Below are 70,000 nucleotides of genomic sequence, written 5' to 3'. Positions count from 1 at the left end.
TTTATACATATGATTTGCTCTCACAGGCCATATAAAATGACACGGCAGGCCAGATCTGGGCCCTGGGTCTCATTGTGTGACACCTGCGGTTTAACCCGTTCTTCAGAGTCGCAAGTTTAATCAAACATACCATTACAAGCATGACCCCAATGGCCTGACCCCACCCCAATCTTCAGCAATTATTATTTTCATGTTTTGTTTTTTTCTGTTTCACCCCCCCCCCCCCCCCTCTCTCTCTCTCTCGCCCACCCCCCTGCCCCCTCTCATCACACACTTCTGGGCTCTCTCCAAGCAGGAGTGCATCACATCAAAGCTGGCTCGGTGAGGGCGCCCCGTGATGCATCCTGATCACGGGCCATTGTGCGTAATTATATTACACCATAACCATCGTGGCTCTCTCGCTTCTCTCGGGCCTTATTGAAGCAAAGTAGAGATGGCTGAAGCCCGCTGAATAAGGCTCATCCTGCTGTTAAGCAAATCTATTTTTTTGCCCTTGTTAAGAAGAAGACATGGAGTAATAATCACATTCTCCCCTCTTGTGATTGCAACAAGTCTTGGCAGAGGATAATAGACGTCATTTAGTTTGTAATCATATGGAAATTTGGAACCATATGTACGGTGAGAAGCAAATTTCGTTCACATACCCGTTCCAAATTGAGCCTTTTGCCCTTTTTTTGAAGTGGGTAGAGGGGGAGAGGAGTAACATAGCATGAACAAGGCGCGTTCCATGAATGGGACACGTGACTTCCACATGAACTCCTCTGTAGACGCAAAAGTCAGGATTTGGATTTCTTTTGAAGACGGGCATTGTGGTCCTTTTGAAGATTATCTGATTGAAAAGGGCTTTTACGGCGCATGTTATGCCGACTGCATGGCATCAAAGCTCGCTCACGTATGAAGATATTATAGGCGGACTGATAGGAAGCAGCTGGTAATCGGCTTGTCTGGTAATGTTGGGAGTCGACAGGAGAGTGTAAAGAGACTCGCGCGGAGGTTGTCATGGAAAGATATGGATCATGTTCAAGGTATTTTTATAATGAGTAGACAAGGTAGAAAATAGGCGGGGGTTATTTGAATAAATATGTTTACATTTTGCGAAGGGTTATTTCAAGGCAGTTCTTGGGAATCGCAGTAGCAAATCACCATTTAGCTACTCCTCATTGAAAAAGGTTAACCAAAAAAAACATTACATTATTAAATTATTACATTATTACATTATTGCATTATTGCATTATTAAATTATTACATTATTACATTATTACATTATTACATTATTACATTATTACATTGTTACATTGTTACATGGTTGCATTGTTAAATTAGCAAATTAGTAAATTATTCACTGCCAGAAGTTGAATATAAAATAACTGAAGAAGAAATTAGCTGTTCAGACAAAATAGAAAATGTGAATTTAAAATAATTAAGGTCTTGAGATTGCAACTTTCAGTAAGAAAAAATAAAATAACTAAAACAGAGGAATAAACTATGAATTAATGAACCCATTGACTGCCAGACGTCCTAAAATGTGTCCTGTCTAGTGCCAGGGTTTTTGTCATTTTCAGTCAAATTTTAGGCAAATCAGACCCACAGAATATTGAGATTTAGGACTACATAAACCTTCAATGCAGCGTAAGAAACCTTAAAATCTCTTCTTTCATCAGAAAAAAAAGAATAATTCCTAAATTATATAGGTCTGGAGTAATATGAAGTGCAAGTGGGGGCGGCTGTATAATAGGCAAATGCTGCCCCCTCGTGGAAGGTACAAAATTTTGCCAGAGGTCTGACCAGCGCTTTATCATCACCCCCCGCAAGAAAAACCAAAACCCAACCAAATCTGGGAGTGGCGCTATGAGTTAAATTATTACATTATTAAATTAGTAGATTTATCCATCCATCTATTATCCGTACCGCTTTATCCTCATGAGGGTCTCTGGGGTGCTGGAGCCTCTCCCAGCCGTCTTTGGGCACTAGGCAGGGGACACCCTGAATTGGTTGCCAGCCAATTGCAAGGAACACAGATACAAACAACCATCTGCACTCACACTCTCACACCTCAGGACAATTTGGAGTGGTCAATCTGCCTGCCATGCATGTTTTTGGAATGTGGGAGGAAAACAGAGGATCCGGAGAAAACCCACACGGGCCAAGGGAGAATATGCAAACTCCACACAGGCAGGCCGGACTGGGTCTTGAACTCACGACCTCTGCACTGTGAAGTTGCCCCGTGCAAACCACTCCACTACCGCGCCGCCCTAGTACATTTATAAATTAATGAATTCAGAAATTAACAAATAAAACCAAAAATTAAGCTGCAAAAAAGTAAAAAACAATTACCAACCACCCTCCAAAAAATGCCAATGATACCAATCGTGAAGATGACAAAAACATATCATTTGTTGTTTATTATTGGATTTTTACAAATGCTCATGAGAGTAGCTGCCTTTACACCAGCTCGTATCATTTTTGTTCTTCTACTTTCTTCCATTCACAACTTGTTGATTTAAATAGTGAATTTCTCCATTGTGAGTCGAATAAAAGTTTTTGTATTGTTATTATTAATGTTATGCTGCAAAAACTCTCCCACAACGACCCAGGCCAACTAAACTAAATGTGTCTCTCAATCAATTAATCAATCAATATGACTTCCACATACTTTCTTGGACCACTTACTGCACTACTTTCCTGTTTAGAAAGTACTTTGATGTTGCATGTTAGGGTGACTTATAAAACCACACCCTCATCCATCCATTGTCTGAATTGCTTACAATACTGCCAATTGTTTTATTTTTTTTATGTGGGGGAAAAAGTACATTGACATAGCTCACTGTATTCAATAAATACTATGCAGATTTTTGTGGTTGAAGTTTGTAGGAGACACACACACACACACAAACACTCAGAGACGTCCAGACACACGAGCATCCCTCATATCTGCTCTTCACCATCACATAAAGCTGTTCTAATGCTTGACAGGAAGCAGAAGGGGCTGTCAACAGGCCTTCAGCCTGTTAGGAAACAGTCTCTCTCTATCATGCTTTACGCACGCGCACGCAGTGACATGAACACAGATCCACAGATGAAACACGTCAACAGTCAGCAGCGTGGCTTCTATGGTACCGTAAAAACAAAGGCACAGAGAGGTCCGGAGATGAAAATAAATAAATAAATAATATGAAACAGCACGCCTTCTATGACTAGAAGGCTTTCCAATAGAGAGCACACACGCACACGCACACGCACACACACACACACACACACACACACACACACGCACTCACACACACAAAGAGTTCATATGAAAGATTAAGTGAGGTCATTTTCTGCTCCTTTAGCTGATCCGTAACACGTGTTTGATCTGCGATTTATATATTCAGACACTGACAAAAGAAAACAGATCAACTTTTTGTACATTTATTTAGGTTTGAGCCTCAAGCTCTGTTTCGGCCTTGTGTGTGGTTCCACCTTTTGACGTCAATACCTACTTGGCTTCATTTAAACTCTGTGAAATTTCCTAACATGTCCGGACTTATTTGATAACCGCCATCTCCCCCGGTGGAAATAAATAGGACTCGAAAAAGTCGATCGAAGAACAGGTTACGATCGTGGACATGAGCACATTTCTATTAAAATTGTGGTTTATATCTTCCGATAACCACTTTACACAATATAAATCACCTGGGCTGGAGAATGTATTTCTTTTTAACAACGCAAGTAAATCCTGTGTACCTATTTTCTTTTTCCCCCAAGTGCCAAAAAAAGAGCCTGGATCTGTCCCATCACTAACAAGAATGCCGCAGACATTTTCCAGGCACCACGAAGACTTCGTCCAAGCAATGAATTATGAAGTTGTTCGGTTGGGGGGCCGGCGCTCGGGCCCAGGTGGAGAACCGTCAGGCCGCTTTTATTTGCCGCTGAGGATGTCGTGAATGCACTGAAAGCCGCACACATATGTACGCAAATTTCATTGAAGTGACTGCCGGATGCATGTGTTGGGCTACTGAGCATTGGCGGAGATTTATATGCGCAGGTCCTGTGTTTGCCTTCGATTCGAGGACATGCTTTGAAACTGTGAATGTCCATCCATCCATCCATCCATCTTCTGCCGCTTATCCGGGGTCGGGTCGCGGGGGCAGCAGCTTCAGTAGGGAAGCCCAGACTTCCCTCTCCCCAGCCACTTCTTCCAGCTCATCCTGGCGGATCCCGAGGCGTTCCCATGCCAGCTGGGAGACATAGTCTCTCCAGCGTGTTCTGGATCGTCCCCGGGGTCTCCTGCCAGTGGGGCATGTCCGGAACACCTCACGAGGGAGACGTCCCGGGGGCATCCTAATCAGATGCCCGAGCCACCTCATCTGGCTCCTCTCGATGTGGAGGAGAAGCGGCTCGACTTTGAGCCCCTCCCGGATGACCGAGCTTCTCACCTTATCTCTAAGGGAGAGCCCGGACACCCGACGGAGAAAGCTCATTTCGGCCGCTTGCATCCGGGATCTCGTTCTTTCGGACACAACCCATAGCTCGTGACCATAGATGAGGGTTGGGACGTAGATCGACCGGTAGATTGAGAGCTTTGCTTTTTGGCTCAGCTCCTTCTTCACCACGACAAATCGGTACAAAGTCCGCATCACGGCAGACGCCGCACCGATCCGCCTGTCGACCTCTCGATCCCTTTCACCCTCACTCGTGAACAAGACACCCAGATACTTAAACTCCTCCACTTGAGGCAAAATCTCCTCCCCGACCCGGAGAGGGCACTCCACCCTTTTCCGACTGAGAACCATTGTCTTAGATTTGGAGGTGCTGATTCTCATCCCAGCCGCTTCACATTCGGCTGCGAAACGCTCCAGCGAGAGTTGGAGAGCTCCACTTGAAGGCCCCAACAGTACAACATCATCTGCAAAAAGCAGAGATGCTATACTGAGGCTACCAAAACGGAAACCTTCAACGCTTCGGCTGCGCCTAGAAATTCTGTCCATAAAGGTTATGAACAGAATCGGTGACAAAGGGCAGCCATGGCGGAGCCCAACCCTCACTGGAAACGATTCCGACTTACTGCCGGCAATGCGAACCAGACTCTGACATCGGTCATATAGGGACCGAACGGCCCGTATCAGCCGCTCCTGTACCCCATACTCCCGAAGTACCCTCCACAGAACTCCACGAGGGACACGGTCAAACGCTTTCTCCAAGTCCACAAAACACATGTAGAGTGGTTGGGCGAATTCCCTTGCGCCCTCGAGGACCCAGCTAAGGGTGTAGAGCTGGTCCACTGTTCCGCGGCTGGGACGAAAACCACACTGTTCCTCCTCAATCTGAGGCTCGACTTTCCGACGGACCCGCCCCTCTAGGACCCCTGAATAGACCTTTCCAGGGAGGCTGAGGAGTGTGATCCCTCTGTAGTTGGAACACACCCTCCAGTCCCCCTTTTTAAAAAGGGGGACCACCACCCCGGTCTGCCAATCCAGAGGCACTCTCCCCGATGACCACGCAATGTTGCAGAGGCGTGTCAGCCAGGACAGCCCCACAACATCCAGAGCCTTTAGGAACTCCGGTCGGATCTCATCCACCCCCGGGGCCTTGCCACCGAGGAGCTTTTTAACCACCTCGGTGACTTCAGTCACAAGGATCGGAGGGCCCACCTCGGAGTCCCCAGACACTGCTTCCTCCAAGGAAGGCGTGTTGGTGGAGTTGAGGAGGTCTTCGAAGTACTCTGCCCACCGGTTCATGACGTCTCGAGTCGAAGTCAGCAGCGCCCCACCCTCACTGTACACAGTGTTAGTGGTGCACTGCTTTCCCCTCCCGAGACGCCGGATGGTGGACCAGAATTTCCTCGAAGCGGTCCGGAAGTCGGCTTCCATGGCCTCACCGAACTCTTCCCATGCCCGTGTTTTTGCCTCGGCGACCACAGAGGCTGCATTCCGCTTGGCTAGTCGATACGTGTCAGCTGTCTCAGGAGTCCCACAGGCTATATAAGCCCGGTAGGACTCCTTCTTCAGCTTTACGGCATCCCTTACTACTGGTGTCCACCAGCGAGTACGGGGATTGCCTCCACGACAGGCACCAACCACCTTACGGCCGCAACTCTGATTTGCCGCCTCAGCAAGGGAGGTACGGAACATGGTCCATTCGGACTCAATGTCCCCCACCTCCCCCGGGACATGTGTCTAGTTCTGCCGGAGGTGGGAGTTGAAACTCCTTCTGACAGGGGATTCTGCCAGACGTTCCCAACAAACCCTCACAACACGTTTGGGTCTTCCAGGTCGGACTGGCATCTTCCCCCACCACCCCGCCTACTCACCACCAGGTGGTGATCAGTTGACAGCTCCGCCCCTCTCTTCACTCGAGTGTCCAAAACATGAGGCCGCAAATCCGATGATACAACTATAAAGTCAATCATCGAACTGCGACCAAGGGTGTCCTGGTGCCACGTGCATATACGGATACCCTTATGTTTGAATAAAGTGTTTGTTATAGACAATCCGTGTTGAGCACAGAAGTCTAATAACAAGACACCACTCCTGTTCTGATCGGGGGGGCCATTCCTCCCAATCACGCCCTTCCAGGTCCCACTGTCATTGCCCACATGAGCATTGAAATCGCCCAGCAGAACAAGGGAGTCCCCAGGGGGAGCGCTCTCCAGCACACCCCCTAAGGTCTCCAAAAAGGATGGGTACACTGAACTGCTGTTTGGTGCATATGCACAGACAACAGTCAGAACCCGTCCCCCCACCTGAAGGCGGAGGGAAGCAACCTGGGGTGAATCCCAATGTACAGGCGGCGAGTCGGGGGGCAATAAGTATGCCGACACCTGCTCTACGCCTCTCACCGTGGGCAACTCCAGAGTGGAAGAGAGTCCAACCCCTCTCGAGAGGGCTGGTACCGGAACCCAGGCTGTGTGTGGAGGCAAGCCCAACTATGTCTAGTCGGAACTTTTCAACCTCGTGCACCAGCTCAGGCTCCTTCCCTGTAAGAGAGGTGACATTCCACGTCCCCAGAGCTAGCTTCTGCAGTCGAGGGTCGGACCGCCAGGGTCCCCGCCTTTGGCTGCTGCCCAGCTCACATTGCACCCGACCCCTCTGGCCCCTCCCATGGGTGGTGAGCCCTTGAGAAGGGGGACCCACGTTTCCTCTTCGGGCTGAGCCCGACCGGGCCCCATGGGTGTAGGTCCGGCCACCAGGCGCTCGCCAACGAGCCCCATCTCCAGGCCTGGCTCCAGAGAGAGGCCCCGGTGACCCGCGTCCGGGCAAGGGAAAACTAGATCCATTTGTCTTTCTCATCATACGGGGTCTTCTGAGTCGTACTTTGTCTGGTCCCTCACCCAGGACCTGTTTGCCATGGGTGACCCTACCAGGGGCATGAAGCCCCAGACAACCTAGCTCCTAGGATCATTGGGAAACACAAACCCCTCCACCACGGTAAGGTGACGACTCATGGAGGAGAACTGTGAATGTGTCACACACAAATTACTTTTCAAGAGCATGAGAATCAGATGATCTTCATGAAAGTTTTAGAGACTGCAAATTTCAGCACCAGTCGTCTTACCTGCCCGTCACATCCTTTTATTGAGCCCGAGAGCAAATCTAGCATGTCAAGTGCCATGATGCTTACTAAAGTCCGAACCGAAATTTCAAATTGTCCGATGTAAACCTTCCTGTATATGATAGTTGTCCATGTTAAGCGCTTTGTTACAGTTTCAGCTGTTGTTAAAGCGTGAGATAAATCAATGTGTATTGTATTGTATGGTTTTATATATATATATATATATATATATATATATATATATATATATATATTATATATATATATATATATATATATACAGTAAAGTCTCGTTATATCGATATTCAAGGGAGTCCGAAAAAATATCGATATAACCGGGACTATCGATATATCCGACCCTGTTTGCATGTAATTTTGTCCGTGCGTGCAAATAAATAGTATCGATATAACCGGGACTATCGATATATCCGATATCGATATAACGAGACTTTACTGTATTTCGCTTTTTCCCCGTCATAAGCAACTTTTGAATGTGCATGACTGCCACCTACAGGACTGGAGTGGAACATACAGTGATACCTCAGTTTACAAACTTAATTGGTTCCCAGAAAGTGTGTGTAAGGCGAAAAGTTCGTTTGCCAAACATTTATTTCCCATAATAAACATTTACAAATGAGAATAATCCGTTCCCAGGTCCCCATAAAACATAATTTGCCACTAAATAAGCCTTAAAACTACACAAAATGTACCTTATTTTACATACAATAAATGTGCTATTGGATTTTAATTAAAGAAATAAACGGCACTGTATAATAAAGTCGTTTTATTTACATTTGTGATGGTCATGTATGTAGTTGCCTCTTGATGATATCCAAATGAAGTTGCCGTGCTTTCTCGGCGATAATACCCTCACTCACAATGTCCCCTACTAGCTGCTTTTCATTAATCCAAATCAAGCTCTTCTATTGCCTGAGACCGTTGCTCAGACAACACAGAAACACCCTTAGACACACGTAGCAATGGTCAATTTAGCGTACTAGTACTGGGACGCTAAGTCACACAAACGCACACCTCGTTCATGTATTTCGATGATCTCCTTCTTCTGCGCAACCTTAATTTTCTTTTGTGTCCTCTTCGGCTTAACACTCGCCTGTGGTGGGGTCTTTTTCGGTCCCATAATAGCAAAAGTACTCCACTCGATAACAAACCACATCTGCACTCAAAGAAAGTGGGTGTGGAAAACTAATCCGCCAGCACCACCACTGTGGCTCTGTGTGGTTTGGTTTGCCCGCCTAAAACTAGTTTGTTACTATATGCTTGCGAATATAATGTTTGTGAGGCGAAAAGTCCGTGAGCTAACGCGTTAGTAAGTCGAGGTATCACTGTACTTGGAAATCTCTGAAATATTTGTGTTTGAGTTACAGGCATCGTAGCGGAACAAATGAAAATTGTATCTCAAAGCACCCACTGCTATTCATGATTCTTTGGATTTTCCGATTTGAGCGCGTGATATATACCTGAGAGCTGCTTTAATTTGTATGGAAAAAAAGTTGAAATGAAATAAATGTGTGGGTTCAGTGGTGAAGGGGATCTGTGGTAATCCGAGGCTCAAGGGAGCCTTACGCGTGACAAAATCCAAACATTCGCCCTATCAGAACAGTCGGGTCTGTCTCCTGGATGCTCAGATTACTTGGTAAATGTTACCATGTCAACTTTGGAGGACAGCGTGCAATATCAAAACAGAATTCAGTCACCCGCAGGTGTGTGCAGCATGATGAGTGAGGCGGGTCTGGAGGACTCGTTCCGAAAGGGTGCGCTCTGTGCCCAAAATACCGGACCCAGCGCCGCGCTCGTAAATCGGTCGCCTGTCTTGCTGTGCCATTTGAAGAGTCTTTGGTTCCCTAGAGTGTAATATGAAGTATGAGTCTCTTAGCGGCGGGGACAAATACTTCCTGGCTACACTTAGGTACAATATTTTTTTTTTCCTTTCTTTACCCAACTGCCAAAAACCTATGAATTCTCACCTGTTTGTCACCAATTTAACAACTGACGACATTACGGTTAAGGTTACATTAAGGTATATCTTGTGTAGTTTTAAGGCTTATTTAATATAAAATTATGTTTTATGGGGACCTGGGAACGGATTATTCAAAATTTTAATGGTTTCTTATGGGAAATAAATGTTCGGCAGACAAACTTTTCGCCTTGCACACACTTTCTGGGAACCAATTAAGTTTGTAAGCTGAGGTATCACTGGATGTATTTGCTTTTGTTTCATTATGTGCCTCCTTGTGTTGCTATTCCAGTTGGGTTGAAATATCTCTTGCTGAAAGGCCGATAAAACAACAACGCTCGTCTCTGTTTGTTTGTCAGAATTTAAGATAACAAACCAGTGTCAGACAAAGTTAAGCCGTTTGGTTAAATACACATGTAATTCTCATTGTTTTGTGTTTTATTTGACAGTAAAACTCAACTTGGATTGAAGCCTCGCCTTTGAAAAACAAATTGCCCACCGTCCACCAAATTGCTGCTTGTTGTGATGTAGATTGGGTTAGCTAGCTGCTACCATCCATACTCGCATGCCAAATGTTTTCTTGTAAGGCAAAACACACTCTACTGTGTTGCTGTAATGATGGCTGACTGTGAATCTGTGAAAGTTAAGAATTTTATTTCAGTCGGACACTGTTGTTGAGCGTTGGCACAGATAGTTAATTTATGGCTATGGTAGCCACAGCTAGCATGTAGCAGTCTTCATGCTAATCTCTGCAATCCCAAATGTTGCAGCTCTAGTTATCTTTTGCCTTCTTTTTGAAAATGTTTTTTTTTTCATTTTTATTAATTCAGCTTCTCCATCAGATCAATTTTTATAGCAGTTTTCCACACGAGACTCAATCTTGACTTTGTGAGGCGCTAAAATATTATCTTTCCACCTTTTTTTGTAATACGGAAAACAACACAGTATCAGTGTTCGAAAATTCTCATGCTTAGTTTGGTCATTCAGGAACATCTCAGTTTTCTCTTCCTCTGCTGTCCTTCAGAACATGTTATAATATCAAACATCATCAAAATAAAAACCTCAAACCATCAGTGCTGGGAAAAATGTCCCATTTTGAAATGTGTTTCACATTTCATGTTATTCTTAAATCACTGAATGTGTCTACGCGTAGCTTGTATTGGAAGCACAAATGAGCCACAGAGTTAGTCATTGGAGCTGTAATCCTTGAGTACAGACTTGACTGTGCAATAGTTCCAGAGACGAACATGATGATGGAAAAGTGAAGGAGATAAAAAATAAAAATAATAAAGACATGAATAAATAAGAAGAATGTTTGCTTGGCATTATTGGCTAAGGAATAGATACCAAAACATACAATTAAGCTCAAAATGATTCATTTACTGAACTTGATTTTTTTATCTGTTGATTGCTTATTTTTGAATATGACACATTAATGTGGCTAAAGACTGGAAGAACTTGTGCTGAATAATTACAAGACACTTATTTTGAAAAGTTTTCCCAAAAGGCCACTAAAAATGTTGGTTTTGTGGACCGATTTCAGTTAGGACTTTTTTTTTTTTTGTTCTTTTTTTCTTTTGAATGGGCGGACAACTTGGCGGTATTTTATCTCACTAGTATTTTTCATTGTCCTTGACGTGTGATGTTGGAATAGCGATTCAAAATTTGAACCAGGCACCACTCGACTTTGATGACACTTGTGAGACGGTCAACAGACAACTTTGTACATTGACGTGGCTCTCAACTCGTTTGGCCTTTATCGTCCTGTGCCCCACTGTATCAGCCGAGTTCTCGGAAGGGAGCAATTCATGACAGAGCTGACCCTCTTTGGAACTCAAATAGGCTCAATAACTTTTTCTGACTTGTGCCTCCTCAGTTTTCTGATCCTCGTTTCTGACTCCCTCTGTAACCTCTTCAACCGTTTGCTGTGCCTTCTCCTTCCAGCCTTGAGCAAACCACAATACGGTTTAAGCCTCAAGAGGCACTTCTGTTGGGTTTTTTTTTTACAGGCAACTATTACTGCTTCGAGAAAAATCCTCAAAATGATCTGTCGACTGTTACTGTGTTTACTCCCACTTCCCAGCTGCGTCTAACCTCCTTATATTTGTTCGCACCGCTGCTGGAGGGCCCCTCCCGCTCCGAAGGCCCGACACCCTTGCATCGAATTTTGTGGTGCCTGTCAACATATAATAATGATATCAATCATTTTTAATTAAGTCTTGAAGAATTTAAATTAGAGACCACCGCCCCCAAAAAAAGAAAAGATAGTAAATGTCGCCCCTTGTCTCTCACATGGTGTATCACTTCATCATAATTTCTTGACACCGATGTACTACTTTCCTATTAGACTATGCACTATGGCGCCATATATGGCATCTTAGTGTGTTTCCAATACACCATATAGGTTTTTTTTTTCTCATGACCACCAATGCCACCCAGAATAGGCCTGCCCCTTCAAGACACAACGTGTTTCCACGGGCATGACAAAGTTTCCTCCTTTTTGTGTTTGAATCCATTTCCTCTCTGTTTGAGAAGCATGTTGTAAGAAGTTTCAAGAATGGGGGAGGCGTCGATAAATACAAATAAATACAAATGGCGCCCAAAAACTGCCTACCGTGACCTTTTTGTCATCTTTTTGTTGTCTTTTATTTTTGATTTGAAAGCAGCAAAAGCAGCTATCCCCGCGGAACGGAGAAGGCCTGAGGAAAAGCAATTGAATCTAACATAACGCCAATTCCTACCGCACCTCTGCCAGTGTCAGCTGAGGCAAACGCAGTCGAGGAGAGTTGCGAGGGTGCCACTTTTCATCACATAGAGGTGAGCATTGGACAGTAAAAGAAATGATTTATACTTTGCCTATTTAAAAAAAATCCTCACTGTCTTTTTTTAATACCTTGCTATTTGTTTTTAAAAAAAAGACGGGGGTAGGGGGATATGGATAATTTTTTCCCCCCTAAGTGGTTGATGTCTGACACAAAACCGCCACTGTGCGTTTTTAGCACGGAGGTCCAAAATTGGCAGAGGCTGTTGGCAGGATGAGATTGCCGTCTTTTTTTGTCTTTTTCCAAAGAACCTCCCATCATGTTGGCCTTTGGGTACCAACTCCATTCGACCTATATAAAAAATAAAAAAAAGGTTTTAGGGATCTGTGAGTGTACAGAGAAGGCGATAGGTGTGTGTGTGTGTGTGTGTGTGTGTGTGTGTGTGTGTGTGTGTGTGTGTGTGTGTGTGTGTGTGTGTGTGTGTGTGTGTGTGTGTGTGTGTGTGTGTGTGTGTGTGTGTGTGTGTGTGTGTGTGTACGTATAATGTTTAAGTTGCTTGAGCGGTAAAGCCAAGACCAGTGCGATGTTTCTTTTGGACAGAGGAAGCAGTCATGGTATCAGGTGTGATACCTGCAAGCGGCACCAGTGAAAACACAACTCAAGTGGGAGCAGCAGCTCACACTGGCTGGAAGTTATTACCGAGGTGTTGACGTCGGAGTTGTTTTTTTTTGGTTCTGTTTGTGGTTAAACACACACTCACTTGAAGTCACACAGAAAACACTTCTAGTCACCTCAAGGTTTTACCCAACGGTACCGGTGCCAAGAATTTGTCTACACTTTAATCGTGTCGCTGATTTTCTGATGTTGATGCTCTTATGGAAAAAAAGTATGTGAAAGTTACACTCCTGGGCTCCATTTTTTTCCAGATCTATCCAAATATTGTGGTTAGTGGGTCAACCTCACAGTGCAGAAGTAGCAGGTTCAATTCCAGCTCCGGCTTCCTGGTGTGGAATTTGGATTTTTTTTCCCCCGGGCCTGCATGGCTTTTCTCCGGGTAAACCGTCGACATTCCCAAAACTTGCGTAGCAGACTGATTGAATGCTCTAAAGCAGGGGGCTGGAACCTTTTTAACTATAAGAGCCATGAAAGTAAAATATTGAGAAATGTTTTTCAGTGCAGAGCCACACACACACACACACGTACAGTCGTACACATGCACGCACATGATTTCAACAAAATATCAGAATATATTATTTAAAATAATAATAATACTCACCATTAATATGAATAGTTTTCCATTCCTCATGATTGGTAAAAAAAATCCAACCCAAACGATCGGAATGATAGTCAACTTGCCGCGTCCATATGCAAAGCTATTGCTAGCTCATTAGCTTGCATGCATGCTTTCTGCTGTCTCTCACAGAAGGATATTGATGCTAACGTTAGCATGGGCCTTGTCAAAGTGCCACTGATATTCAACTGTTTCATTCATGGTATTGGTTCCTCGTAAATTAGAATCACGGCAGAACTCTTTCTCTCCACAAAGGCAAATTCTTCTGTCCATTCGACCTGAAGTGTACGATATTTGTCATTTTCTTTACTTGTCAGGCTTATTTCAAAGGGGGTGTTTACCTGTTTCGACATCAATGGCCATCGGTCAGTGTCATTCAATTTAAATTGCGTTTTCCGCCACCTGCCGCCCAAACAGGAAATGAACAGTGAAAAAGCGAGAATGTGTATTTAGTTTTATCGGCGAGCCAAATACAATCATCAAAAGAGCCATAGGTTCACAACATCTGCTCTAAAGACTGGTTGTTTGTCTTTGTGTGCTATGTGATTGGCTAGCAACCGGTTCAGGGTGTCCCCCACCGACTGTACGAAGACGGCTGGGAAATGCTCCATTACCCCTTGCGGACCCTTGTGGGGATAAAGCGCTTCCGAAAATTGATGGATGGGGGGTGTTTACATGGGCCTCTGTCGAAAAAAAAAAGATGTCAAACCGAAGGGCCGGGGGCGAAATCTAGCCCACTTGGTCATTTTATTGGAGTTGTCGTTTTCAGCTGGATGTCACCCTTCAAGGTTTTTTTTGTTGTTTATTGTGCCATGTCAGGTTTTCGTCGCCATCCTGGGTTGATGAGGGCGACATAAATTTGTCCAAGCGTTTGTCTAGGTAAGCGGATTGGATTTCAGTGGTTCAAGCAAAAATTGCGACTGCACCTTCTTTGCTCTCCGTGTCCCACAGTGTCCATTATACCCCTCACATAAAACCCATCTAAGTATCTCACGGTCCAATGCACTCCTACTACCCCCCCCCCCCGAATAAAAAAAAGAAATCAGTTCCTCCTCCGGTTCACCGTTGTAAATGTCACCTGAGTTCCATTCTCTCCTCTTTGCACACATGGCCCCTTTATTCAGCACCCTTTTAAAAAGGGCCCGTGCTCACATTTCACGTTTGCTCACTTTAACTACGTGTAAGCGAGTACACCGTAAAACAGCAGTCGTATGTTTGAATTTTTTGGAGTCTGCATTTTTTTTTTCACATGACGTTTAGTCCTGCATATCATATTTCAGTTGGATACTATATCATGGTGTTTTATACGATAACTCTTGTTTAATGTGGAGATGAAAAAAATATTCACGCCTCAAAGATTGTTTGTCCAGAAAAATCAATGTGGTCGTCATCGAACGAGGACAAAGATACTTCAAGACAATCACATTTAGTCATGACAAAATGTATTTGGTAAATGTAATGGTCAATATAGTCATGAAATTTAGAAATCACTGCTTAAATGATGAACTGGTACATTCAATTGAATAAATATCTCACAGTTTCATGAACTAATGGGCAATTCATAGATATTTTGTCACCTTTAACTCATTCACTGCCATTCCCGAATTTATTCAAAATATGACATCAAGTGCCATTCCTGAATTTGTTCAGGTTTTGGTTTTTCTTGCAAGGGGTGCCGATAAACTGCTGGCCAGACCTCTGGTAATAATTTTCCATTCCATTCCGGCAGCATTTCCCTTTTTTTCCATGTTAACGCTTTGTTACAGTTTTAGTTGTTGTTGAAGTGCTGTATGCAGTAAATTAATACGTATGTATTGGATTGGATTGGATTGGATATGCCTTTATTAGTCTCACAGTGGAGAAATTTACATTTCACAGCAGCAAAGTGATGAAAGGAATGAAAGTAGAAAAACGAAATACATGAGCTGCTGGAAAGGCAGCCACTCTCGCGGCGCCGTCTTGAAGTCAAAAGAACAAAAAAAAACTAAATAACAAATAATATGACAGCATAGAGACAATATGACAAAACAAAGACACAGAGAGACATTCATAGACACAGAGAGACATTCATTCTTCAGGACTTGCTGTACCCTCTTTGTGATGACACAGAATGATGAAACAGTACCAGTAGATTGTATTGTACCATCTACAGCCTGCCCCATTTCAAGCTCAGGTAACTCCAGACCAATATAAGTTAGGAATTAACTCTGTTTTGCTGATGAAAGAAGAGAGTTTAAGGTGTATATTTCTCTGCATTGAATGTTAAAGTAATCTTTAAACTCAATATTCGGTGGGTCCTGCAATTTGAGTGAAAATGACAAAAACCCTGGCACTGGAGTGGACAGTTTTGCACATAGTCTGGTAGTCAATTAGTTAACTCATTCGTAGTTTATTGCTCTGTTTTATTTATTTATTTATTTATTTATTTATTTATTTATTTATTTATTTAATTATTTATTTTTATTGAAAGTTGTAACATCAAGGAGCATCATTATTTTAAAATCACAATTTATATTTTGTCTAAACAGCTAATTTCTTCTTCGCCTATTTTATATTTAATTTATTTTTGTCCATCCTTTAAATACATTTTTCATTTACAAAAATGAATACATTTAAAAATGAAATAATTGTACTCATCACATCCCTAGGCTTATTATTTATGACTATCATTTTACTGTCCAAAATGTGCTCTTCACAGCATGCACACAAAATTTTAAAATCACGGGACTTCACTTAACGCCGCATTGACACTTCTTCCATGATGAAATGGCTCAAGTGGGACTCACAGACGACAAAAGAAGAGCGATGACAGCATGATTAATGCTCACCTCTGCAAGCGCTCACAAAACGAGTCTGAGCGAGCGGTCCGAAGTAAAACTGAGGGGAAAAAAAGCATCTCTTAGCCAACAAAAACGAAGTCCGAAAACAGCTAAAGATGCGACCCTGTGCTGGCTCCACTGCATTTGGGCGTGTCAACAAGGCGCAGTTCAATCACATTATAAGATTCATCTAGTGTGACGTTAGGCTAATAAAAGTGCAGTTGTCTAGTTTTAGGCGAGTGCCGTGGCTCCGTGTTACTGAGCACTTATGCAGTTAAACAGTCTCGTTTCACTCCCTTAATTTAACATCAACATTTTGGGCTCAGTGAGAAAAGGACTGGACATGTAATAAACTTGTTTGGACCATTTTTAATAAACCCATGCTGCTTTTGAGGACATTGGGGGAAAAAACAGGTTTCACACGTTTCATGTAGGCAAATATCACGAATATGAATGAACATGAATATGAATATTAATATGAATATTATCATGATCACGAATAATAATGTTATAAAGGTAATATAGACAATAAAAACACATGCATGTAAATATATGTGTATCTGTCGCGAGAAAGCAAAGCGTAGCGAGTCTGTCACCAAAATGAATTTGATGAATCGTGCAATTTGGTGAAACGCCGACAGCCTCTCAAATGTGCCTACTCTCTCCTTTATCATCACCTATTCCCTTTCTGTGCTGCCCTCCGCATCTTGCCTGACAATCGCACCATGTTTTGTGGTTCTCTAAAAATATATAACAATACAGTGTAATGCACCTTCAAAGAGGACATGAAGGGAGCTGGTGTGAGAGAAGAGGATGCACAAAACCGGGTTCGATGGAGGACACTGATTCGCTGCGGCGACCCCTGAAGGGAAAAGCCGAAAGGAAAAGCAGAACTGTAATGCACTCAAAGACTCAATACCTGATGCGAGGTTGTAATATTTCCGTTTTTCTTTAGAGGCCTGGCCACCGAATTGCCACAAACATATTTATTTATTTATTTATTTATTTATTTATTTATTCGGATTCATATATTTGTTTATTTGTTGTTTGATTGTGTATTTGTTTGTGTTTATTTATGTATTTATTTGCTTATTTAGTTATTTGTTTGGTTATTTATTATTAGTGTATTTATGTATCTGTTTATTTGATTGTTTATTTACTTATTCATTTATTTTTTATGTATGTATGTATGTATGTATGTATGTATGTATGTATGTATGTATGTATGTATGTATGTATGTATGTTTGTATGTATGTATGTGTGTGTGTGTGTGTGTGTGTGTGTGTGTGTGTGTGTGTGTGTGTGTGTGTGTGTGTGTGTGTGGGTGCGTGCGTGCGTGCGTGCGTGTGCGTGTGTGCGTGCTTGCTTGCTTGCAATAGTGTTGTCAATCAGTTTACAACTAATTTATATGAAACTGCATTTTAATTACTGAAAGACGGAACTGATGTAACTGAACCACGTATATCAAAAGGAACACTATATCTTAAGCAGCAATAATATATGGTAATGTATAAGGTCTATTCTGAATAGCTGAACTGCGACATTATGTCATTTTTCATTCGAACAAATGAATCATATCAATGTGCTACATACATTCGTGCAACAATTTGCCTCGACACACCCCTACCCCCCCAAAAAAAGAGAGCACTTAGTGGCTGATCCATCTCTCATCACCGGGAATGAGTTGTTTGAGCACCGCAGTGATGTTTGGACGCTCCATCCAACAGTAAAAACGAGTTTGTTGACTTGAGCCCCTTCATCAATCTTCCACACGCTGGCTACAAAAGGAGTCTGTGTGGAGAATGGAGAGGTTGTCTGCGGGGTGAGGTGGGTGCGTTGAGGCCCAATTGGTCAGTCAGTGTTGTAAAGGAAACTCTGGTTAGCGTCGTGGCAGCTCGCAAGGAATAAAATGCCTACCGCCCATTTAAAACATTGTTTGTGAATGTAGCTAGTGTGTAACCAAAAATGATGGCATGTACACAGTTATTTGTATTATAAACAACTATACAATACAATACAATACAATACAATACAATACAATACATATTGATTTATATAGCGTTTTAACAACAGCTGAAGCTGGAATAAAGTGCTTAACATGGACCACTATCACATACAGGAAATAAAGCATTCAACGACACAGTTTAGCCTTCAACTCCACTAGCTTAGTGCTAATGCTAACACAATGGGGAAACTGTTGCCGCTCTAGCCAGTATGTAGCATCTATGTGGCGGTGTTATAACACTTAAGTAACGGATATTTGCATGCATTCGATGAAGTAACAAATATTGACGAATGAATATGACAATGTTCACGTGCATATATTCTTTATTCTCTGCAAAGAATGAGGTAAAATTACATCTGAGCTGTGACATCTCCAATGTCACAGCTATATATGTATATATCTGTATTTCATTGGATGAAGGCGTATTTACCACAAGGAGTAGCACAATGTACATTGAATTGAAGCAAAAAAAAACAATATGTATCATTCTTTAAGGATAAGCAAATCGTATATTAAATGGATAGACAGAATTGATTGATTCATGCCATGACTGTTTTTCTTAAGTAATTGTTGAGAACGGCAGTTGTATCATTAAAAAGACTCATAATGGTTTGTTCGGGGTTAAATGAATTTCCCTTCTTTTCAATGGGGAAATATTGAAAATATTTTGAATGACAGTGTGGTCATGGAACATGTGAAACTTGAATCTCAGTGCGTCAGTTTTTCACAAATGTGCAAACATAAAATTTTGCACTAAATAGAACTCGTCCATCACACTGCCAGATATTTAGTCATTGCTTCATCGTTTCCCAAATGAAGTTTCTACTGTTGAACTCTCCACTGGAAGACATACAAGTAAACAGCCGAATTGGCAAAGGGAGACCACAGCCCAAAAATGAGTGACATTTTTACTTAGTGAGCAAAACTCCGCATTTGTCGTTTTGTTTGAGTGATTAACTGCACGTGTCAAATGTCAAGAAATTGTCATCTCGTCAAAATAAAATCCACGTTGTGATAAGACCATGGAGGGCGAGGAGTCAGTGTGGACGCATGTTTTGTTTTTCATGTATTCACTGCAGAATTAAAAAGGCAATGGCACCATCCTGTTGGAAGGATTTTTTAAAACCAGGGAGTCGTAGCGATACATATTTATCGGAAAGCAATTTGAAGGTGTGCTGCATGATTTGAATGTGGAAACCTGGTGTCAGACTATATTAAGAAAACAAAACAAAAACAACAAAATAAGCCAGAAGGAAGTGTAGAATATAATTTCAGTAGTCAGTCACTCTTGCAGAAAACATAAGAAGCCCTGCTGAAATCTGATTCCATGCTTTGTTTGTACATAGATAGATAGTTAGATGGAGATGGATTGCAAATTTCCCCATTGTGGGACGAATAAAGGTTTTCTGATTCTGATTCTGATAAATAAATCCAGTAGATGTGACAATTGCTTTCAGTTTCAAGGCAACCTTGCAGAAAACAGTTGCTTGTAAAATTTTGCATCTTGCTTCAGATGGGAAAAATGAACACAGTTTGTTGTCAAAATATACAATTTGAAATTGTACTGCATGCTCTGAATGGGGAAGCCTTCATGGGCACCATCTTGTGGCTGGACTGGCATTTCAAATTGGACTGTTAAAATCAAGAATCGAGAACTGCAGATTCTCAATCGTGAAGCCGTTATTCACGCAGCATAATAACATTGCACTTTTTAAAATCCCTTTCCACATCACACAAAGAGTTTGTTAAAGCACACGGAGCAATACGGTCTGCCTTTGTGCTCCTGAAAGATTCCCTGGGTGAGCTGCCGCAAACAGAAGGCGCACACAAAGTGCTCCGGGTGAAACTTGCTGTCCAAAGCTGAGATGCAGCGGCCCGCGATGGGTTGACGGCAACTACCGCACAAAGTGCCCTGTCGCGTGAAGAAGTGTGTCTGGCACAGCGGGCGACCGTCCAGCTCCATGAAGCGGCCGTCAGAGAAGGGCTTCAAACAGTCCTGAAAGGGCAAAGATGGCAACTTTGACAATGTGGAATTATAAATACGGTTGTAAAAAGACCCCTGAGGTTGAAAAATCGAATAAATGGTCGAAAGAAAATAATCTACATCAGTATGGTAACAAAATATTTGTCCATTCCCATCACCGTGGATGGAAAAATGTAGAGTGGATTTTAGAGATATGATGGCAAAGTAACTATGTATATGTGAGGATGAGGAGCTCACCGCACATACGAAGCATTCCGGATGCCACGTGTCGTTTGCTGCGGTCAGATATTTCTCCATCACTGACCCTCCGCAGCCTGCGCACTTGGGAGCAAAGAGGCGGTAGAAGTCATTGGAACAATAAGGCTTCCCATCCTTCTCCAGGAAACCTTTGAACACACGTTCCCCCCGGTGATGTCATTGACTCCTTTTTTTTTTTCAAAAGCCCCTTTGAGCAGATTTCATCATAGTACCATCATCTCCAAAGAAATTTCCACAGTGTGCACAGAAAAAGTGATCTGGATGCCAGGTCTGGTCCATAGCTGTCAGGATGTTCTGCAACAGCAAATATCAACACTTATAGTCCCATGACCAATTATACAGCTGAATGTAACATATACAAAGTTTGCTAAACTTTGTGTATGTATAAATTTTCTCAAACTATGTACAGTGATACCTTGGCTTACAAACTTAATTGATTCCCAGACAGAGTGTGTAAGGCGAGAAGTGTGTATAACAAAAATTAATTTCCCATAGGAAACCATTAAAATGAGAATAATCTGTTCCCAAGTGTCCATAAAACATTATTTTCAACTAAATAAGCCGTAAAACTACACAAAATATACCTTATTTTATGTATGTATAATAAATGTGCTATTATATTGTAATGAAAGAAATACACTGCACTGTGTAATAAAGTCGTTTTATTTACCTTGGTCATGGTCGTTGATGGCTTGATGGTATGGAGTGGCCGGTTTCATCAGCCTTAAACACTTGATGAGGAACGTAGCCTTCTTCTTTCACCATCTTGAGGAATGATCCCGTGTAGGTGCTTTCTCTGCGATAATTTTACCTAGTTCCTAATCAATTGGTTCTGTTTAGCTGGGTTGATAGCTTTTTGCATCAAGTGTACAGATAGCTTGTGCGGGTTATTTGTGGAACCTGATTGATGGGATATTTTAACCTTGCAGTCTCCACTCTGCCTTTGAACTATCAAAGTTGAAACGAGTCCAAATTTCACTGTTTTCTATCCATTTTCTCACTGTCTCTGTCGTTCGTCTGCCTGTCTATGTTTACCCCCCCCACCCCCTCACTGCTGCGTTCTTGACCAATCGCGTGGCTTTAAGCGAAGACTGGAGGCGGGTAATAGAGGACAAAAACAAATCCGCTGCCACTTTCTTATTTGGAGAATGGCCTCACTCTCTCTCTCTGTCTCTCTATTTAATGTTTGCAGCTCCGTATTTCTGTCAACCCCCCTCCCCTCTCACTGATGCATTCTTGACCAATCATGTGACTTTAACCGAAGACTGGGGGCGGGGAATAGAGGGCAAAAACAAGTCGGCTGCCATATTCTTGTTCGGAGAACGGGCTCGTTCGCGAACGACACCTCACTCATTGTGGCGCTCCGTGTGTATCCCGAAAAATAGTTCGTATGCCAAGGTTAAATTTTTATAAATTTAACGTTCGTAAAGCAAAAAGTTCGTAAGCCAAAGGGTTCGCAAACCGATGTATCACTGTACATATTACTTTTGGTTTGCGGTAGAAGTCAAATGAAGTAAAAGTATATCATGCAATTTAAAACTACACAAGACTCAAACATTGATTTTTCGTAGGTGTGAATGGGAGTGTGAATTGTTAGTTTTCTCTGTATGCCCTAAAAGTGTCCATTTCAGGGATCTTTGAAATACTTTCACACGTAATAAGAGAAGCTAAAGCACAATTTTCGGACTGAAAAAAACACCACGTTCTATACTAACACTACATCATAAGAATTTATCAACATCGCAGGGGTCATACTAGTGGGCCTCAATCTGCAGTACATATGCACCTAAAAGCTAGCAACCACTCATTGACGACAGCGAGGTCAAAATATTAGCGAAAGAAAATAGATGGTTTGAAAGGGGAGTAAAGGAAGCTATTTTTAAAAAACAGCAAAACCTTTCACTAAATCACTATTGTAGTGTGAGGTTTAATTTGGATCGTGCTTCCAACAGACTTCTTAGATCGTTAACACATAGGCGTAGTCATGCTGATGAGGCGATACCAGAGCAAATGGGGCAATCAGGCCAGTCGTAGACCATAATCAGTCAGGACAATAAAAGTAATCAGTGTAGCCTCAGGAAATAGGCCTCTGCTCCCCCTAACCTTAGAGCAGGGACCTATCATAGCAGAGGTGTGGCACCGCCACCTCTGGACAGTCGGTATATATATATATATATATATATATATATATATATATATATATATATATATATATATATATATATATATATATATTGTAAAGTCTCGTTATATCGATATCGGATATATCGATATTTTTTCGGACTCCCTTGAATATCGATATAACGAGACTTTACTGTATATATATATATATATATATATATATATATATATATATATATATATATATATATATATATATAGGGTGTATATATATATATATATATATATATATATATATATATATATATATATATATATAGTGTTTTATATATATATATATATATATATATATATATATATATATATATATATATATATATATATATATATATATATATAGGGCCAGAGCTACCAGCAAAATTAGTTAGTTCGCTGACAAAGCCTTTTGGATGAGAAGGGAAATGTCCGACACCTTCAAAGAAGTACAGATGACGGCTGAAGAAACCTTTTCATCTATGGACCACTCCTGTACGACTAAGAGTTTACACAGACGTACTACGTCATAAGCTATTATAGCGCATTCCGCTAGTTGGGACGAATTGTAATCCCTCCATGGGAGCCGCAGCTAGTCTACTAACCGCCATATTTCACCTATTATAGTGATAAAAGAAACAAAGATATTCATGTAGGACTTTCGGTTTTCCTAAATTGACGCCACACAGGCGCTTGACACGCACAAAGGCTAACGGTTAGCTTGCAAAAAGCACCACACTCTGATTTCCCGAGTCTCACATTACTCGACGGGCCTGGCTCAACCTTTGAAATTGACACGCGTTCAGTCATGGGTTAAATAGGCCTCACACATGCGCGTTGTCTTGAAGTCCACCGCACCCCAAAAAAAATCCCATTGGTGTGAGGGTTGTGTTTGCTAATAGCGACTAATGGATAAACAGCGGGAACTGAATTAAATGTCTATTTAGAGAACCAAAAGGGAAATTATACAGAACTGAATCATCTATTAGGATTAAATACAGTTTCGAATCACATGAAACACATATCTAGAAACTTAAATGCTATTGTTTCTGTCAGTTTAAATGCTAATGTTGCAGTAATATCTTCGGCTGTCACCGACTGAATAGCCTCTGACCTGCACAATGGGCCTTTTGCAGTAACCGCAGCATGGAGAGAAGAGTTGCTCGTAGTCTTCCTTGCAGTATGGGCGTCCGTCCCTCTCAAAGTAGCCCATGGTGCTCAATTCCGTCTTGCACGCAAAACACACAAAATGCTGCGGGTGCCACATTTCACCCAATGCTGCAACCAGCTATACAGAACAGCAAAGAAGCAGTAGGCTCAATGTAAGTAGGGTCCATTGGGTTTACGCGTCACACACACATGTATGTTTAAATATTCTCTCACACACACACTTCTGATACTTCTTGATGCAAACAACTGAAACACACTCACACACTTCTGAAACACTCTACAACCCACGACTGAAATGTTTTTAATACACACACACAACAGAACCTCTTACACTCCTCTTCATGTTTTACTCACACATACAGTAAAGTCTCGTTATATCGATATTCAAGGGAGTCCGAAAAAATATCGATATAACCGGGACTATCGATATATCCGACCCTGTTTGCATGTAATTTTCTCCGTGCGTGCATAGAAATAGTATCGATATAACCGGGACTATCGATATATCCGATATCGATATAACGAGACTTTACTGTACAAAAACGTTCACACATACAGTACTGGATTTTTTTTTCTGCTCACAAATGTTTCTCAAATGCTCTCCCGCACACTCGTCAGCAATATATTTTCAATCCTCCCCATACCTTCCCCACAATCGCTTTGTGACAGGCAGCACAGCGGCCCTTAGCTGCTGTAGGTACTCCAATTTTTTCCAAGTCAGCACTCAATCCTCCGAGAAGATCATCAATACTCTCTGTATCTTTCCTGCCGGCGTTTGCATCGAAATCTTGTTGATCATCTTTTGGTTTCTTCTCAACAGACTGCGCTGGTGAAAGCTGTGAAGATGCTGGTGCGTTCTAAATGGAGAGAGGAGGTCAGATTAGCGTTGCTTGCTCAAAGGTCAGCCGGGTGATGATGACATGGCGTCCATGTTGGAACAATGCTGCCCCCTCTTGGTGAGAGTGGTTGAGTCACCTATTCATTTTTTTTCCTTTCTTCTGCATTTTTATTTGCGTTTATTCGTGTTTATTTATTTATGTTTTTATTTATTTTTTGGTTATTCATGCATTTATTTATTTATTTATTTATTTATAAGTTTGTGTGTTTGTTTGTGTATTTATTTATTCATTTGTGTGTTTGTGTAGTTATTTATTTTTTTATTTATATGCAAACAGTTGACTTTCGGGATGTGACGTGGGGTACACCCCGGATTAGTTGCCAGTCAATCACATAGTGCACATGGACCAGACAAACAACCATTCATAATCACACCTTTGTGAGGGAAAGTCGGGAAAAACACAATATGCATTGGGAGAACTCCACATACACACAAAGGACAAATTAACGATTCAGGGTTTGGTTGTGTGAAAGATGCTAAGTAATAAACACTCACCTCAGAACCTAGGCTCATCAGCTCTTGCAAAATGGAGTCCAGTTCTAAGGTGGGTGAGTCCTGGGAAGCTTCCTCAGGAAGTGACGGCTCACTGAAACCCCACAAGAGACCGAGACATGAGATACTCGAGTATGTACTGCACACTGTACAAAATTTACATGGGATCATGTTGTTTTGATTAAATGATCAACTATAGTCTTCTTTGTTAAATGTCAGAGCTAAATTGTTTTTTTTTCTTTTTTCTACCCTTTTGCATCCATCTATCAATTTTATCAACTGCTTTATCCTACATGGCTTAAAAAATATTTGAAGGCAAATACATGTTTTATGCTGGCAGTAGTTGAACGTTCGAAGAAATAAAATTACCTCAATGGGCAAAAGAAACAAGAAATTCATTTGAACAAGTCAGCCACATCAACAAAAGGGGATTGTGTTTCATTTGTTCAATATTTTGATGCTATTCATAGAGTCAACACCTGTAAAGTCTTAGGTTAGGTCCCTTTTTAGGTCCAGTGTTTACCGGGGATGACACCTGCGAGAAAAGATAAGTAGAGCAACAAAATGTTCCATTTTTCTTCTAAATGACAATTTGTCATTATTCAAACCCGCAAATGTTTAAAGGACAACCGACACCATTTTTTTGTTTCCTAATTGAGATCAGAAAAACGTTTTATAGCATCTAATGTACCCAAGACACACAGGCTGATATTTTTAGTCAAATGCAAAACACCAATGAAAATGACTTAAAGTGTCCCAAAACTACTTCAAAATGACCTCAGAAAGTTTCAGTTTCAAAGGTCCCGCCCCCTTGTTTGTGACGTCACGCCGGATGTCTTGCCTTGCTCGAGAATCAAAACAATGGCTTCAGATTTGGAGAAGATGCTTTCTTGTTGAATATGATTCAAATAGTTCTGAAGAGGAAAGCATAAATGTTGCAATCGATTAAAGAAGTCCTTCCGTCTCATTTTGAGGCGTCTGGACTCCTATGTAGCGTCCCAGAAAATGCACAAGATGGCGCCCAAGCTTCGTTGGAAATGGGCTGATTTGTCTGCTGTCAACTAGTATCAAATAGTAATCTTGGTGCAACACACAATGATTTACCACTGCATTATTTATGTGTTTTCCTTCTAATTTCGCCATCAACACGGATCAACACGAAGTTTTCAGACCAAACAAAGTACCGCAAAATGCATTGTGTGTCGCTTTCTCAGTCAGGGGCGTTCCAGATGTGACGTCACATAAGGCATCGTCATCAACTCGAAAACAAGACTCCCTGAATATTCAGCGCGAGTCTTAAAACATAAAATATAGCTATATGCGTTGTAATCTTTGTAAAATACGCTCAGTAGAAGTCATTTGAAGTGATTTTACAAATAATGGACATAACTTGTCCGGAGGCGTCGGGTGTCCTTTAAGTAAGGTGATTCAGAGTGAATGTTTTTTCCGGGTAGTCTGTATCGCTAGCTAACAAGCTAACAACACATCACACTTGCGCTGGATAACAGCTGATGCCAACAAAATCTTTCCAACTGTCTACCGCTTTAAGAGTTTCATTGCTGCCTTCTGAAACAGTCGGAGTGAGGGTTGGTTCCTCCAAAAGCAGTTCTGGAACAACACAAAATGCACCTTCAAACACTTCACTGAGATTCAGGCACACACAATAAACCATTCAACAAATTATTTTCCACTTTTGGTATTGAAGGTTGGTGGGTATAATTATGTTTCCTGTATAAAGTTTGTGTCGGAGGAGAAAGATGTTTGTTTGCGTTGTCTGGTTGGATTTAATTTGTGCCAACAGGTTTCCTCCGGAAGATGACGTCATCACGTTTTACAGAAGTAAAACTTGCTGAAAATATCTCATGCAACCTACGCAACTTTGTCGAGCTCAAGCTTGGTGCATCTGCACTGATGTTAATGAGAGTAATGATTTTTTTTTATTCTGAAATAACTTTCAGTTTACATTTTGCCCTTCTCATGTAGCTAAATCATGTTAAACAACATCAACTTTATAATTAGATAACCGCAAGATATTATAATTGAGACAACAACATAGACATGAGTGAGAGGGGTAAATGACCGTAATGTACATTATGTCTGTCAATTCTATTTTAAATCCTGATCTCATCAGATCACTCTGCCTCAAAATCAAAGTCAGGTGATTGATTTGGAAATTACCGAAAACATGTTATATAAAAAGTTGCCTTACCAAGCTCGTCCATGTTTCTCTCAGAATGAATATGTGTGTTGTGTCCCCCACCCCCTCCTCCCTGCAGCTGCATTTACTGAAGTAACCAACCACAAGTCATTCTCCACTTCCTCTGATGATATTTCTGTTCTGTTGCTAAAAAAATAGCATCTCAATCACCCATGATGTTTTGGACATTTTGTGAAGACTGTCACAAAAAAAGGGGCATATGCAATGTTTTTGTAATTTTGGGGGGGAAATATGCTTTTGGTTCATGAATTTTGCATCATTTACATCCAAACATTTTTCCCAGTCTAACACTAAAACAGCTTGATGTTTTTTTTTCTGGTTTTAGTCACGTGATGTTCATAACACAGCCCAGAGGCATTTTGATGTTGTTAAAAGCCAACAGCAGGGAGCGGTGCCGCATAAGTCTCGTGACTCAAGACTTGGATAGCCAAATGGAGTGGGTTATTTGGTTTAAATCTGATTTCATCATCACAATCTGTGATTAGACTAGTAGGGACACCGAGAACACATTATTATAAATTATTGAGGCATATAATAACAAACAATTTGAAAAGCGTCTTCTTTACAACTGAACTGAAAATAATCTTTGTCACCATATGGCAGAAGTAACTTGTGTTGCGTCACGACCTCGCACCACTGGAGTCGATACCATTCACACTCAAAATAAGCGGAAGTTCAGATTTCGTTCCGATTGGTTTTGTCACCTAAAATTACTGAATAAATGGTTTTACGATAATTATTGTTATATGAATTGTTGTATTAACAAGTCCAAAACCATGTGTGGAAAAAAATATGATTTTCCAAACGTGCACGAATCGCGCCCCTGTGTGATGGTTTCATCGATACCGGAAATGTCCGTGTTTACAACGCGTTAGCAATGTCGCGTTAGCAATGTCGGAATGAACGCCATATGGGTTTCTGTAAACAACAACAACGAGTGAGTATTGATAACATTTTCGTGAATTAATCACACTCATAAAGCGCCGTATGGTGGTTTGGACGCGATCCGGGCTACGGCCAGTCGTAGCAATGACCAGCTGATAAGGCGACTAGCAAGACTAAGATCGTCCTCGCCGTCAGTGGAGTCAAAAAGGTAAATGATGGTTGCAAAGTGTTCCATCTGCTGCTCTGACCGCCGCAATGGTGGCTTTATCTCACACCTTGCCGAAATACGGCTTGCTCTTTTTTTGGGAGGGGGGGGGGTGCATTCTTTACGACGTGCCCAAATTAATCTGATTACTGCATGAATATGAAGTAACCTAATTCACTTGTAGGTTATAAATGTGAGAATCCCAGTTGTTCGTAGAATATGTGCGTAGCATTGCATGAATATTACTTTACTTTTTTTTGTAACAGAAAGTAGTACTGTATGTTGAGTGTGTATCGACATTTATTCGTGTTATTGTTATTATTAGTATACATTTGCGTCTTTTGCATTATTAGACTCAAATGTAAACGGAGAAAGGGAACGATTCAGACTTTCTTTAAGATTCATAAAACATCGTACGAAAAGGTCACATTATATATGGGAAACTGCTTTACATTATTGACATTTTTTCCCAATTTTCTCCATGCGGAAACAAATGTCATCAAATCAGTGAAACGTGCGAGTGAAATATCACTGGTAAATCAGTGGTTTCTTTCTGGTTTCTGAACGCATATGACGTCCTTCAGGTGTGGTGTGGTGGAAGGTGAGCGGCCATGGGCGCAGAGAGCAGCGCCGTGCGAAGCTGCACGCCTGAAGAGCCGCTCCTGAGCCTGCCCTTCGGTCTCACCATGTTCTCGGCAGTGCTGCAGGACGGAAAGGCCGCGTCTGTGTTTGTTCACAAGCGTGGCAATGAAGATAAGGTCAATAAAGCAGCACAGGTATGTTCATTTCGAAAAAGAAAAATGTTCACCAAACTGTAAAGTGTCCTAGAGATTTTATAACGACACTCATAAATAGAATTTCTTCTTTTTCTTCTTCTTCTTGTGTTCTCCCCGGACCCGCGTGGGTTTTCTCCGGGTCCTCCGGTTTCCTCCCACACTCCAAAACACATGCATGGCAGGCAGATTGACCACTCCAAATTGTCCCTAGGTGTGAGTGTGAGAGTGACTGTTGTATGTCTTTGTGTGCCCTGCGATTGGCTGGCAACCAATTCAGGGTGTCCCCCGCCTCGTGCCCGAAGACAGCTGAGATAGGCTCCAGCAACCCCCGCGACCCTAATGAGGAATAAGCGGTATGGAAAATGAGATGAGATTATTATTATTATTATTATTATTATTATTATTATTATTATATCTAAAAGTGAAATTATTATTATATTACAAGAGACAGAAAAAAACACTTTAAAAAGCTCTTAAAATGAAAGCTGTGTTGCTTTCTGTATTTTGAATGCAATGAAACTCACATCCTGCCGCAGCACCTGAAGACCCTGAGGCATCCGTGCCTGCTCCGCTTCCTGTCCTGCTCGGTTCAAGATGGAAGCATCCACCTGGTGACGGAGCGCGTCAAACCGTTGCAGCAGCTGCTGGACGGGCTCTCCCCTGAAGAGATCTGCGCCGGAATCTACGACCTCCTGCAGGCCATTGTCTTTCTGCACGAGAGGGTAAGCGAGCTACAAATTTTGAAATCTTATTATAAAAAGCAAAATGTTTGCTTACCTGTTGTCCTGAACCGTCAGGGAAAATCAAGCCACAACAACGTGTGCATCTCATGTGTATTTGTCAGTGAAGATGGACATTGGAAACTTGGAGGGATGGAGACAGTCTGCAAATTCTCGGAAGCGACTCCAGAGGTAGGATGACACTGATACCAATAAAATTGACTGTGGTATGCCTTGTCACACTCGTAATACATTTTTAACAAAAACATTTAAAAACATTTATTTTACACGGGGGGAGGGCACTTTTTAAAAACTCATCAACTGCCAGACGATGTGCAAAAATGTGTCCACTCCAGTGCCAGGGTTTTTGTCATTTTCACTTAAATTGCAGGACCCACAGAATATTGAGTTTTAGGACTACATAAACATTCCATTCAGCGTAAGAAACCTTACACTCTCTTCATTCATCACAAAAAAAGAGTTAATTCTTAAATTATATGGGTCTGGAGTTATCTGAGCTTGAAATCGTGGCGTCTGTACCAAGTACAAGACAATACATACATATTGATTTATGTAGCGCTTGAACAACAGCTGAAGCTATAACAAAGCACTAACATGGACAAAAGGCAAATCCTGCCCCTTGGTGCAGGGGAAAAACATTGCCAGAGGTCTCACCATTGCTTGATCGGCACCCCCCGCGATAAGAACCAAAACCCGAACAAAATGGGGAATGGCGCTCCGAGTCATGCTTTTCAATTCCCGAATAAATTCAGGAATGGCAGTGAATGAGTTAAATGGCCCAAAAAATGTACACCTTGCATAACATTTAACGTTCAACTTTTGTCAGTTTCTTGTTAGTATTCGAAGCGTGAGAGATGCCAGCTGTGTTCCACCAGAGGAGCAGGTCAGCATATCAAACATCCCCGCCCACTCCATCGCAATGACAAAGCAAATTTTAGGTCTTTCTAAAGAAAGTTGTTGTTTCTAGGCAGAGGGCTTTAAAATGCTTCCAGACAAACACGCCCACTCTCGGGACTGTTACGCTTTTGGTTCCGTGCTTGAGACCCTCTTGCCTCTCTTGAATGGTTACGGTGAGTAAAGTGATCCCCGGGTATTTTATTTCACCTTTTCGGGGACAGCGGTTACTACAGTGGGCAGTTTATCGTGTCTCGGGTTACAGGGTGCATGAAAGGGTTAATAAATGTGAAATATGTGTTTAATGTGAATATATTTGTTCATCCTTCCATCCAGTGTCGCAGGAGCTGTCCGAAAGTCTGCAAAAGACCCTCCAGGTGGGCCTGTTGAACTCAGACCCCTCCTGTCGCCCTGCTCTCAGCTCCCTGCTGACTCATGGTTTTTTCAGGTGCTCGCCTTGCGGTTGAGTGGCCGCCGCTCTCGCCCAGTTGGTTGAGAATTTGCTAAACACTTGTTCTGATGCGCAGGAACGACTTTCTGGAAGTGACCAACTTTCTGAGCAGCCTAACGCTCAAGACAGAGGAAGAAAAAAACGAGTTTTTCAAGTGAGGAATGAAATGGTTGCATTCAAATTGGGGGTGGCCCTCGAGAAGGTGGTACCCGGGGGAGAGGGGCTGTGGGGGTCTTGTGGTAAGCTTGACTGCCCGCGTACATATTGGGTTCATTGGAGACTAACTTGCTCACGGGCTTAAAGGACAACCGAGCCCTGCGGACAAGTTGTGTCCATAATTTGTAAAATCACTTCAAATGACTTCTACTGAGCATATTTTACAAAGATTCCACCGCTTATAGCTATATTTTACGTTTTAAGACTTGCGCTGAATATTCAGGAAGTCTTGTTTTTGAGTTGGTGATGATGCCCGAAGTGACGTCACGTCTGGAACGCCCCTGACCGAGAAAGCCACACACAATGCATTTTGGGTACTTTGTTTGGTCTGAAAATATCGTGTTGATCTGTGTTGATGGCGAAATTAGAAGGAAAACCTACATAACGCAATGGTGAATTGTTGTGTGTTGCACCACGATTACTATTTGATACTAGTTGACACAAATTCCCAGCAGAAAATTCAGCCCATTTCCAACGGAGCTTGGGCGCCATCCTGTGCATTTTCTGTGAGCTACATTGGAGTCTAGACACCTCAAAATGATACGGAAGGACTTCTTTACTCGATTGCAAACATTTATGGTTTCCTCTTCAGAACTATTTGAATCATATTCATAACTGGATGAGTAACAAAAAAGCATCTTCTCCGAATCTGAAGCCATTGTTTTGATTCTCGAGCAAGGCAAGACGTCTTGGCGTGACGTCATGAACTGGGGGCGGGACCTTCTGAAAATCCCCAATTTGCATTTCAATTTTTTTGCAGTTTTAGCACACTTTAAGTCATTTTTATTGGTGTTTTGCATTTGACTAAAAATATCGGCCTGTGTGTTTTGGGTATTTTAGATGCTATAAAACATTATTCTGATGTGAGTTAGGAAACCAAAAAATGGTGTCGGTCGTCCTTTAAAGGTGAGAGTAAAGGCTCATTTGTCAAAGTCTGGGGGTGGATTAAGTATGGACCCCTCCAACCAAAAGTGAATGTAAACGGGGGTAAAAAAAATGGATTGCAAAATGTGGCCGCAATTTATCACACATGACAATTTCCCATTTTTGGTCCAGATTTGAACAAAGGTCAAGGAAGTTGACACACACACACACACACACACACACACACACACACACACACACACACACACACACACACACACACACACAACCACAACCACATACAGACACACAGATACACACACACACACGATTTGCTTTCGCGGGCCACATAAATTGATGTGGAGGGCCGGATCTGGCCCCCGGACCTTGAGTTTGACACCCATGATTTAGGCACTTGTGGACCCTGTGGTCATTTCTTTCGGCATTCATTTACAGTGGCATGAAATGGTGTTTGATTTCATTTACACCTCTTGTGACAAAGCGATCGCTTGATTTAGGTTGACATGGATCATCTCTGCTCTTACGTTTGCGCAGGTTTCTTCTAGACAGAGTCCAGAGCCTCCCCGAGGAGCTGACGGCTACACGCCTCGTCCCCAGGCTCCTCAATTCCCTGGTTTTTGCTGAGCCAATGGCGGTCAAAAGCTTTCTGCCCTATCTCCTCAAGCCAAAGAAAGGTACAGTGATACCTCAGCTCACGAACTTAATTGGTTCCCAGAAAGTGTGTGTAAAGCGAACAGTTTGTCTTCCGAACATTTATTTTCCATAAGAAACCATTAAAATGAGAATAATCCATTCCCAGGTCCCCATAAAACATAATTTTCTACGAAATAAACCTTAAAACTACACAAAATATACATTATCTAAAATACCCGTATGTATAATAAATGTGCTATTGTATTTTAAATAAAGAAATAATAGTCATTTTATTTACCTTTGCGATGGTCGTTGATGTTGTTGCCTCTTGATAATATCCGAGTGAAGTTGCCGTGTTTTCTCGCCGATAATACCCTCACTCACACTGTCCCCTGCTTGCTGCTTTTCATTAATCCAAATCAACAGACGTTTTTCAACCTCTTCTATTGCCTGAGACCGTTGCTTCGACAACACAGAAACACCTTTAGCGACATACACACCATTAATAGCTCCCTTGCTCTTAAGGATGGTAGCAATGATCGACTTAGCGTACTGGTAGTGGAACGCTAAGTCACACAAATGCACACCTCGTTTTTTGATGATCTCCTTCTTCTGCTCGACCGTAATTTTCTTCTGTCTTCTTTGGCTTAACATTAACCTGTGGTGGGGTCTTTTTCGATCCCATAATAGCAAAAGTACTACACTCGATAACAAACCACATACGCACTCAAACAAAGGGGGTGACGAAAACTAGTCCGCCAGTCACCGCGGCGCCGTGTGGTTTGGCTCGTCCGCCGAAAACTAGTTTGTCAGCCGAGACTATATGCTTGCGCATTTAATGTTCGTGAGGCGAAAAGTTTGTGAGCTGAAGCCTTTGTAAGTGGAGGTATTATTGCAAAAAGGTTGTCATGATGTTCTGAGAAATTCGGGTTCTTACAAGCTTCACGTATCCCGGCACAGATTGCAGTAGCGGTGAGGAATGCCTGCTGTCTGCGGGACTTTACCGCAAACACGTCATCCCGCAGCTCCTCAAGCTCTTCAAAGTCAACGAGGAACACGTGCGGATGGTGTTGTTGGCAAACATCCACATCTATGCTCAGTTCTTCTCCCAAGACGAGCTGAAGATCAAGATCCTACCTCAGGTATGTCGTGACATTCCTTCAATTTGACTACACCCGCTCATTAATACGCACACAGTAAAAGTGATTTTTTTTTTCTTTATTGTAGATTTTGCTTGGGATGAGAGACACCAATGACGTTCTGGTCGCCATGACGCTACAGAGCCTGGCGGTGTTGGTGCCTTTGCTTGGGGCTCAGGTGGTGGTCGGTGGAGAGAGAACTAAAGTTTTTAAACGCTCGTCTCCCAAGTTCAGCAGGTCAGCCGAGGCTACGCCGGAAAGTAAGTCAAGACACGACAATCCAAAAAGTTGAAGACGGCCATTTGGGGGGCTGAATATTGATTTTTGCCATTGTAGCATCACCCATCCACATCATAGGAGGCTCCTTCCCTCAGATGGAGCAACCTTCCAAGGTTTTGAATTTATTCCCCCGACCGCTGAAAGAACTTGTGAAGGACAACGCGGGGCGATTTCCGGCGAGGAGGGAGATTTCGAGGAACTACACGATGGAACCGACATCAGGTATGACAATTTATGATGATGCAAATTCCTTTTCTCTTGCAAAGTCACAGATACCGATGCTCCCCTAATTACAAGTACAGCAATACCTCAGCTTACGAACACTTTAGCTCACGAACCTTTCGCTTCACGAACATTACATTCGCGAGCATATAGTCTTGGCTGACGAACTAGTTTTCGGCGGATGAACCAAACCACACGGAGCGCCACGGTGGCTGACGGACTAGTTTTCGGTGGAAGAACACCAAACTACACGGCCGAACAGCGCCACGGTGGCTGGCGGACTAGTTTTCCACACCCCCTTTGGGTGCAGACGTGGTTTGCTATCGAGTGGAGTACTTTTGCTATTATGGGACCGAAAAAGACCCCACCACAGGCTTAAGAGGACACAAGAAAATTATGGTTGAGCAGAAGGAGATCATCGAAAAACGGGGACGGGGTCTGCGTTTGTGGGCCTTCGCGTCCCAGTACCATTACGCTAAGTCGACCATTGCTACCATCCTTAAGAACAAGGAAGCTGTTAAGGGTGTTTCTGTGTTGTCTAAGCAATGGTCTCGGGCAATAGAAGAGGTTGAAAAACTTCTGTTGATTTAGATTAATGAAAAGCAGCTAGCAGTGGACAGTGTGAGTGAGGGTATTATCGCCAAGAAAGCACGGCAACTTCACTCGGTTATCATCAAGAGGCAACCTGGAAGTTCGTCATCCATTGACAACTTCCATCACAAAGGTAAATAAAATGACTTTATTATACTGTACAGATTATTTCCTCAATTACAATACAATAGCACATTTATTATACATAAAATAAGGTATATTTTGTGTAGTTTTAAGGCTTATTTCGTAGAAAATTATGTTTTATGGGGACCTGGGAACAGATTATTCTAATTTTAATGGTTACTTATGGGAAATAAATGTTTGGAAGACACACTTTCTGGGAAACAATTACATTCGTAAACTGAGGTGTCACTGTATTCATGTTACAGACAACAGTACATACAAACAAATTTGAGGGTATATCAAAAAATGTTCGAATTCCCGAGTGCAGTTTCTCTTTGATTGTGATGTGCCCAGGATTGCACCATTTGTCATTCACAAACACAGCAATTCCCCCTACTATCATACCGCTCCCTGCATTCCTGTCCGCATGTACAAGTTGTGTGTCTCCGGAGTGATCGCCGACAGCCATGTTTCTGTAAGGAGCAGCAAACTGGTTTCACTGTACTCCATCTGATGTTGCCTTAGTGTCGCTAGCTCGTCCATCTTGTTCGGCAGTGAAATCCCGCGGGGGTTCTTTCCAGCTGGACAGCCCAGTTTTCTCCTCTTCAGCTCATCGGAGATGTCTGGTTTGTCGGCCGCTAGCTCGCTATTAGCTTGCCATGCTAGCAGCTGGCCTTGACTGTAAACAATGGGATCGCATGAAAGGTGTTTCCCCGTTCACAGGAGTCACAAAAAAGTAAAAAAATAATGCGGCTGAGCAGAAATGAAAATGCCCATCTCCTGCCCGTAGGTTTCGGGAAGAAATACACAAAACACGATCAGACAAATACATAAACAAAATAATAGGACGGAAAGGGACTCAAACAGGGTTAGGAGCTGCTGTCGAGGCAACCGCACAGGGGGCGCCATGATATAATACGACACAGTGCTGCTTTTTTTATTTTGTATCGAGTTTTTTCGTACTGTATCTTGATAGGGCAATTATTTTCTTAAATGTTTATTTTTCAGTACAAACCAGGTTACTTATACAAGCCTTAAACATACTTATTTAAAACTTAGACATACTTATATCAGCCTTAAACGTGAATTCCAGACAAAATATAGCACTGAAGCAACTTATGTACAAATTCACCTTATGAACGACCGCTTGGAATGTATCTCGTATGTAAATTGGGGAGTGTCTGTCATACAAAAATACCTGATAAATCAAGAGGATCATTAGCAGAATAATTGAATAGGTACAACCAGATTGTTTTTAAATATAATGATCATGTGTAAAGATCCAGACTTGTTTGATAAAGTCTAACAGGTGTCTTTGCATTGCAGACGCTCATAAACCGACATTCCTCCCCATAAATGGCTTCAGTCAACACGGTGACACTGACTCGTCCAGCCCAGAGGACAGAGTCCACTCATTCAAAGGCCATGGGGGGGACTGGCCTGACTGGAGCGATCCGGATGAGAACGAGGACCCAAAGAGCCACCAGCCGGTCCGCATCCTCATCGAGCCCTCCAATGCGGCCGAACCACGACAGACTGTAGAAGCTGAAGAAGAACCTTGGGATGACTTTGAGGACACTGAAGGCACCTCTGAATCCTCTCCTTCAGGCGCTGTCGGATTAAGTACACCACCGGGTGGACAAACCGCTGAGCCACTAAGACCAGGAGCTTCCAAACCTCTCAAACTCAGCTCAACAGCACGGTCAACCAATCAGCCCCCAACGGAAACCATACCCGCAGGTCAGAAGTACCGCAAGGGCACGGCAGGTCTCGGAGAGGAGTTCACCATCAAGGTGAAGAAGCAGCAGCAAATAGACCCGGAGTTGGATTTGTTTGCTGACATGGTGCCGGACATCAAGATGTCACCTTCGTCTCTGCTCGTACTTCGTGCGAGCGGCGATGCCACCGCGCCGACATCATACAAAGCTGCTACAGACGCAACGGCGGCGATGTTGTCCGACAAGTTTGCTGCCGCCAGTGTGACTGAGGTGAGTGGATTACATGGTAATTGCGTCTTTGTCCCCCATTGAAATGCACTTTCCGTTCATTGAAATTGTCCATCGTGTTCATGAACGTGTGATTTGTGTCTCGAGATGCTGATGCCGATTCGGAATGTACAAACCGGATGAACAGATAAAGCACACACGGGAACTGTCATATTGTTTAAAAAGCTGGGAGAAAAACAAATCGTTGGTGGGTGGATGGGTGGATTGATGGGTGGGTGGGTTGGATGGTGGGTGTATGGATTGATGGATTGGATTAATGGGTGGATGGAAGGGTTGGATAGGTGGTTGGATGAGTGGGTGGATAGATGGATTGATGGGTGTGCGGATGGATGGATAGGTAGATGGATGGATTGGATGAATGGGTGGATTGATGGATGGAAGGGTTAGATAGGTGGGTGGATTGGGTTGGATGAGTGGGTGAATAGATGGATTGGTGGTTGGATGGGTGTGTGGATGGATGGATTGATGGATAGGTAGATGGATGGATTGGTGGGTTGGATGGTTGGATTGGATAGGTGGATGGATGGATTGGTGGGTTGGATGGATGGTTGGATTGGATAGGTGGGTGGGTTGATGGGTGGGTGGATGGATTGATGGATTGGTGGGTTGGATGGTTGGATTGGATAGGTGGATGGATGGATTGATGGGTGGGTGGATGGATTGATGGGTTGGCTGGATGGTTGGATTAGGTGGATGGGTGGGTGGATTGGGTTGGATGGGTGGTGTTGGACAGGTGGGTGGATTGGATAGGTGGGTGGATGGATGGATAGGTGGGTGGATTGGGTTGGATGGGTGGGTGGATGGATTGATGGATAGGTGGGGGGATGCATTGGTGACTTGGATGGATGGTTGGATTAGGTGGGTTGGGTTAGATGGGTGGGTGGATGGATTGATGGATGGGTGGATTGATGGATAGGTGGATGGATTGGTGGGTTGGATGGATGGTTGGATTAGGTGGATGGGTGGGTGGATGGATTGATGGATGGGTGGGTGGATTGGGTTGGATAGGTGGGTGGGTGGATTGGTTTGTATGGTTGGCTGGATGGCTTGGATGGGTGGGTGGATATGTGGATGGATCGGTGGTAAGTGGATAGATAGATTGACATTTAGCTTGTAGTTGACATGCACATTCCACCATGATGTCCCTGATCCACTGGTGGAAAGACGCTTTGATCTTCTCCTCTTTCATCTAGAACTGTTTCATCATTCTGTGTCATCACAAAGAGGGTACAGCAAGTCCTGAAAAATGAATGTCTCTCTGTGTCTTTGTTTTGTCATATTGTCTCTATGCTGTCATATTATTTGTTATTTAGTTTTTTTTTTTGTTCTTTTGACTTCAAGACGGCGCCGCGAGAGTGGCTGCCTTTCCAGCAGCTCATGTATTTCGTTTTTCTACTTTCATTCCTTTCATCACTTTGCTGCTGTGAAATGTAAATTTCTCCACTGTGAGACTAATAAAGGCATATCCAATCCATCCAATCCAATATATAAATGGATAGATAGTAGATCGATGTCTAGTAGAAGCAAAACAAATCGTTGGTGGCCAATGAAAATGTTTTTTTTTGTCTCACAGGTGGAAGCAGACGGTTGGGGCGACGGGGACGACCTCAACTGGCAGGATGAAAATGGTTGGGGATGATATTTACCAACTCTTGAGCACTCCCCTAAAAAGGGAAGCAAAAAAATGAAATCCATAAAATGAACCAACTCTGATTTTCAAGAATAGCGACTTGTTCAATGGGAAGGAATCAAAGCTGATTGGAGGATGGGGGCTTGGGGGGTGTAAATGAGGCCATTCGTTAATTGTTTGCCAACTGACACAGACGCTGCCAACAGAAAATATGGTGGGAAAAAAATGTGCCAGCTTCACGACAGGAACGTGAGAATCCAGATCAATCAATCCCGTGTCAGGTTTGAAGCCAAGCCAACTTGTTGCACTTTGAATGAATGTGAAGTATGCATTACTTTAATTTATGAGTGGCTTTTTGGGGAGATGTTTGCTGGTGAAATAATAAATATGTTACTGTCCAGAAACATGCTTTAATTTCTTTTTGCAGGGCCGATTAAAATGTTTCGATTTGCAGATACAGTGATACCTTGGCTTACGAACTTAATTGGTTCCCAGACAGTGTGTAAGGCGAAAAGTGTGGATCCCAAAAATTAATTTCCCACAGGAAACCATTAAAATGAGAATAATCCGTTCCCAGGTCCCCATCAGTGACGTGCGGTGAGGTTCATGGCTGGCGAGGCACTGACGTCATCACAGTCAGATTTACAAACATATGAACTCTACAGAGTAGCTTATTTACCATTTGATTAGCAACAGTTAACATGTTTTGTTTAAAATGTTATGTATTATTATTATCGTTTTACCTTTACTTATAAATGAAGTCCATGCTCCGGTCCTTTTGAAGAAAGGCATTGATACCTTCTTTGGAGAAGCCTTCCTTATCTTTCTTCAGTTTTAACAGTCTCTCTACTTCTTTCAATTTAGATATGTAATCCTCCATTCTGAAAATAAGGCCAAGCAACACGAAAAAATGACTGGATGATTGCACTTAACTTGCTAACTGTTTACTGTAGCATGCTCTCACTAATTACAGTATATTATTCTGCAGCCGAGGAGGCGCAGGAATCTCTAATCACCAGCGCCCCCTGTCATGAGGCAGGAGAACTGTCTGCCTCACCTATTCAGTTTTGATAAAAAAATAATATAAAATAAACACTGTAGTACAGTGTTTATAATGTAAAGTGACTCTACATTATATACACCTAGAAATTTAGTTCGTAGACTAAAAGTGTTTGAACACTTTAATAGCAATATGCAGAGGGACAGCAATGCGGTCTCACTGTAAAACAAGCCTGCACAGTTAGCATAGTCATTGCACAATCCATGGTGTGGCTCAGTCAGCTGCTGCCTCACCGCTCGTCTCTACTTCGTATTTGAACAGTAAATGTGAAGATTCAGCGATTTTGAGAAAAAAAAATCCAAAAATGTTGAAGGTAAATGGAAAATAACTTTAAAGTACAAATCGCTAAATAAACATAACTGTTTATTTTTTCATTTGATATTTCCATGATGACAGTTGAGGCACGGCCACACCTGCCTCCTCTGACTGCACGTCACTGGTCCCCATAAACCATAATGTTCTACTTTCTAATTTTCTAAGCCTTAAAGCAACACAAAATATACCTTATTTTATGTATAATAAATGTGCTATGGTATTATAATTAAAGAAATAAACTGTACAGTATAATAAAGTCCTTTTATTTACCTTTGTGATGGTCGTTGATGGCTGGATGGAATGGAGTGGCCGGTTTCATCAGCATTAAACACTTGATGAGGAACGTAACCTTCTTCTTTCACCATCTTGAAGAATGATCCATTGTCGGTGCTTTCTCTGTGATAATTTTATCTAGTTCCTCATCAATTGTGTTCTGTTTAGCTGGGTTGATAGCTTTTTGCATCAAGTGTACAGATGGCTTGTGCGAGTTATTCGTGGAGCCTGATTGATAGGATATTTTAACCTTGCAGTCTACACTCTGCCTTTAAACTATCAAAGTTGAAACGAGTCCAAATTTCACTGTTTTCTATTCATTTTCTCACCATTTCACTTTTGTTTTTTGTTTCAAGCTCTGTCATCTCCCTTTCGTGTGTATGTGTTTATGTTTTCTCAATCTCTTCTGCCTGTCTCTTTAATGTTAAATCCTCCTCCCCACTGCTGCTTATTGACCAATCACGTGGCTTTAACCGAAGACTGGGGGCGGGGAATCGAGGAAAAAACAGTTGGCCACCATTTTCTTGTTAGAACGGGCTCGTTCACGAACGACACATCACTCATTGTGGCGGCTCCGTGTTTATCCCAAAAAATAGTTTTTATGCCAAGGTAAAATTTTCATAAATGTAACGTTCGTAAACCAAAACGTTCGTAAGCCAAGGGGTTCTTAAACAGAGGTATCACTGTACATTCATGGAGACAACACGCACTACTGAGTGACTCCCAGATTTTGTCATACGTTTTAATGTAGAGATAAATACTGCAATATTGTACTTTTGGCTCATGTCAAGAGTAGAAGAAATTAAAAAGTTTTCACTCAAGTATAACATCATACCTCAGAGTCAATCAGTCAAGGCTGATACTTTAAAAAAAAACGGGGACAAGCAGCCTCATATAACAGATTACATTTTCCAAGACAATAAAAAGATCACGTGGGCGAGTTTGTGGATGTGGCTGAGCTGAGATCATTTAGAAGCACGTGCAGCGCTTGTATTCGTGATGCCAGCCACGAAGGAGGTGGAGGTGGTTCCTGTGCCCCCGTTTTGCTTGTAGCAAGAGCATGTAGGACTCTCAGCGCGGTTTCCGCTGTCTGCATGCCGCGGCTGTACTCCTCATCCACAGCGCTTTCCTGTCGTGCTCGTTTAGCTTGCGGCTGAGTGATGAACGTGAACAAAAACACATTTTAGAGGGAGTAAATATTGACTTTTCCTGATCAAAAATTATTGTATTGCCTGATAGATTTTTATGTTCAACCCCCCAAAAAATCTGAATTATTCGCATCATTGTAATTTCATTTTCTACCGCCAATATTATTTGAATAGCGCTTTGTTTTTTCCTTTATAAAACTACCATATTTTTGCTTTAAGAGGCACAATAGATTATAAGGCGCACCTTCAATGAATGGCCTATTTTGATTTTTTTTTTCTACACTATGTATGATAATACTAGTGGGCTTCAATCGGCAGTACATATGCACCCAAAGGGTGCATATGTAGGGGTCAGAGTTCAACAGGCCCACCTGGAGGGTCTTTTGCAGACTTTCGGACAGCTCCTGCGACGCTGGATGGAAGGATGAACAAATATCTTCACATTAAATGCATATTTCATGTTTATTAACCCTTTCATGCACCCTGTAACCCGATCACACGATAAACTGCCCACTGTAGTAACCGCTGTCCCCGAAAAGGTGAAATAAAATACCCGGGGGTCACTTTACTCACCGTAACCATTCAAGAGAGGCAAGAGGGTCTCAAGCACGGAACCAAAAGCGTAACAGTCCCGAGAGTGGGCGTGTTTGTCTGGAAGCATTTTAAAGCCCTCTGCCTAGAAACAACAACTTTCTTTAGAAAGACCTAAAATTTGCTTTGTCATTGCGATGGAGAGGGCGGGGATGTTTATATGCTGACATGCTCCTCTGGTGGAACACAGCTGGCATCTCTCACGCTTCGAATACTAACAAGAAACTGACAAAAGTTGAACGTTAAATGTTATGCAAGGTGTACATGTTTTGGCCATTTAACTCATACACTGCCATTCCTGAATTTATTCGGGAATTGAAAAGCATGACGTGGAGCGCCATTACCCATTTTGTTCAGGTTTTGGTTTTTATTGCGGGGGTGCCGATCAAGCAATGGTCAGACCTCTGGCAATGTTTTTCCCTTCCACAAGGGGGCAGCATTTGCCTTTTTTCCATGTTAGCGCTTTGTTATAGCTTCAGCGGCTGTTAAAGTGCGATATAAACCCAATACTGTATGTATGTATTGCATTGTATTTTGGATGGCCGCCCTCATTTTAAGCTCATACAACTCCAGACCCATATAATGTAGGAATTAACTCTTTTTTCTGATGAAAGAAGAGAGTCTAAGTTTTCTTACGCTGCATTGAATGTTTATGTAGTCCTAAAATTCAATAATAATAATAATAATAATACATGTCATTTATCAGCGCCATTCAAAACTCTCGAGGTCACTTTACAGTCACAGTATGTGGGTCCTGGAATTTGGGTGACAAAGACAAAAACCGTGGCACACTGGAGTAGACATATTTTTGCACATCATCTGGCAGTGAATGAGTTAATTAACCAACAGAAAGCGATAACGTTGTGTCGTGAACTTTAACCTCTAGCAAGGAGGCATTTTGGGGTCTGAATATTACCGTAACAACCATACACAAAGTGTGGTGTGAGCTTTAAAGAAAATGGAAGGCTTTTAGGTGCGCCTTTTCATATGGAAAATACGGTACCACGAATAAAATTCTAAATGTAATCCCACATTGCATATTACTAACCTCTGAATGAGTTACAGATGGAGCACAAAGTTCCACGGGAATCTCTTTTGGGGTGTCCAGCTTCTGGTTATGTTGATCTAAAACAGTTTTCTCCTCTTGAATTCTCGCTAGTTGCGCTTCCTTGAGTTCTTCGGGTGTATTAACAATCTAACACAAAACACGGTCAAGTTCATATCGGGCCTTCTTCAATTGATTCAAAAGATTCAAATGCGGACTTTTTCTTACCTTGCTAAGAAAATTCAGCACCTTGCTTTTGGTTTCTTCCACACATAAACTGTTGGAAATAATCTCTTCGTGGTTTGTGACCTGAAACGTCAACAGATCGGATGGTTGATGAAAATAAATACGAGTTGTAACATGAGAACCGGATGATGAACGGAGCTCTCTACTGTACCTCGGCAAAATGAGCAAAAGCCTCCAAAGCGTGCTGATGGACCAACCAGGAGGAACTTTGCGCTAACAGTGCTCCAAACAGGCTGCTCAACTTGGGAAAAATTTCACTCTAGAGACAAGTATGTGTCAGATAAACAATAAAAGCAATATGCAGTGCTGTGGTTGGCTGTTCAAATCCGATGGAACAATCCAATTTGAGCAATGTGATTGGCTGAAATTACATGCTATCTTAAAGGACAACCGACGCCTCAGGACAAGTTGTGTCCATAATTTGTAAAATCACTTCAAATGACTTCTACTGAGCATATTTTACAAAGATTCCACCGCATATAGCTATATTTTACATTTGTAGACTCGCGCTGAATATTCAGCAAGTCTTGTTTTTGAGTTGGTGACGATTCCTGACGTCACGTCACGTCTGGAACGCCCCTAACCGAGAAAACGACACACAATGCATTTTGGGTACTTTGTTCGGTCTGAAAACTTCGTGTTGATGGCGAAATTAGAAGGAAAACAAATAAATAACGTGATGGTGAATCGTTGTGTGTTGCACCAAGACTACTAATTGATATTCGCTAACACAAATTCCCAGCAGACAAATCAGCCCATTTCCAACAGAGCTTGGGCGCCATCTTGTGCATTTTCTGGGACGCTACATTTCAGTCTCGATGCCTCAAAATGACACGGAATGACTTCTTTCATCGATTGGGGATTTTAGATGCTATAAAACGTTTTTCTGACGTCAGTTAGGAAACAAAAAAATGGTGTCGATTGTCCTTTAAAATTGGGTTGAGACGGACTCCAACCTGGTTTTCAGCAGGAATAAAAATGTTCCCAAGTGACGAAAGAAACTCTAATGAGGCCAGAAGCAGCTCATCCGGACCGTTCTGAGACACGACAGCGTCTACACACACCAGAGCCTACAACCCACCAAAAAAAATCAATTTGGTTGTCAATGTCAATCTTAACTCAGATTTCAGTCAACACATACGTGAACGATGACAGGCGGTTCCATGTTTTTCACTACAACTGCCGTTATGGATAAAAGGAGCTGCAGTGTGATGCGCAGCACTTGATGGGTCTGCACCTGTATGTTACGGAAACAAGTATCGTCACGGTACAAGCGTACAGACAAAACTTTTTCTGTTTGTACGATATGTCTCACCTGATGCGGTGCGATTTTCTGCCACAGTTGGGTGACAATCGTCGACGCAGATGACACGCAGGGTCCCTCAACAGGTGACCTTTCTCGAACCACCGCTAGGAGGCAGTGTAGCACCGCATTCTGTAAACAACGTCACATTAAAAAATTGATGTGGAATCAGAATCAGAAAGCCTTTAACAGTCCCACAATGGGGAAATTTGCGGGCCACAGCAGCAATTTGAAAGAGGACGTGGGGGAGATAAAAAAACAAGTATTTTAAACATAATAGGAATTTCAGAGGACTGAAATGTACTGTGCAAAAAAGGTTGATGAAGAACTGTACATAGTGCAGGTATAAAAAAGCACATTGATATATATATATATATAACTGTATTGAGTCAACATCAGGTGGCTCTGCTATTTACAATTCAAGAGTCCACTTTTTTTCTCGTTCATGTGATTATTAAGAAGCCTGACAGCAGTCGGTGGAACGAGCGGCGGTACCTCTGCTTCTTGCAGCGCGGATGTAACAGTCCCCAAACAGGGATAACTTTTAATTTCCAGGTGTCCACTTTTATTGGACCCTTATTATAATCCAAATTGTCCTCACCACTTTGCAAACTTGGCCCAGTTTGTAGCCTCCACTCTGCCAGTCGGTCAAAGTTTTTTGAGTTAGCGCGACGACATCCGCTTCCACGCGTCGACGGGCTTCTGTTGAAAGAGCTCTGAGAAGGACGTGACGCCAGACTGGGAGATTTTCAGTCTCGGATGAAGGGAACTGTGCCACAAATTCTATCTAGGTAAAATAAAGAAAACAAATCAGACACAAAAGACTAAATTCACATATTGAGATGGATTCAATCCCCCCACCACCCATGTAGATCTCCGCTAACCTGATGGCTGGGCGTCATGAGGAAAATCATGCGTCTGAGCAGCAAGCCCAGATGGGACTGCTGATGGCATTCGGCCGAGGAGGTTTTCACCTGAGGAGGCAGAAGGAAAAAGAAGCGGTGCTCATTGGTAGTGTGAAAATCTGTGAGATGGGGCCAGAATTGAAGGGATGATGGAAGATGTGTTTATTCCACTGACATCAACTATCACCTTGGTCGGGGGGAGTCCCCCGACGGAGAAATTACGGGATTTTATTATTTTAATCAATTGATTTTCATCATACCAGGTGGTGTTTCTACCGTTTGCTTTTCTCGGGTAGACAAATAAGGATATAAAAAATAAATCCTGGATTGTGTGATACTATTCAATATTTGATGTTTTTGTTTCCATGGTGGGCCGTTGAGCAATACTCAAACTCCAGCAATCAGGGCAGTGGGGGGGGGGCAGGTCCTACAGAATCCTCACCAGTTGAGCAATGAGAAGGACATGGTGGAGACAAAGTTCGGCTGTTCCATACCTACAAAATCACAAATGTGTACAGTATATGGAAAAATTTCAGCAGGAAGTATGCCAAAAATTACAGTCCCAACACACTTCAATATCACTTCAAAATTCAAATTCATTACTTTCATTACTCATTACCCAAAAAAATGAAGATGGTTTAAATAATCACCATCATCATCATCATAAAACAACAAGTGTTTTTTTCCGATGGGTACATGGAGCGAAAACTTCCAATTTCTAGCTAAGCTAAATTTAGCTCCTCCCCAAAATATAATGCTTGATTTGAGAGGTATCACTTCAAGCCCATTGAAATAGACCTCAGGTGCCATTTTGTGGCATCTTGGAGCTTTTTTGAAAAAAATACAAAGTCAATCACTCAAGTCATCATTGTTGATGAAAAAAACGTTTTCAGGAAGAAAAAAACGCTGCTAGCAAGCACATTGGCATGAAAAATCTAGTCGGACATAAAAATAACTAATTCCATTACGCTATCAAGCTAATCAGTTTAAGAAAATAAAAAAATGTCTTTTGCGTTTTTATATTATGTTCTAAGCACTGTACGACGTATTAAAAGGACTCCACAAACTCTTCCTCACCGTGCAGTGAAACACCAGACATCAGTGGCCAGCAGCGCAGTCTGAGTGTCGGCTTGCAGCGTGGCCTCCACCAAGCAACGCTCCTGCAACACAAGAGGAAAAAAACAAAACGAGGATGCACTATAAACAGAGGGAGTAAATGTCCTCATGACATCAAGTGAAAGAAGAGGGGGAAAAATTAAAGTACAAGAGTTGCTCTTCTTGAATAGGAGGAAATCCCTCGGCAGGAGGCAAAATGAGATTGGAGTGAGGACTTCGCATCAAACTCTCAAAGTGAAACTTAGGGCATATTTCACCAAGGTCATTTGAAACATGCATTTTTATTTTCTTTTGTTATCTTTATGAGCCAATGTGGCGTTTGCAATGCAGGGTCATCTTTGTGCACAACTCACCAGAACAGGAAAGTACAGTGGAGAAAGACCAGCGACGCTGGCGCAGAGGTGCACACAGATGTGACAGTGTAAAGACACCCAACCTTGGGCTTGCCCTCTCGTCATCACCCCCGGCAACAACAGCGGCAGCTTCCGCTCAGTATAGCAACGTTGGAAACTACAGAAGAGCGCCTGGTAGAGAGGAAGCCTGCAATCAGAGGTCCTTTTACAACAAACAAAAATAAAAATCTGTCTCTCTGGTGGGGTTATTGGTCACACAAAAAAAATATAGGAATAACAAAAATAAAGGACAAGTGTTGCATGAAGGAACTTGACCTTGGTGTTTCCTCTGAATGCTGACTGCCGGAGTGCCAGAGCTGCAGCACCTCCTCAGGCTGGGAGGTCAACAGATCCAGCACACTCGTCAACAGAAGACACTGAGGAAGTTCATGCTGCAGACTTAACCCTGCGTAAAAAAAAAAAAAAAAACTGTTCAGAAGCGGACACAAGTTTGATGTAAATTGAAAAAAAAATCATCATCATCATAAATAAATGAAAGAATACTAAAAATAAACATTCATAAATACATTAATGAAATCAAACTTAATTTAAACAGGATAATATTTTTTCTGCAACTCATTGGGATTAAGTTCTTTTGGAAAAAAAGAAGAAAAAAGAAAATAAAAAGCATATACTATAATAATAAAAATACAAAAAAAATTATTAATAATTTTATAAAATGAAATAAAAATAATAAATTTCATGTATAAGCGCCTTTCAAACCTAGATTACGTTCATCAACCTTAGTTGCAACAGGGTACCTTTTCTGCAATTCGTGGGGTATTACGTTCTTCTGGGAAAAATTAGGAATTTTCATTTGCTGAATGACAAATACACAAATGTGCATTTAATTATTTGGTCAGTCAATGTGGTCAAATGTTATTAAAAAACTTCTGATGTAGCATCAGAATGTTTAAAAGCATATTTAAAATGAATTTTGGAAATGTGTTGTTTTTTCCCTTTTTAAAAATGTCACCTACTTTTGTATTTTAGATATAAGATAAGATGAAATAAGAAGGCCTTTAATAGTTTTACAAAATTTACATTTCAATTTATGTGTGTGGGAGTGGGGCGGCCCGGTAGTCGAGTGGTTAGCACGCCGGCTTCACAGTGTGGAGGTCACCGGTTTGCGTCCGACTCCGGCCTTCCTGTGTGGAGTTTGCATGTTCTCCCCGGGCCCGCGCGGGCTTTCTCTGGGTCCTCCGGTTTCCTCCCACATTCCAAAAATATGCATGGCAGGCTGATTGAACACTTCAAATTGTCCCTAGGTGTTAGTGTGTACTGTTGTTTGTCTTTGTGTGCCCTGCGATTGGCCGGCAACCAATTCAGGGTGTCCCCCGCCTTGTGCGGGGGACACCGTACAGATAATGGATGGATGTATGGGAGTGAGAGGTTCAAATCGTGGGTTTTCTCCAGGTACTTCAATTTCCCCCCACATTCCAAAAAATGGATAGTAGGTGAATGGAAAACACACTTTTGTAAACCATACAAAAGTAAAACACTGATTCCGAATCGGTATGTTGTGTCACACGAGTGCACTCCTGACATCATCTGATGCACGGGTGTCAAACTCACGCGGGTCTTCCTGCAAGACGATTTCGGCAAAAGGCCGCAGAGGTAAGAGCTGAACTAGAAGCGCATCCATGGGAACAACGGCCGCCGCGTGGATCTCCTCGGAAAGAGACGGCGGCAAAGCTGGAGCACCCAAGTACGGAGGGAATTTACTGGAAGATAGCGACAAATGTCTTCCTTGCTCAAAGGTGTCAAGTAAAAATCTGGTGTCATTGTGTAAAGCAGATCACATGTACCTGATAACCTGGAGGTACAATTGATGAAAGCGTCCGCAAGACTTTGTTAAGAAGGCATTGAATTCCTGCAAGGGTGCGTAAGTAAGTTGAAGACCATCATGGGACAGGATTTGTTTATTTTTTTACCTTTACGTAATGAACTAGAGTGTTGGCAAAAAATCTGGACAGCTTTGCAGTTTTCAGGAACAGCTTGTGTTCTGCGCATTGCGTTGCCTCCTAGCAAAACAGACAAAAGCGCACAAAAGTACAATAGCAGACAAAAGCTGAACTGGAGACCTTCGACTTGAAAATAGGTTATGTAATACAAAACATATCATGCAAGCGCTTGAACCCAGGATGTGGCGGTCATTATTCTACGAGGGGGAAGACAGTTATGCTGAGTGGCAAACGCGCGACCACAAACCTGCAGAGCGGCGTGCTTTATCTGCTCCGCCAGATCGACGGCATTGTGAAGAGAAGCCAACAAGTTGTCGCACAGGCTGGTGGTGATGTCGCCGTGATGCAGATGCTCTTCAACCAGAGACTGGTACTTCAGACTCAGCCTGAGGGTGGTAAAGAACCGCTTTTAAAAGTGACGAACTCCGCGGTACACAGGCGGGACAATATTTTTTTTCAAGACAAATAAATCAGTTGAATCTTCTTCCCTGCAAAAATTGTGATTGATCATGTCATTTTCCCCCATATATTATATTTTAAACAAACGCAAATAATGAACTAACCTGATTTACAACAAATGTACTACGGTGCTTAAAAAATAAATAAGTACCTACATAAATACATGCAAAAACAAATAAATAAAAAAATAGGTGGATAAATAAGTAAATAAATAATGGATGGATAAATAAATAAATAAATAAATAAATAAATAAATAAACAAATAAACACGACCTTGCGTATGGGATTTTTTTTCCAATGTATATATTTTTTAAACAACCACAAGTTGTGAATTAACCAGATTTACAACAAATTTATTTGGGGAATTAAAAAATAAACAAATAAAAACAACCAAATACTGAAACAGATACATACACTAATGATAAACAAATAAATGAATACATAAATACAGTGATACCTTGGCTTACGAACTTAATTGGTTCCCAAACAGTGTGTAAGGTGAAAAGTGTGTATACCAAAAATTAATTTCCCATAAGAAACCATTAAAATGAGAACAATCAGTTCCCAGGTACCCATAAAACATAATTTTCAACTAAATAAGCCTTAAAACTACACACAACATACCCTATTTTATGTCTAATAAATGTGCTATGGTATTATAATTAAAGAAATAAACTGTACTGTATAATAAAGTCGTTTTATTGACCTTTGTGATGGTCATTGATGGCTTGATGGAATGGAGTGGCCGGTTTCCTCAGTATTAAACACTTGAGGAACGTAACCTTCTTTCACCATCTTGAGGAATGATCCCGTGTAGGTGCTTTCTCTGCGATAATTTTACCTAGTTCCTAATCAATTGGTTCTGTTTAGCTGGGATGATAGCTTTTTGCATCAAGTGGACAGATGGCTTGTGCGGGTTGTTTGTGGAGCCTGATCGATGGGATATTTTAACCTTGCAGTCTACACTTTGCCTTTGAACTATCAAAGTTGAAACTCTCACAGTCGTCTGCCTGTCTCTTTAATGTTCAAACCACCTCCCCTCACTGCTGCGTTCTTGACCAATCATGTGGCTTTAACCGAAGACTGGGGGCGGGGAATAAAGGACAAAAAAAGTTGGCAGCCATTTTCTTTTTGGAGAACGGCTTCACTCTCTCTCTCTATCTGTAAACCCCACCCCCTCACTGCTGCGTTCTTGACCAATCATGTGGCTTTAACCGAAGACTGGGGGCGGGGAATAGAGAACAAAAACAGTCGGCTGCCATTTTGTTCTTAGAAGAACGGGCTCGTTCGCGAACGACACATCACTCATTGAGGCAGCTCCATGTGTATCCCGAAAAAAAATTGTATGCCAAGTTAAAATTTTCATAAATTTAACGTTGGTAAACCGAAAAGTTCGTAAACCGAGGTATCACTGTAAATAAATACCAGGGGCTGCCCGCAGCTTAATAAAGTTTGTCTCATTTTGACTGTTTTCTTTTAAATAATACACTTTGTAATCCAGAGTGCTTAATGTATGAAAATAGAGCCATTAGTTGATATTGTCCTTTATAATCCCAGTACGCTTTATAATCTGAAAAACATAACAAGTATTTCTGAATTTGAGTCAACATGATTCGTGTTTGCAGCCCTGACCTGATGAGGAACTTCCACGTGTTCGCATGCAGCGCCATGTCCAGATTTGAAATGACCGAGCAAATATCCAGGAGGCTGTGAATGACTGAGGACGACACAATGTGGCATTCATCGCCTGCAAAAAAAGCTTCATCGTTGAAACAGTGCAGAAGGAACAGGAGGAAGTCATCTCCTCAATTGGTACAACCTACGACGATGTCTGACGCCACCTCCTCAGAGGAGCTTCTATCAAGCGAGAGCCCATTCAGGAGCTCCAACATGGCCTGGTGGAGGGCGTAGGCTTCCTTGAAGAGACTTTGCAGAAGGACACCCACCGCGGACAGGTGGCCGCTATAGATCACCTCGCTGTCCTGTCAACGACACATTTTTTTGCATCGAAACTATCAAAAGCCACTCGAGAATTGAAGCCACTCACCTTACAGTGCTGAAAAGTATCTCGTAGAACCTTCAGGACGCATGAGAGTAAGGTGCGTATAGCGCTAACGTCCGGGACCTCATCATACGTGGAGACGTGCAACACACATGCAGACATTGCATTAATGATCTGCATCAGAGACTGAAAACAAGATAGAGTACCAAAGAAGAAAGATTATTGGTATTTTTTTTTTAAATACAGATGTAATGAGTGAGGCTGCAAATTCAAGTTGATGTAAGCCACCGTCAGAATGTTCCTTGGTAAGAAGCGCACTTCGGTATTTTGACTGGACAAGTCCCCAACTTGGATTGAATGTTCTTTCATTATGCTGTCAAACACAGTCACCGCCTGGAGAATTAAAAAAAAAACAAGGATGGCTCAAAATAGGTAATTAGAATTATACAGCGACAACAGTTGAAAGTATGCCATTCACCTTTGGTAAAATTTTGGAGAAGCATTCATTTTCCAGATCCGACAGAGCAATGTGAGGGAGGAACAAGTCTGTTATTATTTTCAGTATACCTAATAAGAAAGTTGGGGGTTAAAAAACAAACAAACACAAAACCAAAATGATAAAATTGATCAAACTGAATTATTAAAAAAAAACCTAACAAAACGGAACGTACGTATATGGTCATCCCAGCCCTCGGAATTGTGATGTAAGGTGTGTGAACAGTTAAAGAAAATCACAGCAGAGAAACAGCATTAACATGAACACACTGAATGAAAATCTGTAAGTTTGAACAATTGTTTTCTGTAGCAATTAATTTATTTTAAACATTTCCCTCCTTCAGATTAAAAAAGTATTACAGTACTGTACTGAACAAATATCAATGAAGTAATCAGCAACTAATGGAGACCAAATCGACTTTCATCACTTGGAATCTTTTTTTAAAAACTGAGCTCCTTTGGGGTTATTTTTTTCTCTCCAGATGTTTTCTTTGATCGTCTTTGAAAACGGGTCACTCTAAAGCCAACCCAGGGGGCTCCAATGTTGCATTTCTCCTCTGTCAAATGTCTATTCAAAAATGAAGCTGTTTTGATATATTCGTCTATCACTTGAAACGTCTCACTTCAACAGTACTTCCTTAGCACTAACGTGGCTTTGTAGCCACCGTGTGCCACGTTATAATGTTAATGACCATAAAAACGCATACATATTATTGAATGAAGTTTTCAGCAAATTGCTGAAGAATTATTCCAATGTTAACAATGCAATAGTTTCTGTCATTCCAAAACACGATGAAAGCCATAACGCTACATACGTATTTCCTAATGTTAAGTTTTACGTCCAATTCCACTACAAGGCATGATTGGGAAGGATATGATAAGTTTGGGCAGGACAGCCTTGAGCTGCTGGCGGCAGGTTTCCTGGCTCCACTGCATCACATCGTCCAGGAGAGTGTCTGTCTGAGACATTATATCGCCAGTCTACCAGAAGAGATTGGACAAACTGTCCGAAGGACACAAAATCAACAACAAAAAGCGACTCGCTCGAGATACGACTCAGCTTTGTAAAGTGTGCCGAACAACATGTGTAATTTCACAACAGTAAATTCACTCACGAGCTAAGCTAATTTGACGTGACACCGAAACATTGCCTCGTCGTTGTCATTGTACTTACAGACTTAATGGCAAACTGTTTTCGGCATCCTGGTGTATCGCATCAGTTACTTCATAGACGCGGTTCAATGCTTTCACCTATTTTTAATAACTCCATATTCATTTCTTTCAATAGAAAAAGCTGCTCTAGGCTGCTTTCATGTTTTGCGCGTCAGACTGTAGCGGATGTGACGTATGGCCGTCCTTTGGGACTGGGGCCGTTTTTTCCATTTACTATACTTCGGGTCCTTTGAGTCCTTTGGCAACATAAAATTCCTACTTATTTCAAACCGATAAACACGTTAAGGCAAAAATTAGTGCATCCAAAAGATAGGCTACCAAATGAAAAACAAAGTAATGTAGTTTATTCCATACATTGTAAGAATGAAAATTGTAAAGAGCAGTACATTGGGGAGACTCAACAAATTCTCAAAAAAAGACTTCATCAACATCGCAGGGATAATACTAGTGGGCCTCAATCGGCAGTACATTTGCACCTAAAAGCTAGCAACCACTCATTTGACGACAATGAGGTTAAAATCTTAGCGAAAGAACATAGATGGTTTGAAAGGGGGGTAAAAGAAGCGATTCTTATAAAACAACAAAATCCTTCATTAAACCGGTCTGGTGGGGTGAGGTTCAATTTGGATCGTTCATACAATAGCCTGCTCAGGCAAAACAGGTTAGGCAACTTTCGCAATGCTGATGAGGTGATACCGGGGGGAGTGGGGGTAATAGGCCAGTCGTTAGTCAGGAATGTAGGAACAATCAGTGGGGCCACAGGGAGGGGTCCCGCGCCCCCCCCCCCCAACCTGAGAGTAAGGACCTATCATAGCTGTGTCCGGCGCCACCATGTCTAGACATTAGGGATATAAATGGGGCCGATACGACCAGTCAGACTTTAGTTCGCTGACGAAGCCTCTTGGATAGGAGGCGAAACGTCCGAAACCTTCACTTTTGTACAGATGACGGCTGAAGAAACCTTCTCATCGATGGACCACTCCTGTACGACTGAGAGCTTACACAGACGTATACTTCGGGACACTTTTTTAAACGATTATAATATTTTTATTCTGTTTCCGTAGTGTGTGCTGACCAACCATTCAAATTTAACACTACATAAGCACTTTTTATTTTATTTTTTTTATTTTATCAGAGGTTCGTGTCCCTCAACGTATTTTGCTGCAGATTTAATAAACGGCCTTAAAAAAATTTCAGCACATCCGTTTTTTTGTAGATACTGTACTGTATATTTGTTTTTATTTGTTAACTTTTTTTATCGCAACTTTGACCAAGAGATAAACGTGACACTCAATTTTTGAAATGTTTTTTTATACCTTGTGTACTAAATTATAGTGATGACGTTTCAGGGCGGGGGGGGGGGGGGTCCACGTATTGTGATCCTTAATTAAAAAAAATGAATGTATTACTATCTTACATATATTATTATATCTGCCGATGATTTGCGGGGACAAATGTGTGTGTTTAAAAACACACACAAAAAGCATCATACCAAATACAACAAAGCGAATGAAAGACATTTTGGCAACCGACGTCACTTTTTTGTTTTTTAACTGACATCAGAAAAACGTTTTATAGCATCTAAAACACCCAAAACACGCAGTATGATATTTTTAGTCAAATGTAAAAAAACAATAAAATGTCATGATCTGGTTGGCGACCAACGGGGGGCGCTGTCGGCCCTGCCTGCACCTGCACAGGTGCTGGTCGTCCCGATCAGATTGGCGACCAACGGGTAGCGACGTCAGCCCTGCAGGTGCTGGTCGTTATAATCACTCACTTAAAAGGACAGCACGACCATCCGTTGTCGGTTCATTGTTTGCTGCTTGTTTGCTGCATGTATTGTGTATGTGTTTGTTTACCTTGGCGGACTTTTACTTTTGGTCTTCTTTTGCTACTTTGTATTTTTTCCATTCAGATGATTTTGATGTTTCACATTTTGTTCCAGCTGACTTTATTTTAATACAATTTGTCAAACAACCTCCTGCTCCCTCCTGCCTGCTTTTTGGGATCCGCACCCGCCATCACCACCTCGCATACCGTGACATAAAAATAACTTAAAGTGTCCAAAATCTGCAAAAAAATTGAGCTGCGAATTGGGCATTTTCAGAAAGTCCCGCCCCCAGTTCGTGACATCACGGCAAGACGTCTTGCATTGCTGGAGAATCAAAACACTGGCTTCAGATTCGGATAATATGCTTTCTTGTTACACATCCAGTTATGAATATGATTTGAATAGTTCGGAAGAGGAAAGCATACATGTGTGCAATCGATTACAGAATTTATTCTGTCATTTTGAGGCAAACGGGCGGGGGGAATGTCTCACCCAAAAAGAGGCAAGAAAATGGCCACCGAGCTGTGAGGAATGAATCAGTTTCCGTTTCCACAGGCTGATAAATTCGTTCCACGGAGCTTGGAGTCCCTCTGCTGGCGGATTTTGGATGTAACACCAAAAAAAAAAACAGCAAAATACATTGCCGTGATGGAAAGACGCTACAATGCGTCTTTTTTCGGTCAGGAGGCAGTCCTTTTCTGACGCCACGTCAGGAGTCGTCACCAACTCAAAAACAAGAATTCCTGAGTTTTAAAACGTAAAATATAGCTATATGCAGTGAAATCTTATTAAAATACGCCCAGTAGAAGTCATTTGAAGCTATTTTACAAATTATGGACACAACTTGTCCGGAGACGTCGGTTGTCCTTTAAGTTGCAATTGCCATTTCGCAATAACGACAAGTGCATTGAGGAATTTCAAAGCTTCATCTCCTCGGTATGGGGGAAAGCTGTTGTTTCTATAATGAGGTTTTGAAATGTGGCGTCAACAATCATACCTTCATGTCTGTGGCCGTTGGCAGAGGAAAGTGACTGTGACTTTTTTTGTTTTTTTTAATAGCCACATACTGTACATTTCTCTGTGGCATGTCGATTTAAAAACCTTTGTTTTCTTTTGATGGTTATTTGCTTTTTATGGAAATATTTGGAATACACTGTAATTTATTTTGTTTCAGCGCTTCCGGGAAAATGCACCAGAAAACCAACAACAACTGAAAGAGGCTGCAGTAAAGGCCTGGAAAAGCTTTTCAAATGAAGAATGCTCCAGGCTTCATTATTAGCAGTATATAGACAGTTATTTCAAGTAAGGGTTATAAAATACATTTTTATTATATATTCTTTGCGATTTACCAAACTGTTGTTTAAAAACATGCATATGTTCATTCCCTTTGTACTATGTTTAGTTTGACAGCCAATGCTAACTGTGCGTGGCATTTAACCCTTTTTTCACTGATGAGTTGTTTATCTGCTTCATACAGAGTTTGCATCTCAACATTTAGTGCACAGGACAGTTAAAAAATATTTCATCTGAGGCAGCAATCATAGATTCAATCACCACGTTAACACGAGGATATGCTTATAAAACACAACATTGCACGTGGACAGTCATGCAAATACTGTATATATTTGAGCGTATGACTTGTTGTTTTGAGCAATTAGAGATGGAAAGAGGAGACAATCAAAACAGCCTTTCACCAATGGCTCAGAGACGTCCTGCTCAAAATGTGTGCATCTTTAAAATTGAAGAAGCTCTCCTTTGACGAAAAGAGATTGTTTGACTTTTCCGGTCTCATTATAAATCCGCTTCAATTCCAAGTCTTCAATTCACTTCAATTCCTGTCACCAAATATTAAAAGCGATGTACAGTACTTTAAATGTATTTCATGATGCCATTTTTAATATTTTTGCTCATCGGATATATCCTTGCCTCATACTGATAGATTTCCCCTGAAAAGAAACAAGCCTAAAAATTTCAGTCAGGGGCTTGTCCGAATGAAAACACTTCCACCCTCAGAAGCGACAATGGAGCAGATAAGTTTTCCGAGAAGGCTTCTGAGTTTCTCCATTGAACACTTTTCCTCTTTGCTGCCTTTTTGAGAGTAACGGAAAGTTTTGCAAATTACAGGAAACCGGCTCCAATTTGAGGATGCAACCTGGAAGGAAGACAGCCTTTTGTTTTTCTCCTTTCAAGGTCACAGCGTAATTACAGTAAAGTCTCGTTATATCGATATTCTCGGGAGTCGTAAAAAATATCGATATAACCGGACTATCGATATATCCGATCCTGCGGCATGTAAATTTTCTGCTTGCGTTCATAGAAATATTATCGTAATAAGCAGTACTATCGATATAACCGATATCGATATAACGAGACTTTACTGTAACTGTGTTGCCAGAATGCTTTGCTGGCTCTCCATTCAGGGTGAGAAGGCCCCCAATTCCCTTTCAAGGTAGATTCATGACAAAACAAAGAAGGTGGTGATAAAAACGGCCCCAGTGATGATGGAGAACCGGCATGCACCGTTGGGAATTCAAATCAGCCCACTGCGTGAAATCTCCAGGAAGGGGATGTAGTGGTGATTATATACTCAAGGGGGAAAAAAAATCTTACTGTCTTACACTTACTGTCTGCTCCATTATATTAACATGTTCAAACTGACACCATTCTAAAGTGTTTCGGCAATGAAATGCCACACATACACCATGATTTACAGTATAAGATGCGTTCACGACAGCTGCAGTTGTAACAAAGCGCTTTGTAAAGCATTTTTTTGGAAATCTGTTGGTTTTTTTTCGAGCAGAAGCTTGAAGTTGTTTTTGTTTTTGATTGTTTTTGGTTTTTTTTTTACTAAAAGGGGCTATTTTGAACTGTTCATGAATGTCTTCACCCTGCTAAAGGGCCCATCTGACCGGGACGGTACTAATGGGCGCCGCTCATTACAAAAAAAAAATAAAAATAAACATTTTTTACAATTGCCAGAACAATTATCAGTATAATTTGTATATATTGGTGAATTTACTTTTTTCCATCATTTTGGAAAACTGATGTGACTATAGAGTATATTATCATCTCAGGGGACTTCAATCACGTTTCCCAGAAATCCTCCCTCCCAACATTCACACAATATGTAACTTGTGCCACCAGAGACAATAACATATTGGACTTATTCTACTCAAATGCCAAAGATGCATACAGACCGTCCCTTCTCCCCCCTCTCGGAAGAACAGACCACAATATGGTACATCTCCAGCCTGTGTACAAACCCCTTGTCCAGAGGCAACCAGCTGTGACCCGCACGGTCAGAAGATGGTCCACACAAGCTGAAGAAGCTCTGCGGGACTGTTTTGACTCAACCAGGTGGGAGCTCTTCACGAAGATTCATGGGGAGGACATTGACTCACTCACCGACACCATCACAGACTATATAAACTTTTGTGAACAAAACACCGTACCCACCAGGACTGTGTGGTGTTTTTCCAACAACAAACCATGGATTAATCCCGACATAAAAGCCCTCCTGAAGGAAAAGAAAAGGGCTTTTTATGAAACGGTTTTGCACATTTACATTTGCACAGTGTACAATTGACATTTTTATGTTGTTATGCTTAGAATATCTTGTTTTCTATCCTTTCACACCCCCACCCCATCCCCTTTCAAATTGCTGCTGTGGAGTGCAAATTTCCCCATTGTGAGACGAATAAAGTTTTTCTGATTCTGATTCTGATAGACAAGGCAGTCGAGCTATGATCGATTCAATACCTTTAGAAAAAAATAATCTGAATCAGAATACGAATAATATCCACAAGCATAGATAAAAGGTCAGTATTATTTTTTTTTCACCACAGTTCTACAATTTTCTTGGCTTTCATTTTTGGGTGACACTGTAGCATGAGTTTTAACAGTTAATTTATCAGTTCACAAATGAAGCATTTACAAATGAACAGAAATGATGTTTCTTTCCCTTTTGAGATTTGAATTAAAAAAATTAAACACTTCCTACAAGTTACAGGATATGTCTGTGATTTTTATATATATATATATATATATATATATATATATATATATATATATATATATATATATATATATATATATATATATATATATATATATATATATATATATATAGGGCCAATAAAACGCCATAATGTGATTTTTCAGGGGAAAGGGTGCAGGTGAATTGGTGTCAACACCAGGCAACAGGAAGGAAATTACTGTCACTTCTGGAAAGGCAAGCTGCCAGCCAGCAAGCGCCTTGGCTCCAATGGTTCACATTTCCTCCATCCCGAGACCCTTGTTAAAATACCAGCAAAGCCTTGCCACTACAGCCATTGCATTGTGTGGTCTTTCCTTTCTTGTCACAATTTCTTTTTTTTTTTTTTTCACGTGCCAATATTTGTGTGTGTGTGTGTGTGTGTGTGTGTGCGCGTGTGTGTGTGCGTGTGTGTGCGTGCGTGTGTGTGTGTGTGTGTGTGTGTGTGTGTGTGTGTGTGTGTGTGTTGAAGAGCTACGTGCTACTCTGTACATTTCCCCCAACACTTGAACGACTTCTATCCTTCCGTGTATATTACAGGAATAAATCAGACTGAAAACTATTTATGTCTCACGCAATTTGTTCTATATATTCATGTTTTGTATTAATTTCAAGTTCATCAGCAATTAAGGAATAAAAGCACAAAATCTCACCGCATAATCAAATTGCAAGTCGGTCGATATCAGGCCTCTCGGGGTATTTTAAAATATATTTTTAATGTTTGTTTTTCAAAAATGAAACATATAACACTTATATCCGATGTGTACACGAGCCAGTTCTGCATCATCATCTTAACAATGGTTGTGTACGACGACCTTTGAAAAGAAATCTAAATCCTAAAATGAAGACAGTAAATGAAACAGTCAAACATTTCGAATAACTACAAGAAAAATAATATTATCCACATCTGTTTCAGACGACAATGGGTCTCCCCGTGCCTCCAAAGGAATTTTTGGGAGGAGATATTTGGATTGGGAATAATTGGCTTGAAAGGTTGGGGGAGGTGGGGGGGGACTTCCACCGAAAGGCTGACGACAGCTTCCCGGACAGCTGGACCACGTGGACGAGGGGCTATAAGAGTCGGCAGAGCAGCACATTGCAGCCCAAATCATCTTACTCACTCACTGAGACATAACCACTTAAGACTGAGCAACTCCGACATCTACAACGCTTAAAATGGTAAGTGTGGACTTTACAGCGAGAATGTAAGCAAATGTTGGAAATGGACTGACTACCCTATTATTCTTGGGGTTTTTTTCTGTTAGGAACATTTTTGGGAATTACTTCAGAGCAGAACATCCAAGATGTCTGTCTTGTGGATCAGCTTGGCTTTTATTTTTACAAGTAGGTGCAAATTTCACTTGCCTATTTTGCATTTATTCAACTCAATTTTCTCGATATAGCGCTTTGGAAGGTACATCTAATTTGTACCTACCTGTTGTTATTACCTTCATATTTGTATTTGGTTGTTATCAGTGAGAGTAAATTTCGGATATCGGCAAAGATTGTTGATTTATATTTCTGGGTTATCTCCATCCTCAGCGCTTTGCGTACAAGTTGAGTGCTGGTCTTACTTCTACTCCAACACCACCATGGACTGGGAGCAGGCCCGAGCGTGGTGCCAGGAGCATTACACCGACATGGTAGCCATTCAAAACCAGGAGGAGATCGGCCATCTCAACACATGGCTCCCCAAAAAGGCAACCTACTACTGGATCGGGATCCGTAAAATCAACAGTACTTGGACGTGGGTTGGCACTAACAAGTCTCTCACGACGGAAGCCACAAACTGGGCGCGGGGGGAGCCCAACAACGGGATGAATGGCAAGATCCTTGGCGAGAGCGAGGATTGCGTGGAGATGTACATTAAGAGGAGATCTCAACCCGGGAAATGGAACGACGAGAGGTGTAAGAAGAAGAAGACGGCGTTGTGCTTTACAGGTGAGTAGAGAAAACGTGGAGCTATGAAAAAAAATCTGACTTTGTAAATGCTCAGGTTTAAAATCTCCTTCTTCTTGTTCCAGCTGCTTGTCAAAAAGACTCATGCGTCCATGGCGAATGCGTGGAAACCATAAACAGCCTCAGGTGCCGGTGTTTTGAAGGTTTCTATGGAAACAAATGTCAGCATGGTAAGAATCCATTTCGCAATTGGTCTAAAAATATCCATAAATAAATCAACATAAACAAATACGTTTAAAAAAATAAGTACATAAATAAATACACACATCAATATCTACAGAAATAAATATATACATAATCACACACATACATACACCTTCTTTTCCTTTCGGCTTTTCCGCTCAGGGGTCGCCACAGCAAATCAGTGTCCTCCATCTTCAGAGGTTTGATTCGCATGTTTGTTTTGGCCAAGTACCAGTGTTTGAAATAACGTCTGCCCAGAGGCCCACAACTTTTACGTCGGGTGTACAACTTTCAAAACGTCTCGGCCCGGGTGGCCGACAACTTGAAAAAAGATTTTTTTTTAAATCAAACGTTTGTTTTATTTAATAATGCAAAAGCTACGAGCAAACCGTTACAAGCCACGTGGACGCCTCCTTCTAACGAATCGTTTGGCAATTTTCATCCTCGGCACGGCAGCCGAAGCCTGTTTCGTGCTTCGGACTATACCGTGACTGTAAATGTACTTCAAAGTTTTGAAAGGCGCTTAGAAAAAGGAGTCCACATGGCTTTTAGCAGACAACGCAACGCATTGTGCACCATGACGACAAACGACAACTGGAGCAAAATCTTCAGCAAGGGATATTGATCATAAATGAAGCAAGGGAGCATTTGTGGTAGGTACTTCCTTAATTAAAAAAATCCTTTATACTTCGCAACAATGTTTTTTTTTTTTTTTGCGATTAGTCGTCTTATTGTGTTTCATGTTGTGAAAAATGGGGCAGGCGACTTTATGGCCGGGCAGGCAAATTTTCAGAGTTGTTTGCCTTGGTTTCCGCTAACTTTTTGTCATGAGTTTCAGACACTGCCAAGTACTGTACATACATACACACATACATACACACACACAGACACGTACACACGCACACACACAAATAGATATATAGAAACATAAACACATACATACATACATACATACATACATACATACATACATACATACATACATACATACATACATACATACATACATACATACATACAAACATACAGGTCCAATGGTGAACTAACGGTGACTAATTGTGTTGACATGCTTGGTTTCAGTGGTTCGGTGCAACAAAAGCGAGCTGACCCTCCCCCCCAAAAGCAGCGTCGTCTGCTCTGACAAGTATGGCAATTTCACCTTTGATTCATTGTGCGAGTACTCTTGCGAAGAAGGATACCAGCTCAGCAAAGCCGGCCCCTTAAAATGCACCGCCACCAAAAACTGGTCACAACCACCACCTACATGTGAAGCCGTCCAGTGCCCCCCTCTTCTCCACTTATCCAACGGCTCAGTCAGTTGTGGAGATGATCCGGTAATGAGGTTCAGCTACGGGAACGGCTGCACTTTCAGTTGCGACCTCGGGTATCGGCTGGAGGGGCCCAGAAGTGTGACATGCACGTCAGCCGCACGGTGGAGCGAGATGCCACGTTGTGAAGGTAAGAGGATGTTGTGAATAGACTAAAAATTGCTTCGAAATGCATACAAAGAGTATTTTTAATCTATATTTATGTGTAACTGTTCTATAAACATCCCCCTTTTTGCAACATGCAGCAATCACATGCCCGGCCCCCGAAGCTCCCAAAAGAGGCCACATGAACTGCACCCCATCCCTAATCCCATCCTGGGGGACATTTCTTCACGATACAATCTGCACATTCAGCTGCCAGGAAGGCTACGAACTCCAAGGTGGGGTCAGTATGGCGTGCACGCACTTTGGCCAGTGGACCATTGCACCCCCAACATGTGAAGGTGCGAAAGTGAACAAGATGGAGCAAAACAATTCTATATTTTGTTGTGAGTGGTTAACATTGATTTTGAAACTGTTTTGCAGAGTCCATGTCGGATTTGAGTACCGTCATGGCTGGCGCGGCAATAGGCGGCGCTGTTACCTTGTCTGCTCTGTCTCTGGTTATGTGGATCTTGCGACGAATGAGGAAGAAAGGAAGCAACTTTGAACTGAACAGGTAAATTGGACGATACAAGTTCAGGGGTGTCAAACTCATTTTTTTGCCGCGGGCGATGTTACAGTTTGGGGGCCGTTTTGAATTTGGGGATGCCATTAAAATGTTTAATCCTCTCCACATATTACATATAGAGCCACAACAACTTAGTGAATAGCTTGTTTTCAATTTTGAAGTCAATAATAATGACTGTTATTGGAGTTTACATGGGACAATATGAAATTTTAATTTGGACTTTAGCAAGCATCATGAAATTTCACAAGATTCATTTCCTATTGCGGGCCGAATAAAATGATGTGGCAGGCCAGATTTGGCCTCCGGGCCTTGACTTTGACACCTGTCTCATAGATTGAGATTGTCTGGAAACAGATAAATAGTGTTATCTCTCGTCTTCTTTCGCAGCAACTCGGACATTGAAGACCCTCCTCAGGTGTACAAAAACAGCATCGACAGCCTCATCTAGGATTGTGACATCACCTCGCACCCATAAACGACATTCACCATGACATCATTCCAAAAATTGAATGAATTTTTGTAAAAAGTTGTCAGGTTGCTAACACGTATTTTCTCCCAACGGGAGCTATGGTATTGAGCACATTGCTCGGTGGCATTAGCAACACGCGGGAAGTGTCATGTTATGATGCCATGTCCTTAATAAGCTGTGAGTAATTTAGTATATTTATCTAATATGTGACTTTATGTATCGTGGCATTTGAAATATTGTCTCTTACAAACATATGTGTTTATTGTCAAAAAGTTATCTGCTCTGTTATTATTATTTTTTCCCCCATATCGTAGCACTACATGATGTGTGTGTGTTGAGTAATAAAAGATAAACATGAATAAAACATCAACAAAGAACAAAACATCAACATTATATTTAGTCAGTCGTGTAATGTGAAAAAAATATGACCTCAGTTTTCTCTTTTTCTCTTGCTGTCTGAAACACACACACACACGCGCACACACACACATACACACACACACACACACACACACACACACACACACACACACACACACACACACACCAGTGACGTGCAGTCAGTGGAGGCAGGGGAGGCAGTGCCTCACCTGTCATCATGGAAAGCTGTCATGGAAATATCACTTTAAAGTTCTTGTCCATTTAACTTCACCGTTGAATTTTCACATTTACCGTTCAAATACTAAGTAGAGACGAGCAGTGAGGCACCAGCCGGCTGAGCCTCACCATGGATTGCGCAATCACTATGCTTACTGTGCTGGCTTGCTCTGCAGTGAGACCGCATTGCTGTCCTTCTGCATATCGCTATTAAAGCATTCAAACACGTTTAGTATATGAACTAAATTTCTACAGTTTAGCTGGTGTATATAATGTAGAGTCACTGTACATGATAAACACTGTACTACAGTGTTTATTTTGTTTTATTTTTATCAAAACGCTGTGCGTAGGTGAGGCAAACAGTTCTCCCGCCTCATGACAGGCAGGGGGCGCTTGGGATTCCAGAGATACTTCCGACTCCGCGGCTGCAGAATAATAGAATTAGAGACAGAAAGCTACAGTAAACAGTTAGCAAGTAAAGTGCAACCCTGCAGTCATTTTTTTGTGTTGCTTGGCCTCACTTTCAGAATGGAGGATTACATATCTAAATTGAAAGAATTTTCTAAACTGGACTTTCAATCGAAGCAGGAGGTAATAAATAAAGGAAGACCAACACCGGAGCTAAAAGGTTTGCTTCAGACAACGGGACACAATAATCGCTCTTTTCAGGCGGACTGATACACACGAAAAGGCTGGCTGAGTGGATGTCCAGCAAGAAACCACCTTTTCTGCTTTTCCTGCCTTCTGTTCTCAATTTGTGACAATGTCTGGACTAAAATGGGATATTGCGACCTGAAAATTTTACAACGGAGCCTCATCAAAAATGAGCGAAGACTCAACATCAGCATCGACAATGCTAAGGTAAAGGAGAACCGGGAGATTTTAAAAGATCTCATCAATGCCACCTGCTTCCTTGCCAAACAACAGCTGGCATTTCATGGAAATGATGAAAGTAAAGGCTCCGCTAATCGTGGCTACTATGTTGAACTATTACATGCTTTCGCTGAGAAAGATGACAGGCTAGCGCAGGGGTGGGCAAACTTTTTGACTCGCGGGCCGCATTGGGTTCTAAAATTTGACAGAGGGGCCGGGCCAGGAGCATTTGGAGGGAGTGTTTGGGCCGGAAATACTCCGAACAAGTTATGTCCATAATTTATAAAATCACTTCAAATGACTTCGACTGAGCGTATTTTACAAAGATTCCACAGCATATAGCTATAGTTTACGTTTTAAGACTTGCGCTGAATATATGAAGTCTTGTTTTCGAGTTGATGACGATCCCCATGTGACGTCACGTTTGGACCGCCCCTGACCGAGAAAGCGACATACAATGCATTTTGGGTACTTTGTTTGGTCTGAAAACTTCGTGTTAATCCGTGTTGATCCGTGTTGATGGCGAAATTAGAAGGAAAACACATAAATAACGCCATGGTGAATCGTTGTGTGTTGCACCAAGACAACTATTTGATATTCACTGACACAAATTCCCAGCTGACAAATCAGCCCATTTCCAACGGAGCTTGGGCGCAATCTTCTGCTTTTTCTGGGTGCTACATTGCTGTCATTGACGGCTCGAATTGATATGGGAGGACTCCTAGAATCAATTGCAAACATTTATGCTTTCCTCTTCAGAAGAACAAGAACAAGAAAACATCTTCTCCGAATCTGAAGCCATTGTTTTGATTCTCGAGCAAGGCACGACGTCTTGGCGTGACGTCACGAACAGAGGGGTGGGACCTTCTGAAACTGACCATTTCCGGATTCATTTTGAAGTCATTTTTATTGGTGTTTTTCATTTAACTAAAAATATCAGCCTGCCTGATTTGGGTATTTTAGATGCTATAAAACGTTTTTCTGATGTCAGTGGGAAACAAAAACAAAAAATGGTGCCGGTTGTCCTTTAAATGTAGTATGTACAAACCTCATAGCACAGTAAAAACACTACAACCCAATTTATTAACTGTCTTTCAAATGTGAAAAATATCCCTGATCAGTTAATAAATTTGTCTCAAGGAATATGCAAGATATGGCATTTATAGACTATTTCGCAGATACTTGGAGGAGGAAATGGAAATAGATTAAAATAACATATGCACTGTGATTTATCAAGATTGCGTCTGTTTTTAAGTTTCCATCGAAGGGGCAAAGAAATCAACATTTATTGAAAAATGGAATCACTTTCCACTTTACACAACGAAATATTCAAGCTCAATAATACCTACTTGTGTTAAATTCCGCCAAATCATAGATGGTTTGTCCTGACCGCGCGCTCAACAAACTCCTCACTGACGCTCTCGCCTTCACGCGCTAACAATACACGTGTACCGTCGCCGAGCACACAAACATAGACTACCTGCAGTTGAAATTTGCATACTCGGCTCGGCAGCCAATCAGAAGCCTGCTTCTTTCTTCCGGACTTTCGCAAGCGTTACAAAGTCGTGCAATTGCATGTCATTTTCCAAAATAGATACACAGAACCTCAAACTAGAAGAAAGATTCAAAAGAAGCTAACAACATATGTGACGCTACAAAACGTAAATTTTCATTAAACCATGACTGTAAAGTGTACGTGAGACTTATGAAAGGGGCTTAGTGGCTCGTAGGAATCAATGCAAACGTTGCATTGTGCACCACAATGACAATCGACTACTGTAGCAAAATTTACAGCCATGCGCATTTGCCGTAAATTAAGCAAGGTAGCATTTGTAGTTGGTGCATTCTTGATTTAAAAAAAAACTTTATACTTTGTGACAATGTTTCTTAATGGGATTGGTCTCATTTTGCTTCAAGTTGGGAAAAATGCGGCAGGCAACTTTTCAGTTATCTGCCCTGTTGTTCGCTAGCTTTTTGTCATGAGTTTTAGACAGTTTGTACTATAATTTGGGCAAGTTCGGCGGGCCGGATTGAAAAGCCTAACGGGCCGTATGTGGCCCGCGGGCCGTAGTTTGCCCATGCCTGGGCTAGCGAGTCATTTTGGGACATCCACTGTAGTTTCTAGCCTGTGAAACAGAATACAGAACGATTTAATTGAAGCAGTTGGTGATGTCATTAGAAATGACATTAAAAAGGAGATCGGTGCAGCCCCATTTGTTGCTGGAGAAGTAGACGGGATTGTCATTCTCAGCACTGAAAACATACAGTCGGAACAGGACTGATCAATGACGACTTTCTTCACTGACAGTGATCTCCGTTGAGACAGAGAGACTTTTAAAACTGAAGAAAGATAAGGAAGGCTTCTACAAAGAAGTTATCCATGCCTTTCTTCAGAAGGAGCGGCGCATGGACTTCATTTACAAGTAAAGGTAACATGATAAAAACGTTTTGTAATTATTTTTTTCTATGCTACCGTTTGTATATATAAAGAATGCTGACATGAAATTGTAAACAAAATACGTTAACTGTTCCCAATCAAATGGTGAATAAACTACTCTGTAGAGTTCATATGTTTGTAAATCTGACTATGATGACCTCAGTGCCTCACCAGCCATGAACCTCACCGCACGTCACTGACACACACACGTACACACGCACGCACGAACGCAAAGACGCACGATTTCAACAAAATGTCAGAATATATTATTTAAAATAAGTTTGTGATAATACTCACCATTCATATGATTAGTTTTACGTTCCTTTAAAAAAAAATCCAGCCAAACGATTGGAATGAGAGTCAACTTGTCGGGTCCATACGCGAAGCTACTGCTATCTAGCGAACGCCGCGTCGGGTCCACGGCCGGCGCCGCTGCCTCTCTGAGACTGTTCGTTCTGCTTTGCAGCGAGGTGGCGGGTTGAGCTCGTCGGCGTTACAGACAACTGGGTCGGCCCGTGCGTCGGCGCGAAGAGTGGGGTACGGCCGGGTAGAAGGAAATCGGTAGAATTTTTTTTCTTCTGCGTCTGCCTGAATCCGAGCATGTGTGTTGGGCGACCTATTTCGGCTTCTCTGTTAGCAGGAAGAGCGATCTTTCAACAGCGTGCATGCATGGAAAGCCGTGCTTATTTGGGTCAGCAGAAAGCGTGTGCGCCGGCACAGTAATAAAAAACGGTAATATGAAATATAAAATTATAAATTGACACTAAAAGTTATAAGAGTTATAAATGAACTGTAAAGAGTTAATAGAAAGTCAATGGAAGAGTCAATAGAAAACGTTGCTTAAAAACAACACATTGACAGAGTATACTATACTTTCATATAAACCTCGCTTATATTAAACTGACATTTTGTAATTTAGCGTAAAATCTTGTTAAAGATTGCATATTCTTGGTGGACTTCATAAAACTTTGTGGACAAATGATTTTAAATTTCCTTTTATTTTTAAGTGTTTGCAGTATCACGTATAGTGACAAGTTCTAATTGCTGATGCAGATTTATTGATGTGTAATTGCTCCGAAAAATAGCCTGTGTTGTAGACGATTAAGGTGATGCCACGCCCAGTACTGCGTGCGTGTGCTTTTGTAAATGATATCTCCAGCCGTTGTGTCATAAATTATGGTATTACGAGGGATATTTGTTCAAGTCGGACTAAGCAGGACTTCACTGAAGGCCTAGGTGTGAAATGCACAGACCGCCATTGTGTTAAGTTTCAGAAATCATAAATCGGGAGATTTTCATACTCCCGACTCTGTGGTGCGACTCTGTGGTGCATAATATGAGCTTTACAAACGTGTAAATTAGAAGTAAAGAAAACACAAAAATGATTTCATTATTTATTTAAACATTTAATTAGTATAAAAATGTATTTTGATTTTTGCATTTTCTTTGGTTTCACTTTACAAATTATTGTGAGTATTGTGGTTCTCCCGACCAAATCGTTGAGACGTGTATGGTAGACTAACTGATTGGTACATCTGGGATTGAATTAGTTGAAACATATGATAGAATCTCATCTCATCTCATTTTCCGTACCGCTTATTACTCATTAGGGTCGTGGGGGTTGCTGGAGCTTATCTCAGCTGTCTTCGGGCACGAGGCGGGGGACACCCTGAATTGGTTGCCAGCCAATCGCAGGGCACACACAGACAAACAACAGCCACTCTTACACTCACACCTAGGGACAATTTGGAGTGGTCACTCTGCCTGCCATGCAAGTTTTTGGAGTGTGGGAGGAAACCGGAGGACCCGGAGAAAACCCACGCGGGTCCGGGGAGAACATGCAAACTCCACACAGGGAGGCCGGACCGGGACGCGAACAGGCGACCTCTGCACTG

General features: G+C 41.8%; 4 protein-coding genes across 11 annotated transcripts; 2 read left to right on the top strand and 2 right to left on the bottom strand.

The window, feature by feature from the left end:
• Positions 1-18,435: 18,435 nt before the first annotated feature.
• lpxn (leupaxin) lies at positions 18,436-27,592 on the bottom strand. 2 transcript variants are annotated; one of them, XM_089001694.1, is made up of 9 exons: positions 27,552-27,573; positions 26,835-26,950; positions 25,822-25,877; positions 25,346-25,436; positions 24,597-24,809; positions 23,897-24,070; positions 20,841-20,922; positions 20,608-20,756; positions 18,436-20,382 (listed from the first exon to the last, which is right to left on the bottom strand). In XM_089001694.1, the coding sequence occupies exons 1-9, from the start codon at positions 27,562-27,564 to the stop codon at positions 20,116-20,118; spliced, it is 1,161 nt and encodes a 386-aa protein (XP_088857820.1). In that variant the 5' UTR covers positions 27,565-27,573; the 3' UTR covers positions 18,436-20,115. The 2 variants fall into 2 exon arrangements, with proteins under 2 accessions (XP_088857820.1, XP_088857819.1); XM_089001693.1 differs by having other exon boundaries at positions 18,437-20,382; positions 26,883-26,950; positions 27,552-27,592.
• Positions 27,593-28,398: 806 nt separating this feature from the next.
• On the top strand, positions 28,399-39,639 carry scyl3 (SCY1-like, kinase-like 3). 3 transcript variants are annotated; one of them, XM_089000725.1, is made up of 14 exons: positions 28,399-28,653; positions 29,235-29,426; positions 29,963-30,148; positions 30,224-30,337; positions 30,993-31,049; positions 31,134-31,236; positions 31,397-31,508; positions 31,588-31,665; positions 33,147-33,286; positions 34,206-34,387; positions 34,473-34,644; positions 34,721-34,885; positions 36,926-37,587; positions 39,179-39,639. In XM_089000725.1, the coding sequence occupies exons 2-14, from the start codon at positions 29,262-29,264 to the stop codon at positions 39,242-39,244; spliced, it is 2,202 nt and encodes a 733-aa protein (XP_088856851.1). In that variant the 5' UTR covers positions 28,399-28,653; positions 29,235-29,261; the 3' UTR covers positions 39,245-39,639. The 3 variants fall into 3 exon arrangements, with proteins under 3 accessions (XP_088856851.1, XP_088856852.1, XP_088856853.1); XM_089000726.1 differs by having other exon boundaries at positions 28,405-28,497; XM_089000727.1 differs by lacking the exon at positions 28,399-28,653 and adding an exon at positions 29,609-29,779 and having other exon boundaries at positions 29,287-29,426.
• Positions 39,640-39,790: 151 nt separating this feature from the next.
• Positions 39,791-53,878, bottom strand: firrm (fignl1 interacting regulator of recombination and mitosis). Of its 5 annotated transcripts, XM_089000721.1 has the most exons (27): positions 53,724-53,878; positions 53,427-53,552; positions 52,726-52,766; positions 52,533-52,621; positions 52,343-52,447; positions 52,100-52,240; positions 51,872-52,034; positions 51,685-51,799; positions 49,841-49,979; positions 49,564-49,653; positions 49,438-49,502; positions 49,205-49,353; positions 47,906-48,035; positions 47,591-47,777; positions 47,199-47,281; positions 46,564-46,615; positions 46,101-46,190; positions 45,818-46,003; positions 45,229-45,348; positions 45,055-45,150; positions 44,870-44,983; positions 44,065-44,172; positions 43,896-43,976; positions 43,671-43,817; positions 42,605-42,707; positions 42,403-42,443; positions 39,791-42,036 (listed from the first exon to the last, which is right to left on the bottom strand). In XM_089000721.1, exons 2-27 carry the CDS (start codon positions 53,516-53,518, stop codon positions 41,812-41,814), a joined length of 2,952 nt encoding a protein of 983 aa, XP_088856847.1. In that variant the 5' UTR covers positions 53,519-53,552; positions 53,724-53,878; the 3' UTR covers positions 39,791-41,811. The 5 variants fall into 5 exon arrangements, with proteins under 5 accessions (XP_088856847.1, XP_088856849.1, XP_088856850.1 ...); XM_089000720.1 differs by having other exon boundaries at positions 41,895-42,443; XM_089000722.1 differs by having other exon boundaries at positions 41,895-42,443; positions 51,685-51,769.
• Positions 53,879-60,689: 6,811 nt separating this feature from the next.
• On the top strand, positions 60,690-64,601 carry LOC148895464 (P-selectin-like). The gene is made up of 8 exons (XM_089000785.1): positions 60,690-60,768; positions 60,855-60,933; positions 61,132-61,530; positions 61,614-61,718; positions 62,812-63,189; positions 63,305-63,502; positions 63,585-63,717; positions 64,117-64,601. The coding sequence occupies exons 1-8, from the start codon at positions 60,766-60,768 to the stop codon at positions 64,175-64,177; spliced, it is 1,356 nt and encodes a 451-aa protein (XP_088856911.1). The 5' UTR covers positions 60,690-60,765; the 3' UTR covers positions 64,178-64,601.
• Positions 64,602-70,000: the final 5,399 nt, after the last annotated feature.

Source organism: Hippocampus bargibanti, linkage group LG07 (genome assembly GCF_051943395.1).
Source record: "Hippocampus bargibanti isolate YZ-2025 linkage group LG07, ASM5194339v1, whole genome shotgun sequence".
Lineage (NCBI taxonomy): Eukaryota > Metazoa > Chordata > Actinopteri > Syngnathiformes > Syngnathidae > Hippocampus > Hippocampus bargibanti.
The sequence above is the reverse complement of the archived record's forward strand: the minus strand, read 5'-3'. Positions and strand labels throughout refer to the sequence as shown.

Coding starts and splice junctions, on each gene's coding strand:
- lpxn (XM_089001694.1), bottom strand. Junction 25,878..26,834: donor TCAGCTGTTATCCAGCGCAA/GTGTGATGTGTT, acceptor CTTTTCTCGCAG/GTGTCATCCCCGGTAAACAC. Junction 20,383..20,607: donor CGGAATGCTTCGTATGTGCG/GTGAGCTCCTCA, acceptor TTGCCCTTTCAG/GACTGTTTGAAGCCCTTCTC.
- scyl3 (XM_089000725.1), top strand. CDS start 29,262: ATGGGCGCAGAGAGCAGCGCCGTGCGAAGCTGCACGCCTGAAGAGCCG. Junction 30,338..30,992: donor TCTCGGAAGCGACTCCAGAG/GTAGGATGACAC, acceptor AACTTTTGTCAG/TTTCTTGTTAGTATTCGAAG. Junction 31,666..33,146: donor GAAAAAAACGAGTTTTTCAA/GTGAGGAATGAA, acceptor ACGTTTGCGCAG/GTTTCTTCTAGACAGAGTCC.
- firrm (XM_089000720.1), bottom strand. CDS start 53,518: ATGTCTCAGACAGACACTCTCCTGGACGATGTGATGCAGTGGAGCCAG. Junction 45,349..45,817: donor TGGGCCAAGTTTGCAAAGTG/GTGAGGACAATT, acceptor CGTTGTTTACAG/AATGCGGTGCTACACTGCCT. Junction 43,977..44,064: donor CTTTTGCTCATTTTGCCGAG/GTACAGTAGAGA, acceptor TTGACGTTTCAG/GTCACAAACCACGAAGAGAT.
- LOC148895464 (XM_089000785.1), top strand. Junction 61,531..61,613: donor GACGGCGTTGTGCTTTACAG/GTGAGTAGAGAA, acceptor TTCTTGTTCCAG/CTGCTTGTCAAAAAGACTCA. Junction 63,718..64,116: donor AGCAACTTTGAACTGAACAG/GTAAATTGGACG, acceptor CTTCTTTCGCAG/CAACTCGGACATTGAAGACC.